The 71,698-nt window shown below is 42.4% G+C and overlaps 1 protein-coding gene across 3 annotated transcripts; it reads left to right on the forward strand.

Annotated features, from left to right (window-relative positions):
• Positions 1 to 9,438: 9,438 nt before the first annotated feature.
• Positions 9,439 to 38,239, forward strand: VGLL3 (vestigial like family member 3). Of its 3 annotated transcripts, none has more exons than XM_076351673.1 (4): positions 9,439 to 9,537; positions 18,847 to 19,102; positions 25,230 to 25,730; positions 32,257 to 38,239. In XM_076351673.1, the coding sequence occupies exons 1-4, from the start codon at positions 9,439 to 9,441 to the stop codon at positions 32,298 to 32,300; spliced, it is 900 nt and encodes a 299-aa protein (XP_076207788.1). In that variant the 3' UTR covers positions 32,301 to 38,239. The 3 variants fall into 3 exon arrangements, with proteins under 3 accessions (XP_076207788.1, XP_076207797.1, XP_076207807.1); XM_076351682.1 differs by having other exon boundaries at positions 18,850 to 19,102; XM_076351692.1 differs by lacking the exon at positions 9,439 to 9,537 and adding an exon at positions 9,704 to 9,753.
• Positions 38,240 to 71,698: the final 33,459 nt, after the last annotated feature.

Consider the following 71,698-nt stretch of genomic DNA (forward strand, 5'->3'; position numbering starts at 1 on the left):
GCCTCTTGAAGAGAGCTACAAATCAGCCTCATTTCCTCCTCCTGAGAATTGTTAGATCATTTGTTACAAGGGCGAAGGGAGCCTCTGTAGCATTTCATGGTAGAAGCGTGTAGGGCTGCTCTATGGAGTGCTCTGTTCAGTTGTTTACAAACCGTGTGCGCTAGATTGAGCATCCCAGTTGGATGTTTAGTTTGAAAAGCGATATGTCAGTTGCCATTTAATTAGGACTCTGCAGCCCACCTTTCTCAGATGCTGCTGCTTATTAAAGCGTTCCCTGATTGGGAATATGCAGATGCTGTTGGTGGAAGAAATAGTTGCCTTTAGTCAGTGAAAGGACTTTGCCACCTCTAACTTGGAATTATGGCAGCAGATTTGGACCCCAGGGGTTAGGTGTAAGGACAGAGGAGACAAACAGGCTTCTATTCTCCTTCCAAGGAAAATGCTGTCAGCGAGGGGTGTTGCTGTGCTCCCTGGCCCAGGAGAGGAAATGTTTCTCCATCGCTGCCTGTGTATGCCGCTCGCGTTGCTTCTTGGGGTTTCTCTGCAAGAATTTCAGGAACAGGTGAGCAACTTCTCTTTGCTGCTTGCTTGTTTGGGCTGGGATGTGAGGGCAACAGCAATCAAAAGTGTTGGTGTTTAATACCTCTGAGAGAGGCCTGCAAAGAATAAGCTGCTTACAGTAAAAGAGCATGGCTCATTCTCTGGTGGTGCAGCCTTCTCTTATTTGGAAGGCAATTAGTACCTCTTCACAAAATTAAAGGCTTCAGGACTACATTTCTCCAAAGAGACTCCCCGGTATGCTCTACTGAAATTGTAAAGATACCTCTGAAATAAACTGTAGTGTGCCATTCAAGTGCCCTGGCTTAGTATTAGTGTTGATAACTACTTCCTGTCTCTCTGATCCATTGCTGCAAGCTTAAAAAAAAAACCCCAAATCCTGAAACCCTCACCAAAAGTGATAGTGCTCATGGGAACAGTGGTACTGATACACTTGGAGAATTAAGTTGTTTATTCATGCTGAACTATAGTTGCTATGCCAGTGCTCTTAGCCCATCTGGTTTGTTTGCCTCAAATGTACCTCACCGAGGTGACAATTCTCTGTCTCACTTTGACATATGAAAGGTGAGTTTAGAAGAAAGCATTTAATTCTTTTTTCTCTCTCTTTTTTTTTTTTTTTTAAGAAAAGCTAACATTAATGAAATAAAACACCAAGTACTGGTGTGTTGGACCCACGCCCTCCAAAAAACTGAAATGCATTATATGTTGTATGTACTTTTAAGAGAGAAGCACAATATTTCTTCTAGATGCTAAGGTTAATGCATGTGTGAATAGGGGTAAGGACTGTTTAACAGGTGAGAAAATTCCATTATGGGGGGAAAGAAATGGAGCTTAATCTTAAGCTCTCTCATCCCTTGCTTTGGGAATATTATCTCTATTCAGTAGTTTGCTTTAGCTACGGTGCAAGCAAAAGCCGTTCTACCACCGTATTTCCCCCATCCTCTGGCTTTCTGGGAAGTGGAGACTCATCACTGTGAGCAATATACTTCCTCTTTAAGTTTCTTTTTTCCAGACAGTTTCGGGATGCTGGTTTTGCTCACTTAAAGACCTCCTTTTTCGTTAAGGCAATCACATCCTGTAGCATAGAGATGGCCATGGAGTAGGGAATAATTATGTCAATGAATCTTGCTCCCTACAGGAGACTAAACAAGCTGCATGACTTAAGCCCGTGCCTGAATGGTAAAACTTCTGGCCGTGATCTTGAGCTGATTAAGCCCACAGCCTCTGTATCTCCAACTCTAAAAGAAATAGTGGTGATAGCTCACATAGTCATTGTGGAAGTTAGTGCATTTATATATAAATATTTTACACATTTTACTGTACAACATATTAATTCAGTAAGAATTAACTACTTGTTTTTCCACTCATACAGAGTATTCTGGTTTTGTGATGGGAAAGGAATCATGCCACAGACAACTGAGAAGAGCTGGCTAAGTGTTATTGATAGCTGCATTTTATTTTCCAAGAGACTGGTAATACTCTAGAAGTATTTTTCTAGCCATTTCCTTCACCATATGCACACGTTCTTTTGATGAGCAAAGAAAAGCTAATGAAAAGCCTATGATAATGAGATCACAAGAGCAATATGAAAAGAAACTGGGAAATGCTGACAGTCTTGATTATTATAATAATCTAGTATAGGAGCAAATTACATTATTACTCTAATATACACTCTTGGCAAAAGGAGTAAAAAAAACCCCAAGCAATTGTTAAATTGTTAAAGGCATTTATGAAACTGTGTGTTGCAGGAGCAAAACAACTTTTCACTTGCATTTAACATATATATTTAGAGTTGGGAAATGGTGTGTGGTATTAAAAACATGGCAGTGTTTATCGTAATAAATGCTTTCTGTCATTTAAGCCAAAGAAAGGATTTGCATTGCCCCATTTCTGTAAACAAGAGTGTTCATCAAATGCTCCTATAGTCACTAATCATACCCAATAAAGCATAAGGAGTGTTACTAGCTGAATTATTACAGAAACCACTTATCTCAAGCAGAGGGAAAGGAGGAGGAAGTAAAATGAGTGCAGCTCAACTGGATGCAGTACTGCAATTACTTTGTTTCACGAGGAGTTATTTGGAATAGCCTACCTGGGAAATATGGATTTGCTACGTCTGGTGACAAAACTGTACGATGGCAACAGAGGTCTGAGGGTGAAGCAGAAGTGTAAAATCATTCCCGTTCTCCTGCAGATTGCAATATCTGAATGCAAGGTGGGGGTGTGTGTGGAGTGAATGTTAGCTATGCCAGAGGGGATGGTTGTAGAAAATCTAGGCATCATTTGGGTGTGGGGAAGTCAGATTGTAAGATTGTTTGGGTTTTGTGGGGTTTTTTTGTTTGGTTTTCTTTTTTTTTTTTTTTTCAAACTAAGAATTAATCCAAGATAAAACTGATCATTATTTTACTGAGTTAGTTCTAGCTTGGGCTGGTGTCTCTGTCCTATCAAACATATAGACACACGTCTGCGCTGACATGAGGGGAAGCAAAGGTAAACAAGGAGATGGGATTATTTTTTTTTAATAGCAAATATGGCTTAAGTGTCATCAAAAGCCTTAGCCCTACTTTAGGGCTTGTTGGACTAGATCAAAACCTTTGCAGTTAGCCGATGCAAACATGCTCTGCTACAAACTCACTTTGCTGGTTCAGATTTGTTATAAATGTGCTGCTGGGCTAATGTTTTGCTATGGGCTTCATGCCAGACCAGCCATTGTCAGCTTGCCCCCAGCTGCATAAAACAGGCAGACACTTTATATCATATTCTGGCTAATTCATCAAAAAAAGTGTTCGTATGCATGCCATTCAGCAGTTACAGGTGGTGTATCAAAGACTGGAGGACCACTGTAATATTGTGTGCGCGGCTATGCTGATGACAACAGGACTAATTTCAAAGCAAAGTGTCAGTCAGTGTTCGTGAACTGGTCACTGGTCCCCAGTCTGCAGAACAATAAAACCATATTCTCCCAGGCTTTTCAGTTGCCAGGAGCCGCTGGGCTTCATCCTCAATTGCTCCATATTCACCACTTTTGCTGCAGCCCCAGAGTTTGGCAAGGGGAGCAGGGAGTGAGTCTATGCCCAATCCGCGGCCAGTTAGGGACCAAAACAACCTTCAGCATAACTGGGAACAGTGTTGAAGCTACCCTGTGTTGGGCCAGCTACTGTACCAGCTGCAAGTTTGAAGGAGCACCCCAATATGCTTTTTTCCTGTGAGGAGGAGGATGGAAGAGAAAGGCATCATCCAGCATCTGAAGGTTTCAATCCGTTTTCTGCTTCTCCTTTACAGTTACTCCCCGGCTGCTTTGCACTCCCCTCACAGATACAACAGGGCCCCAAAATTCAACTGCTGAGATGGAAACATGTTTAATAATATATTATGAAAAAGACATGGTGAAAAATTCCAATATAGATGGAGGATTTTAGTGCCAGATTGTGCCCTGGGATTCCAACGCATATCTTCCATTAAAGCCATTAAAAATGTTCGCGTTTCAAGGAAGAATTTGGACTTTTGACACAATTCCCTCTTTTTCTTTGGGAGCCAAACATTGTCTGTGGTAACAGAAAATATTCTAACAAGAATAAATATAATGCATTTAGGCATTAAAATGAATAACAGTCCTTGATCTATTTGCTGAAGATTACAGGCATGAGATGTGAAAGCTGTTAGTGGCTTGAAGAAAGATATTTGCTGTAATCGGCACTGCAGCTTTGCTTATGTTACAAAATATGAAGGAGATGACTAGAGAGGTGTCCAGATCCTCACATCGTATGGAGAGGTTACTGTACGTCTCATGATCGTAAGTTTGGTTTGCTGTATTTCATTGCCTTTTGAATCAAGCGATCCTAAAATCTCAGGGTAACGTACTTGCCACACACGAGCTGCTGCCTCCCGTTCCAGAGGGGTCAAAGCGTTGGTGGTGAGTGTGTAATTGCTATATTTATAAGGGAAATGTTAAGGCTGTTTCCTGTACTCTCAAGGTGCTGTATGAATGAAAATGGCATTGAATGAATGGAACACTTCTTTTTTTTCCCAAACACCCAACCCTTCAATTTCCGTATTGTTTCAAATTGGAGCAATACAAGTATGTATAGAGAGAAACTTTGTCCTCAGGAAAGGAAATAACTCTCATCCTTCTCTCCCTCCCCAAATGTTTGGGGCAGTCTAAGTATGTTTCCATTCCTTTTCTTCAGGAATGAAAGGGAGTGCCTGCCTGCCTCCATCTTGTGCATCTTCCCTGGGGAACAGGGAGAGCCTGAGCTCAACCCGGTAGTTTTGGAGCTCTCCGTTGCCTCCTGCACTTCTGGGACTTGCACCGTATTAGCTGGAAGTGTAGATCATGGTGGTGATGGCGCTGCAGCTTTACAGGAATGTGCCTAGCAGCCCTCGAGTCCCTAGGTCAAGCTAAACTCCCTAGCTGGGCTATCCAGCATCACGTAAGTCGGTGTGAAACCTTTAGAAATCTGTGTGGCAAATTCCACCAGAAACCTAACTTGCTTTAGAGGGTGTTTTTCAAAATTGAGTCGTCGCCACAAAAATGCTGTTTCATCAAAATGGACTTTTTAAAATTTTTTTTGTCCATCTCATCAGAGACTTCCCAGCCAGTTGTGAACAAACATTATTTTTACTCTTCCTAGTCCTTTATATATAAGGCATAGATCACACCTGGTGTTTCTTTCCTTGGGATGCAGTGCATATCTTCAGATTTGGTCTCCTCTTTTAGGAAAAACTAGCATGTTACATTTTTGGCTGTTGAGCGGACTGTAACAGCAAAGCCAAGGGGCTTTGCCTGTAAATACTAGCCACAGCTAGCTAGGGTGTGGTTTCCAATAATTTAAATACTTATAGAACGCCAGCAGAGGGTGAAACAAGAGGGGGAGAGGGTGACTAAAGGAGAGGACTTGTTTGGGGTGGGGGGAATAAAGGAGAGGACTTGTTTGTTTTAATCTCTGTGGAACTGCTAACTCTACAGAGTTGTCTCCTGAAATAAATATTTGGAAATAGTTGCATAGTGGTGAGAAGGGAGCGGGAGGACCCTTACTTCTTGTTGTTATTGTGCAAAAGGTTTGAAAGGCTTGCAACTGCTTTCCAGCATTTATTCAGACCTCTACATAAATTTTCTGACCTGTGGAAGTGGCAAGCGCCCCCAACTCCAACGGGAAAAGCTCATCTCAAAACAGACAAATAAATGAATTCTTGAAGAGCCTGTGCAGAGACTGCTTCCACCACGTCGTTAGGCTCTTCCTCTCTCCGCCAGAGCTACGGCGTACCACAAGTCACGTTCCCTTGATGTTACAACCCATATAGCTGCTGTACCAAGTTGCGTTTGGCTGTGGTGCTTACCTAGTGCTCCGTGAGGATTTTCTGGTCTTTATTTCCATGGTTGCTCTTAGCATCGCTGAAGTTCAGCTAGTCCAAAAATCAGCGTAGTCTGATGGATTTGAGAAGCTAGAAGACACAGCAAAGATGAATGAACTTTACTTAAAATACAGCCAGTCGGTTCTTTTCCTCATTAAAGAAACAGACTGTGGCAGAAAGCCGGGGTGTTTCTCTTCTGTGAAGAAGATCTCGCATCAGTCATACCTTAGCCTGTTCCCCTCCTCTCCTTTTGTCAGGGTGATGCATCTGCATTAGCAAGCTGTGCTTTTCATTCCGGAGTGATGAAAGGGGACAACAATAAATTACAATGCCTTTTAAGAAATCTCCAAATCTTATCAGATCTCACATTTCATCCTGACGGCTCTTTCATGTCATTCATTTACTATTACTCTAATTGCCACTGAAAACTTACTGTTTGCTGTTTTTCTTGGGCACCTAGCACTTGAAGCTACTGTTGTGAAATGGTACGGAGGCAGAAAGCAGAGATCTTCTCTCTTCTTTTTTTGTAAACTCCTATTCCTTGTGAAATCCCCAAATTCACAACTTCCCATGCTTCTGAAAAGAGTGACCCTCTGTGTACTCCGAGGTATTGTTACGCTGCTAAAAATGGAAACTTGATGCTGCTTCTTGTGGGGCGGAGGGGCAACAGTTGAGAAAGGTGGCAGTTTTCCCCCAACTGTCTCATGATGCTTGAATGCTGGGAGTAGAAAGCTATATAACAAATATCTGAAAATGCAGCCGCTTACCACTCTTTTATATAAATTCCGGATTACGGGCCAAACTCACTGTTGACATAAGCAGATGCAAATCTAATGAAGTCACTGCAGTTACTTCTACTTATGCCAGAGGTGAATTTGTCCCTATTTTTGGAACACGCTAGTTTTGTGCTACAGCATTGGCACACTGTATCATGTCAAAATCCTTTTCAGCAATGGCTGCGTGCCACTGGCTGACTGACACGATGCATCATGTCAAACATCTGCCTGATAATGGTCCCGTTCTGCTTTTTGACGTGATGTATCATGCCACTGTATCGTGCCCGAAGGCATCCGATAGGAATTGCGGCAGGATCTGATAATAAGGAATGTGCGCTAATTGAACATCGGAGCATTTTGGCATCCTGTGGAAAACAGTGATATCTATGTTAGCACATCTGTAAATCTCTTGCAAGTGCCTCGTGTATTTGGGTGTAAAATGATCACTAATGTACTCCCACCTCAACGTGTTGCATTAGCATAGCAGACGATAAATCATTTTCTATTTTGGTCTGGTTCTGCTTTAAGGACCGATAGTGGATTTTCTGCTAAAAACGATCAATTGGTATTGAAAGAACTTGTTCCTGTTGGTGATTTTACAGACTTGTTTTGTTACTGTTTATTAAGCGTAGGAGGGTGTAGTGTTTGGGGTTTTGGGTTTTTTTTTTTGTTTGTTTTTTTTTTGTTTTTTTAATAAACTAGCATCGGGCCTTATTGCCATTGCATCTGAAAGCATTTTACCTCAGGCAGAATGGTGCTAAACAACATCTTCCCTAAAACAGGAAACATGTTTCACAATCCTCTGCGGCAAGCAGCACAGCTTCCCTGAGAGGATCTGCGAGGGTGGATAGCAGCCAGTCGTCCAAATGTGAGGAGGCCGGGTGCCAGGAGACGGAGCGGCCGGAGGAATGCCTGAAGGCAGCCCAGCCGTATGTTCGCGGTAAAAACCTCCAGGTCAGGATCAGGCACGTGTCCAGGAACAGCGAACTTCAGAAGGTGGTACTTGTTATTGCCGATCGACGGCCTCTGGCTCCTGCAAACTTTGCTGTCGGGATAATGTTCTGCCTTAGGCTTGTTGTTGCAGTAGGAAACGAGGGGAAAGAGATTTCTGAAATTAATAGGGCCCAGATCGTCCAGAGATTTGTAGATAGCAATCAGCACTTGGATTTTCTGTTTCCCTGAAGAACCCGTTCAGAAGCCCATATCTTTGGTATAGCAAAGTGTATGCTGTATGTGTATTGTACCCTTGCGGAAACTTCTGAGTGGCTGCAAAGGTTAGCACTTAAGATTGAATCCATTTAGGTAGATATACAAAATGCAACCGGAACAAATTACCAGAGTGCTATTAAAAAAGTGTATAGCTACCTCAAAATCTGTATGCCCAAAACTAAAAAAAAAAAAAAAAAAAAAAAAAAAAAAAAAATTAAAAAAAAAAAAAATTAAAAAAAAAATTAAAAAAAAAAAAATTAAAAAAAAAAAAATTATTAAACGTGCCTGCAGGAAATTGGATCTTTTTTCAAAGTATCGCAGTTGAATGTTTCAGAGAAATGCTTTCTATAAACAGGGAATCCTACTGGGGTCAGACAGAGCTATTTTAACCTTGTGTATTCATCTAACTGTTCTGGCCAAGGAGAGGTGTGCGTGTTTGTGTGTGTGTATATATACAGAGAGAGGAGAGAGTATAAATTTAGAATTTTTGATTGAAGGCTTCAATTTTTGGCCACTATTAAATGTAGGTAAACTTCAAAACAAATTTTTTTTAAAAAGAAACTTGAAATAATTCATCTTGGGCCACGAGAAGAAAACAAGAGCAAACAAGTGCAGCCGTTCCCAGGCTCGTAAGCTGGGATAATGCTAACAAGCCACATGCGTAGTCTTTTTCCATGTGAGGAATGGCATCGAGAGCCTTCAAGTGCGGGACTGCAGTAGGGCGGCTCGCAGGCAAAAATGTGCGTACAGAGGTAGGCCGTGAAAATATTTGGGTAGGACTAGAGCCATTACAACCAGATACTGGTTTTTTGGCATATTTTTCAAGTAGAGCAGTGCACTTAATTGATTTTTTTTTTATTATTATTTTTTAATTTTTTTTTTTTTAAACATCGTGGACCAAATGAGGGAAGGGAAGAGAGACTTCCCGGGCTAGCTGAAACGCATCCAGCCTGCCACCTCCTACGGGACAAGTGGGTTCTTCCTTCCTCCCAGATGAATTTCCAGGACGAATCCCTGGGGAGGCGAAGCGTTGGCTGGCGCAGGTGGCACTTGACGACGGAGAGTCCGTGCTGCTTAAGCTTGGCCGAGCTGCTCGTGGACCGAAGCCCGGCACCGAGGCGCTTCCCTCCCCCGGCCAGAAGCGACGGGGACTCGCAGCAAAAGCGGATAAATAAACCCCGATGGGGGCCCGAACCTGCCTGACGGCGAAGGGCGGCGGCGGGACCCCCGGCACGGCCCCTCCGCCGGACGGCGCGGGGGCAGGTGCTGCGCGCCCGCGGAGCCGCTGCGAGGGGGGGCGGGCGGGGCGCGGTCCCCGCCCCCGCGGCCCCGCCGCCGCCGCCGCTGCCGCGCCGCCGCCGGGGCGCCCCGCGCTGCCGCCGCCGCGCTATAAGTGCGGGCGCGGGGCGCGGCGGCCGCCGAAGATGCGCTGGCAGCCGGGGCTGCGCGGCGCTGCGCCGCGGCCGCCCTGCGCGGAAGAGAAGGAGGAGGAAGGAGGGGGAGGCGGCGGCGGCGGCGGCGGCGGCGCGGGGCGGCCGCGGCCATGAGCTGCTCGGACGTGGCCATGCAGCAGCCCGCCCCGGCGGCGTGCGGGGCGCCCCGCTATCTGGCCGGCGCCGCGCCCGCGGCGGGCTGCCCGCAGGTGAGCCGCGGGCAGGGAAGGGTTGCGCGGGGTAACGCGCAAGTCGTGGTGGGGGGGCTTTTTGGGGAGGCCCCCCCTTAGCGGGCTGCATGGCGCATCGCTGGCTGGCCGGGGCGGAGACCTCCGCCCCGGCCAGCCAGCGATACGCTATGCAGCCCCCGGCTTGATTTGGAGATGCGGGGAGCTGGTGAGGGTGCCCCGGAGCAGCGGAGCCTGGTAAGACGTTTTTTTAAAAAGAAAAATGATTTTTCCCCACATTGCTGTATTTTTGGGGTGGGTGTTGGCTTGCTCGGCCGGAGTGGGGAAGGGGAAGAAAGTTATTTCTTGCCGCCTTCTCTCCCGCCCCCCCCCCCCCCCCCCTTCTCCGCTTGTCGCTCCTTACTTGACGAGCCTCCCCGCTCGCCCGCTTTGCCGGCACAGAGCCGCGCCTTTGCCGTCCGCTGGTGCGGTGCGGTCCGCGGGCGCGCACACGGGCGGAACCTCCGCCCTCCGCCGGCGGGAGGGGACCCGCGCTGCTCCCCGCGGACGGGGCGCGCCGCGCCGCTCGCCCCGGCTCTCCTGGAAGGTCGGCTCCGGCGAGTTTCCAGCTGAATTTGGTGATCAGATGTATTTTTAAAAAAAAAAAAAAAAAAAAAAAAAAGAATCAGGAAATTCTTATCAGGCTGACAGCATTTTTAGACTATGCAGTGCGTGGGTGAAGTGGGACTAATATTGACTTGGCCCTAATGTAGTCATCTGAGAATACATTTTTTGGTTGTTGCTGCATTCCATAAGGTTTTATCATTATTATCCATGAAGATTGTTTTCTCCGTACATGGGAAGTGACCCCTAATATCAACTTGCCTGGGAGACACGAATATGGGCTCAAACATAAAAATTCCTATCGCGTGTTATTGTTTTTTTTCTTTATTGTTGGGAGAGAGAGCGCGTTTGCAGAAACGATACCCCAGCGAACTTTTCCAGGTTGCTCACGTTGTTCATTGTAAATGCGGGCTCTGGAAAACTTGTGAGTTTTGCCTGTTGCAGTGTGCCTTCGTTATTATTTCTTCTCTAATCTAGGTCACAGCTTGTAGAACCTTCCATCTATACAGTAATTTTACTTACGAACTTTGGATTTGAAAATCTGGAGCTCCAGTTGTTAGCCTGCATGTTTTGGAGGGAAAATAAATAAATAATCTCAAATAGCTTCACTCTGACTAAGAGACCTAGAAGTAGAAAACTGCAATTGAAGCTTCGGTGAACTTTTTGGCATTTAACTCTGTAGGTGATTGGCTGTATTTCTCTTCCAGATCTGGAGTGTAGAACACACAGTACGTGAAAATCTATTAAATGATCATTAGCAGCTGTGTCACGCTCAAGTGCAATTGCTTTTTGTTTTTAAACAGAATCATGAAGTTTCTCCATCAGCTGAAAGCAGCACCATGTATGAAATGTCCCAGAGGCACCCTAATGAACGCCAAAGTTTCTTGAAATTTCATTTTACGTAAACTGAGTTCTTGTGGGTTATGCTATTTAAGAAAAGTGGAGGGAGATATGCAAGGCAAGAAACATAGATAGCTCTGTTCAGCCAGTATAGCACACGAGTCGTGGCCAGCACAATATATCCCGTTACTACCAAAAAACATTCTAAACGTTGCTGTCCTACATGTTATTGACAATTTGTTTTAGTTAATCCTGCTTGCGCCAATTTTCCTGAAATATTTGGAGTTGGAGGGTCTTCACAAACTACTCAGATGTCAGACTGGAAAACCGAGCTGTCGTTGCTGAACTAAGAACGTTGCACCCCTTAATTCTAGCAGCTGCGAACTTTAGAGCAGTTTATGTATTTTCTCTAAATCCAATGCTTTTTAAATAAAAAAAAAAAGTAAATATAGGATGGACTCCTCATGCATCTGTAGTTGTAGTGGAAAGATTTATTGTTCGGGCGACGTATGATATTTTGCAAGTCTGTCTTTCTTCAGAATTGTCCTGTCAGGGACATTTAATCAGCTGGTAAAGGGCATAAGAAAGAAGGATGAAGAATCTGTTGCCAGGTTTCTGTTTCTTCTTACACATGTGTTCAACATGTAAAACGCTCCTGCGCTCTTCGTGACGATGATGACCATTTTAAAGAATGTTCTTCTTTGCCGGAATTAAAACTGTGGTTTAAAAATAACAGCGAGGGAAGATGAATTAGTGGGATATCTTAAAAATAAAGCTCCTCACTGGAGCTGATAAAGTGGAGCTCACCCTTAAAATATCCAAGGACTCCATTGAAGCATTTTTTAGTGTTGTTGTACTATTCTGGTGTCTTTCAGTACCCGGTAAAATGGCTTGTTTTCTGAGAGAGAAAGCTCCTCCGTGCTGTGCTCCTGTTGGCTTTCCTTTCCTTCTCAGTGCGAGGAGATGTAGGTGTGTTATTCTAACTAAAGCCTGTGCGTCTTCATAGGTATTTGCAACAAATCTGACACAAACATGTAATTGGTTATGCCAGGTTTCGGTATCAGTTTTGTATCCTTTAAAGAGCAAAGCAAGCTCCTTAGCTGTGGAGCTGCCGTTGCAGATGTATATGCTCAAGTTCTGGGCCGCGGCGTCTCTCTGGAGAGGTAACCTCATCGTGTTTCTATAGGTTGCGTGCTGCATACGTGGGTCAGGAGAAGCGTCTCCAGCAAGCGGCTGGCATTGTGTCACTGCTCTGCAGTGAAAGGGGTTTGAATGGTCGTTCTCTTTTCTTTTTTTCTTTTTTTTTTTTTTAAATAACAGATCTTGGATTGCTTTTAAATGATGGACTAGCATGCACCCGGGTTGTGCAGAAGTGACTTTTTTTTTTTTTTTAGGGGATGGTCCATCATGCCTTTTTAAAGTTACCCCACGCTAAAGTTATTCCCACATTTCTGCATCTGTAGTTTTCACTCCCTTAAAATCAGCGCAGAACTGATTTTTGCTTTGCACAGAAACGCAGAATTTCTGGAAGCTTAGCTTTCACCAATCCGTAGCCAAGAAGGGACTTGCTGGCAAATTAATTTAGATGGGATTTTTTTTTTAAAAGCGCTTAACGGACTGAAGCCTGAATTCCTATTGAATGTTAATGGCAGTGGAGGCTTAGCACCTTAGATCTTTGAGATTGCTGAAGTCCAGGGAGTTTGCTGGAGGGCAGTAAGCGGAGTGTAGATATATACATGCTCACATGGTGCCAGAAGGAACTGATGAAAATGGGGTGTGGTCCTAATTCTGCAGATAAATCGGGGTTTCCATTTTCCTTTGCCAAAAGACAGAGTGAGTGTGTGCCGGTGTTACAAGAAGAACACGTTCCTGTGCGCGGTAAGGGCCCGTGCCTGCGCGAGTGTGAAGCCCTGCAGAACGGCGAAATTGAAATGCTCCTCATGGTATGCTTTCCTGAGGGGCTGTGCAGCTGTAGTAGTAAGTTTTGGCTTTCCTATGGGTTGGGTGAGGAATGGGTGTAACAGAACTGCTCATTCGAAGAGACTCTGGAAACACATAATCAGTGAAGAATCCTGTCGTCGTCTTGGCGCACAAGAAATGCCATGATGGCTTGCCATGCCCTGTCAATCTAGGTATAGCAAGCTGCAGAGCTGAGGCTAAGGTAGGATTCACCTTGGCTCACTAACAGCTGAGCTCAAGACCTTTGAAATGGGAAGTTACAGTAAATGGTAGTTTTGGAATTTCTCCATGGTATGTAGATGTAGAGAGCTAAGCCAACACCATCCTTGCTAAATCAAGTCTTGCATAAAGAGTTGTGATATGCTCAAGTCAGACTTTCTGCTGGCAGTGCTGTAGACAGACTTTTTCCAGATAAGGGCTTGTCTCCATTAGCAAATTAAGTCACTAACTTAACTCTTCCTTCCAAACTAACAACATTGCAGACAAGGACAAGTCACGTTTAACGTTGTGTCAGCTGGCTGTAGCTAAACCCTAATTCATGTACTGTAACTTAGTTTTTCAGTAAAGTTCTTTGTATCACATGCTCACAACTTTGAGGACGGGCTTATTATATTGCTTATACTGTGTGGCAGTCCGCAGTATCTAACACAGCAGATAGCTTCACATTTAGTTTTTGTAGTTCAGGTGCTTTCTCAAGGCTTGTTCTGAAGCCTGGTGGTTGCCCTACTACTGACTTCACTGGAAATCAGTAGGAAATCTGAATCAGACCTATATAACTCACCTTTAAAGGCTACTTTCAGAATTACAGGATGTAAAACCTGGATTAAGTCTTGCCGTGTGTGGGGGCTTTTGTTGTTTTGTTTTGTTTAATCCCACGAGACACTGCTGATTTAAAAAATTTGGCTTGCTTTACTTTGTTGTTCGGATCGGGACCAAATTCTATTTGATCTTCCTCTATCTACATAAAAATGGAGCTTTAGACATTAATGGTACGCCTCTGTTTAGATGTACAGCAAAAGATGTATAAATTCATTCTTTTTCCTCCGCCGCTTCCCTCCATCAGCAGAGCACAGCAGGAGCTCCAGGCTCTACTGCTGCAAATCCAGTGGCTCACCTGAAAGCAAGCGTGTGGCTTTGCTCTCGGCTTGCTCATTTGCGAGGGTAGAAGTTAGCATTTCGTGTTTTCAGGGCATGCCGTAAATACCGCTTTCAGGCCCAGCATTCCATGCTCTGATTGCTTGAAATTGTCTTCTTCCTTGAATACTTTCTGTGTTGTCAATAGGAGCCTGCTTGGCAGACAGCTCCACAAATGGAGGACTGTCCATGATTTGCCCGGAGTTTGTTGCTGAAATTCCTTCTCAGAAGCTTATGTCAAATGACAGGCTTTTTCTCAGGATAGGGTCATATAGTGTTTCCTCAGTGTAGTTATTCTTTATTTTTGGTTCCTGTTCTTTCTCTCATAATGGAAAATCTGTAACAGGTGGCCACAGGCACACCAGTCTTTCATGCTTGGGAACATAAAGGACCATATGCTCTATGATGGCATGTATGGAGATAATAAGTTGTAGGAATAGGCAACCAGCTTATATGTAAAATAAGAGCTGGCCTGACTTTTCGCTTCAAACTTGGCTAAACTAAAACTTGCTCCGTTCTCAACTGTGCTCGGTTGTTTTTCTGTTTTGCTGCCTACTAGCTGGTTTCAGCTGGAACTGAATTTTTTTCAGTTTGCGAAGAGGAATGTTCTGACATTTTTACCAGACACGCTGGGTGAGATCCGGGACCCTGGAAGTCAGTTGGACTTTTGCCATTGGCTTTAATGTGGACAGAATTTCACTGCATGAGAACCGTTTTGCTTGGTTCTGGGTAGGGTATGTCAGAAAATACCAGGCATCTTCAAGATTTTTTTTTTTTTTTTTTGTGAGATTTTGAACCACACGCTTTCTTGGTCTAAAAGTGGTCATTCTTCCTCCAGAAGACAGGATGATGCTTATCCAGCATAAGCCTTCTCTTTAATGTCGCCGTATTAGTGGTGATTTGCTATTGACCTTAGTTTCCTTTTGTTAGACAACTTGCAGTAAGAGTTTAAATTCTCTTTGGAAGAGCCTGTTTGTGAATATATGAAATAACCAAAATAATGTTGGTTTAAGGTGAATGCAGCCCGTGCTGTACAGCATTATTTACCCAGAGGTTGTACCGTTCATCGTTCAGCCATGAACTTGGATCTATTAGCTAAGCTGGCATCAGGTGCTATAGACGTTGGATTTCCCTGTTTCCCAGTATGCTAAGCTGACTTTTAATTCTGTATTCGGAATCTTGGCTGAGATGAGATTTTGTGTGTTTGTTTTGTTCTGTTTTTCAGAGGCTGCTTAATCTCAGTCTCTAGTTTTTAAGGAAGAGAGGTGGAATTAATGAATATATGAAAGCATTAGAGATCTGAACATAGGGAAGAAATAACATTGTGTTTGGGCAGAAAATGCTCTTTGTAAAGATCTTATAGATACTGATGGCTGCTTAAATATATGCCAGAACTGTTCGTATGAAAAAAGTACGAGTGAAACTGGGCTAGCCCAGATTAGTTAGCAGAAACCTAACCGTTTTTTTTTTTATTTGTTTTGTTTTATTCCCCCCGACCCGCTCCCCACCCCGTGATGGTGGGACAAATTCATTTAGCCGTTGATGATCTTGCATACTTTTCCACTCACACAAGTGCAGTCAGAAATGCTATGAGAAGATTACTGTTACGGTCAGAACAAGTAAGACAGAATTTGTGTGCAGGCAAGGTATTTTAAAGGAGTTAGGGGGAGAAAAAGCATTATTAAAGGATGTATATAATGGAAAGGATGTATATCCGTTGCATGCAAGGAAAACTTCTTGAGTTGCTTTATCTCACTGTAGCCTCTTACTTAGAGTCCTGTAATTACAGGCTGATAATTTCTTCCTGAAATACAAATTAAGTAGATCTGTATCTGATCACAGGCTTGATGCAGTTTTGAAAAATATTTTGATTTAGAACTCTCATGCTTTGCAAAAAACTCACCACAAAACACAGCTTGTCACTGGAAATAACTTCAGTCTGTACACAAGGCCTTGTACTTGTCCATCAGTACTACAATCTCTTTTTTTACATAAAAAGTAAAAGAAGTCAGATTTGGTGTTTTCAAAACCAACGGGTGCTCAGAATATCTTGTAATGACTGCCCGTGGACTGGAGGGGAGGGAAGAGAGTTGAATGGAAAATGAATTAGATTCTTAGGCTGTGGAAGGGGGAACATTCCTGCACAGAGAAGCGACTCTGGAGATAAGTTTTAATTTCCTGAGTTCCAGTCTCTATATAGGAACATTGAAAGACTTCCTTCCTGATAACCAAGTCAAGCCAGGGGCTATATTAAACGATGTGTTTCTGTATATAATTGCGTGCTCGTATATGTATTTGCATACTCACAGTATAAATACAAATAGTGTATCTGTAATGATAGAAGTCAACCTTTAAACGTGTTGCATGTATTCAAGGTCTGGCATGTATACTACTCCTGAGGTGACGTAATATATCAATATCTATTTAGACTTTTATAAAGGATCTCTTTCATACTTTGTCTCTACGTGAAAAACAAAACCCAATTAAAAACAAAAATGAAAAAACCACCCTCCCCAACCACTTGTCTCGCATTTTTAAGAGGACCTGGGTTATGGAGCACCTTTAAGAACGATCAAGTCACTGAGGTAGATGTGTTACAGGTTTCTAATGCATATATCTCCTGTATATGCAATATTGTTATAACCATTTCTGTCTTACTAAGGTCTCATTGTTCCGTGATTGCTTAGACAAAACCATGAAGCTCGCTATGAGTGATATCTTAGTAAGCATTTCAGGAACAAATATTAGGAGACTTTTTCTTTGTTTGTTTACAGGAGGCACAAAGCATTTACAAAAAAGTACAGGTCACCCCAAATTCTGCATTTGCAAAACTTAGTTTCAGAGCCTCAGACTATGTTTTGTTTTAGCAATTAGTTTCTAGTAAAACTGTTTTAATTTGCTGTTTCCATCTTTGGTTCTTTCCAAATCCCACAGTTTTTCTTCATATTTTTGGGATTTTGGGATAAAACCATATGTCTAAATAAGTAATATTGTGCTAAGCGGAACCACAGTATAACTTGCTTTGTGAAGCACAGATTTACTTGAATTCCAGACCATTGTCTAGATATCCCAAACTAAAATACAATTACTTACATCCCTCATTGCAGTTTGTGTAACAGCATCAGAATTAAAGGTATTACTGAGCTGTTCTGTGTTTATCAGTTAACCTACTGTCATGTCAGATACGTTGCTTAATTTCTATGAGCTTTTAGTGTTATAGGTTTTAGTTCCACTTGTCAATAGCTCTTTCTTACAATTAATTTTTTTCGTAACCATTCATAATTAAAAATTAGCCCCAGAGTATCTATTTTGTATTACAATGAAAGAATTTGTATTGGCTTATATGATTTTAGAAAGCACCAAATGTAGATCTATTGACGGTATACAAGATTGGAAAATGACTTTCAATTATTTCTAAATTGGACAAGCCTATTTATTGTATAAATGGAACTTTATAGATGGTGTAATTGTTTGACTTTTTCTTTAGAACAACTTTGGAAAAAGGGAAAAAAGCCATAAACTTAAAGAGATTCTGATGGCGCTAAAGTGTTGCCAAGCAAACCATAAAAGATAAATCAAACTATAATTCTATAGAAAAGCTATGAAAGACTCCTACATATGTGCTGTAGTTGTTTTTGGGTTCCTGAAGCTGCTTGTGTGTAAAGTCAGCTGTGGAAATGGCTATCTAGCTAAAAGCTACGATTCCTGCAGCTTGACTGTTGTGGGGAGATTTTTTTTCTGTGAAAACAGTTGTAAAGTGGAACATCTGAAAAATATGTTCCATGCAAAATGGATCTTCACACACATTTATTTTGACATTTAGGTTTGATTTGAGAGAGAGAGAAGATTCTGAAATAGCCATTCACAGATGGCTTGTGCGGGTTTTATTTTTTTTATATGCTTCTCTGTGTTTTTGGTTTGGGGTGGATTTTTTTGCATGTGTTTGCAGACTTGTCAATCCCCTTCTTCCCCCAGATCACATGTTTAATTTTTTATGACTTGAATTTTTGTCCTTTTTTCCAGAAGCTGATGTTTAAAAAATAAAAAGAAAAAAGGAAAAGGGGCAAAAGTCTCCCACCCCAACCGCAAAACAACAAACCACCCCAAACCAAACAAACAAATAAAACCCCTCAAACTTCCCCCCCCCCCCATCCAAACTCTACTCACCACCCTAAGGTATAGCTTCCTATGATAAAAAATTTCTTGGCAGTGAGTGAGAATTTATGCATTTTGTGGACTTTGATAATACAGTGGAAAATTCTTCAGGAAGCACCAAATTCTCCCATCTTGATGCCTTCAGCAATGAGTAGATGTGGGGAGTCCAGAGGGCCCTATGCTCTCGACTGGGGGAGCGCGGTGGGCAAAACCTGGTGCATGTTCAGCTAGACGGGTGAAATGCAGACGTTGTGTATCTGGCCACCCTTCCACAGGGCTGGACTCGACCTCTGCAGCCTTTACTGATGGGAGTAAGCCTTTCCAGGTGGGAGTCAGGAGTGAATTGTTAGAGCCTGTCTGTTTTCTTTTGAAGGTATTGAGTGAAAGCTGTTGCCGTTAAATTGTGGTTGTGAAACGTTCCTGAGAAGCAGGTCCATCTGTGTGTGAGGAATAAAAACTCTGAGTGGCGCTGGTAATCTCTTCTTTGTGAAATGTCGGTGTGAAATATCCCTGTATTCCAACTGTAATTATGAAATGAATATTCAATGTATTCAGTTATTTTTCTTTAAGGAAACCAGATGTTGATCTTGCACTGAATGCCATCAGTGATACATCTCTTTGTTTTGTTTTTAATCCCAGAAGAAGTTAGCTGTATACAACAAGATGCAGGAGTCTCTGGAAGTGACCCTTCCCAGCAAGCAAGAGGAGGATGAGAAAGACCAGCCTGCCGAGATGGAGTACCTTAACTCTCGCTGCGTCCTTTTCACTTACTTCCAGGGAGACATTGGTTCAGTAGTGGATGAACACTTCTCAAGAGCTTTGAGCCAAGCCAGTAGCTTCAATCCAGAAACTGCCCTTACCAAGAGCAAGGCAGGGCTAAGTCCTCTGTGGAGAGGTAAGAGGAGCAGTAACTTGCTCTCTGTGGTGTGGCTTGCTCGGTCTGTGTCATGGTAATGCATATTGCATTGCAGCTGAAAATTTGCTTCTCTGTGGAGGTGGAAAAACTACCCTCAAATTTGAAAGAACCAAGATGCTTCTTGGGGTTGAGTGATCTGAAGTGTTAAAAGGGGGAAAGAGGCGCCAAAGGAATGGAAGAAGCAGGCACCTCCCTCTCTTGCCATAGCCCGCGGCTCCGCCGAGGCCTGGAAAGAACAGGCCAGAGCTTGTGTGGCTTCACAAATGTCTGCTGCAAGGTTGGAGGCTTATTTTTAAGCTCCAAGCGTGAAACTTGGTCTGTGAGGCAAGAGCAAAGCTGTTCGGGATGCTGGCCTTGGACGTGAGGAGACCCATGCAGCCTTCTTGGGTGACTTTGCCAGGCGATTATGATTTGTCTACGGCTGCTTTCCAGGTAGGGAGGAGCCAGCACAGGCTGGAACAGGTTTGGGTGCAAGCCCTGGCCCACGTGGCTGCAGCCGTATGGTGTGGTGCATTGCAGCCTGCCCACGGGCAGAGCTCACGGGGGAGATACATCCATCGCTCCTGCTTCTGAACAGGGAGTAGACACGTGGTAGGTGCTGCGAGGCATTTGCATACTGCCATAATACTTATGTCTTGTAATGCATATGAGCATGATCAACGATAGCGGATCTTGCCAGATAAACTGGGTAGACCTTATGGATAAGAGTTCAAAATTGGTGGCTGGAGAAAGTGTGCTGGTAAGACGCTATTTCCATTTTGTTGAATGTGGCAGTCTGGGTAGTTTTTCGGATCCACAGCTGCATCATTTCTGATCATGTCCTTATGTGGACTGGCAAAGGGCCATGAACTAAGTGTTGTGAGCAATGGCCTTGCATCGGGTTGGGTGAGAGAGACACCCTGAGGATCCTTGTAGGAGTAGTGGTGTTCATAATCAGCGATGTTGAGGTGAGAGTGTACTGATGAAAGTCACAGATAATAAAGAGAGACGGGATTTTTGGAAACCGCTATGAAGAGAAAAATAGCACAGAAGGACTTGCTTTCCAGAAGGATGATGACAATTCCGAGGAAGTTTAAGCAAAGGTCAGCACAAGTGGCTAGGGAGCTAGAGGAATTTATGGCTTGAGCCGGGACCATTAATGTTAACGGGAAATTTTCCGTCGAGTCGACTAAGAGCAGGATTGAACCTGTGCTTACTAAAAAGGAGACTGGAGCATTTATAAATGGCCCAGACAGGCTATAAATGTTTTAGAGATGGGATCAAGGCAGTCCCCAGAGACCCCATGCCTACAGCAAGCCCTCTTTACTGAGCTTGGAGACATACCATGGGTGGGGTTGTGTGTCTTCTCTTTGGCCTCAGACATACGCTGCTGTTTTTCCCTGGCTCCCCCCATGGTTGCACAGCCCTCCCCAGAGGGCTCTGCAGGGGACAGGGTGGCCTGGCGTAAGGGTTCTTCAGCCGTGCTGCCTCCTGACCCAGCGTGCCCCTTGCTGTCGGCAGGGAACGGAGGTCTGCGTGTCCTGAAAGTCTTCTGGGAGTAAAGTAAGGGGATATGCCCTCTGCCGTCACTGCACCTGCTGAAGTGGTATGAAAAGCCCCAGGGAGGCTGCTGGGCAGGGCTGCTTGGTTCTGCGCTGTGGACGCTGAGAAAGCTGGGGGTATTTGCTTCTCCAGAGAAGAGAAGGTGATAAGAGTTTCATCAGGCCAAAATGAGTTTCTGAAACGTGCCTGCTTGAAAAAAGTGGGGAAGGAGCGATGCTAACACCTTGGTCTTCTGGTTCATGTACAGTTGTCAAAGATGCTCAGTTACAGCAAATGGATGTGAATTTGTATGCCATTACCTACAGAAGTTAAAATATCATTAGCTTGAAGATCTTTTATAAATAACCTTCATGGGTAGTCAGAATTTTTGTCAATAAATTACTCAAAGATAAATTTAAAAAAAAAAAGCTTTTGTGTTTGCAATAGCTGTTTTGGAAGGCACAGATCTAAATGGAAAGTGTGTGGGCATAAACTGGCTACTCAGCTCACTGCGTTATTTCTCCTGTACCTGAAAGGAGGGATTAGTAATGTTTTCTGCTTTTTTTTTTTCATCTTGTTGTGGGATTTTTTTAGTGTCCTGATGGAAGAGCAAACTGTCATTTCATCATTAAGGTGATACGGTGGGGTTTTTTTGTTTCTAGGAGGGATTTTGCTTAAGTGTAGAAAATAGAACCTGTTGTCCTGAAAAGAGCAAGTTTTCGTCTTTTGTATGTTGAAAATACTGATCAGTTTAGGCTAAAATTAACTTCAAAACTGACTTTTTATAAAACATAGTTCCCTACAACAGGCTCCGGTAACATGGACTTTGAGGTGAGGAATTGAAGGTGTAGCTACGTGATTCTTTTGCAGGGGCTAATGGAACTAATGATACCTTGAAACTAATGTTACCTTAACGGTATTTTTATCAACATGTTTTTCCTAGCTGAAAGTGTTGGGTTTTTGTCTGTCTTGGTTTTTTGTTTTGTTTTGTTTTTTTCCCCTCTTGCCTTAACTGAGAAGTAATGTTGTACTACAGAAAATTCCATACATTGTCTTCTTTACAGCATGTGCACTTTGGCATATTTTCAGTGCGTGTTGGCCAGCCACCGTGAACATTTGCATTAGTCACCGCTTCGTGGTATCTGAGATGTTGCCATCTCCCTGCCTCCCTGTACTTAGAATAGGAAATTGTGGTAACTGCAGTATCTTTCCTGGCAGACGATTTTTGTTAAATGCCTCCTTCCCTGCTCCTGAAAGCCCGTGGAAGCTACTCAGATTATTTTTTTTTTTCTTTCTCAAGGACAGTGTTGAAATGGTTGTTTCTCCATTGCCATGTCCCATAGAGGCCAGGTATCTGACATGATGGTAACTGTAAAGATAATTGGTTGTGCTCGCTGTTTTAAAGGTGGGAAGGAAAGGAGACCCTTCAAACACCATGAAAATGTGTGGTGGCTGGGGTTTGCGGTTCAACACAGAGATGGTTCTTGTTGATGGGGTTGCTGCACGCTTGATATTTAGTAGCATCCTCTGTGAGCACTCAGGATGAAGTTTTCTTGCATGTTCATATAACCTGGATGGACCCTGTATCTGCAGTGACATGACTTGACCTTGACCAGTGAGGTTGGTCCCTGCAGTTACACTCAGTGGTGTCTCGGTGGGGGACGACCCATGACAGTTTCTGACAGTCGTAATGGCTTTGTGAAATGTGCACAGATTTGAAAAATGGAGATGACCAAACATGTTTTCTGTGGCCTAGACCTTCTGCATGATTGGTAAAGCCAAGCTGGTATGCAATCTGGGATGAATTCATATTGGCAAATCCAGTGGTTTAAAGTGCTCTCTCCTGGTATTAAAGTTGTCCTGCAGATACTTTGTGGTTTTCTGTGCTTTTTTGAAGTGAGATGGTTTGGATTTAGGGCTTTTCCATGCAGATAACAGCCAGATAGTTTCCAAAAACTCTCGATTACAGAGATTAATTTTCCAGAATACTGGCAGTGCATTGTCAAGCTGTGCTTCTCTGTTAAGCAGTGAGGAGAACAACAGACTGGACATGAAGAAGCTTGGTTTTGCTTTTTTTTGTCAGCCCTGCTGCCAGCACTGCAAGCCATGTGCACTCTCCATCTCAGCCTAATCCCTTGTAACAAGAAACAATTTACAAACAAGGAACAATACCAATTTCAGAGGGGTGCTGAGACTTCTGTTATATGTTTGAAGCTCTCTCCAGTCTTCTAGCATGAATTACTATAGAAATACGTTGCTAAAAAAGGAAGCAACCTTTTGAAGAAAGCCATGTTGGAGTACAGTCTGCTAGATAAGCTTGCAGCCTCTGAGGCGGTTTGGCACAGAGAGAAGTTCTCTATGTTTGTCTATAGTACATTTGCAAAGTTTATTTTCAATAGCAGAAGTTAATCAGGCTCAATAAACTGCCTAAATCAAAGCCAATTGATGTGTGGAAAAAATTTCTATGGTTTTAATGGATTTTAAAACAGATACGTAAGTGTCCTAGTGATGCAGTTAGAAAACACTTTTACAGTTTTTTGTTTCCAAAGTATTTTTGTGTAAACAGCGATCAGGGGCAGGAGCATTTGAAGAATCTGTTCGTTCTCAATGGTGTCTTCACCCAAGTCTCGTTCCAGTTGCTTGTTAAACAAAGCAAAACAAAAGGTCATTTAAAAAAAAAAAAAATTGTAAATGTTATATGGGGAACAGAGGATTCCTCGCCTCATCAAATATTAAACTTCCCTGGCTTTATTTCTCCGTAAGCTATTTTTATGACTGCTCTTTCATCAGGGGTAAAGTCCTGTATTTTTATGTTTCCATCTTTGACCAAAAAACCCCCTATTTGAGCTGAGACATACTGCATGAAGCAGTACTTTCAAACATGACCTGGCAAGAGGATTGTGAGAATGGAGATGCCAATACTTTCCTACACATCAAAAACACTAACCGCTTCTCCAAAAGAGGAATTTTTAGAATGTGATTTCATAATGTATTGAAATCCATTTAAATATAAGTTGAGCCCTAGCTGTAAGAAGCAGCGAGTCTTTTATTTCTGACAAAAACTTCTTTCAGTTACATAGGTGATTCTGCTTGTCTGATCCTATTGGGTACAGGGCAGCGTGATATATACTGTAAGGGACTAATGTCAGATGTGTTAGCTACGATCTTTATCCCGTCAAAGCATGCAATTAGTTTGAGAAGATCTGGTATTCTTCCTCTAGCCAAATGTCTCGTATTCTGCAGTGTGACTTGGTTCTCTGTCCTCAGAAGAATTTACAGCCACAACAGCTGCCTTTCTAAATGATGTGTTCTGGTCCGGTCAGGAGTTAGCCTCTCCTCATAATTCCTGTACCAAGATCCTGAGAGATCTGCTACTTTTCAGCCTGGAGAAGAGACGTCTTCTCGGGGGGTGGGGGTGGTGTGTGTGTGTGTGTGTGTGTGTGTCTTATCGATATGTATAAATACCTGATGGGAGGGAATGAAGGTGGGGGAGCCAGGGTCTCCTCAGCAATGCTTGTTGACAGGACAAGAGGCAATTGGCATGAATTAGAAAACAGGAAATTCCATCTGAACACAAGAAAACACTTTTTTCCTTTTTTCCTTCTTTTTCCTTTTTTCCTTCTTTTTCCTTTTTTCCTTCTTTTTCCTTTTTTCCTTCTTTTTCCTCTTTTCCTTCTTTTTCCTCTTTTCCTTCTTTTTCCTCTTTTCCTTCTTTTTCCTTTTTTCCTTCTTTTTCCTTTTTTCCTTCTTTTTCCTTTTTTCCTTCTTTTTCCTTTTTTCCTTCTTTTTCCTTTTTTCCTTCTTTTTCCTTTTTTCCTTCTTTTTCCTTTTTTCCTTCTTTTTCCTTTTTTCCTTCTTTTTCCTTTTTTCCTTCTTTTTCCTTTTTTCCTTCTTTTTCCTTTTTTCCTTCTTTTTCCTTTTTTCCTTCTTTTTCCTTTTTTCCTTCTTTTTCCTTTTTTCCTTCTTTTTCCTTTTTTCCTTCTTTTTCCTTTTTTCCTTCTTTTTTCTTTTTTCCTTCTTTTTTCTTTTTTCCTTCTTTTTTCTTTTTTCCTTCTTTTTTCTTTTTTCCTTCTTTTCCCTTTCTTCCTTCTTTTCCCTTTCTTCCTTCTTTTCCCTTTCTTCCTTCTTTTCCCTTTCTTCCTTCTTTTCCCTTTCTTCCTTCTTTTCCCTTTCTTCTCTTTTCCCTTTCTTCTTCTTCTTCTTTCTCTTTTCCCTTTCTTCTTCTTCTTCTTTTCTTTTCCCTTTCTTCTTCTTCTTCTTTCTCTTTTGTTTTCTTTTGTTGAGGGTGGCTAAACACTGGAACAGGTTGCCCAGAGAGAGGTTGTGGAGTTTGGATCTCAGTCAAAATCTGACTGGACACGGTCCTGGACAACCTGCTCCAGGTGACCCCACTTGAGCAGGGGGGCTTGGACTAGACGATCTCAAGAGATCCCCTCCTACCTCAACTGTCCTGTGATTCTGTGATTGCTGAGGAAGCTTGAGTTCAGCGTTACGAATTTCAGAGAGTAGAAAATCATTGTGGGGCTTTTGTCATTACATTTGTTTTTCAGCTTCAGTCATACTTCATTTCTCTCCTCTCTACCAGAAAGCTCAACAATTTCAAGCCAAAGGAGCAGTTTCCCAACATCATTTTGGACCAGCTCTTATCAGCCTCCCCCTCCACCGTGCTTAAGTGGAGTACACCCTGATTTCCCCGTTACTGCACCAGGCACCTTCCCAACAGCAGATCCCAGCAGCTGGCCAGGACACGGCCTTCATCAGACTGCCCCACCTCCTCCCCCTGCTGCATCTGAATCCTGGCATTATCCTTTAGCATCTCAGGTGAGCCCTTCGTATGCACACATGCATGACGTGTACATGCATCGCCATCACCCTCATCCACACATGCACCATCACCATCCCAGCTCGCACCGTGACCCCCGGTATGGGTCCCTGCTGATGCCTTCAGTCCGCGCAGCCAGGATTCCTGCTCCCCAGTGTGACGTGACAAAGACAGATCCCGCTGCTGTCACCAGCGCTACCTCAGCATGGGCTGGAGCCTTTCACGGAACAGTGGACATTGTACCAAGTTTTGGGTTTGACACAGGTAAGATGGTTCGATTGTGTCTGTGACTTGTTTTAGCAGGAAGAATTTGAGCAAAGAAGTGGAATCCCTGCAGCCGAAGCAGGGCTTGTTCTCAGAGCCTTCTCCAAATATATTTCCAGGAGGGAATCCCTCCTGAAATTGCTGTCAGGGCAGACGAGCTGTTAAACATCCAGCTCTTACTGCGTTTTGCTGAGGGACCTTTGTCTGCCTGGGTCCTATTCAAGCCAAATGAGTTGTGACATGATAGGTGTTTTTTGGTTTAAATCTTGTGGGAAATGGTTAATTAAACTTCCGTGTGGAAGCTTCCAGCTTGTTCAGCTAGTTCGTATGTGCATTCACCAAGATATAGCTCCAATGAGGACTGAACTAATAACTTGTCGGTACATGAGGATTGCATCTTGCTCATCTAAATTGGAACAGATCAGCATTTCCTTCCTGTGTAGTATCCAGGTGTCACATAGAGAGTAGAGATGCTGGCCGAGTTGTGTTCGCCATCAAACTAAGCTTCTTTCTGTAGGGTCTCGGCAGAGGTCTGTGAATTAGATTCATTTTACTGCAGGGTCTGTAGCCATAGGACAGCCTCCATAAACTACATCTGCATCTGCGAGCTTTGACTGGCAGGCTCTCATATCGGTGTTAGGAGCAGTCTAGCAGCCCTCACTGTTCATGGTTGCGATCAAGTGATGGGTGACTAACACTTTCCAGCACATCCATCCTGGAGCTCATATGCACTATTGAGGTCTCCTTTTTCTGCTTGGTATTTATCCGACCAGCAGCAATCCTTGCAGATTAGTACTTCTTAAACATGTTATGTTATTTATTAAGGAAATACTAGATTTACATCTCTCTTCCTTTTTCCTTAAGGTATCTGTTTGTCTGTCTTCTTGATAGCTCTAGCTAACTGATTCAATGTGTGAGAAGCACTTCCTTGCTTTGATCAGTGGGCAGGGGAACAAAGAATTGGTGGAGAAAAAAATGCTGATTCTTAAATATGAAATAATATGAACCCAAAACCCGATTATAACTGAGCTAACCTAACACAAATCTCTCTGTCATCCCTTAATAGCAACTGGGAACCAATAATCTCTTCTAAATACCATGCCACTTGCTGCCTCAAGAAATTAAGAAAAAGCGTAATAGGATTCTTAACACTGGACAATTTTATATCTATTAATAACATTTCCAGTCATGCCAATGATACAAGAGGGATTACATTTTGTGCTTTTGGGTATAAAATGATAATCTGACAAGGCTGGGATCTCAAGTTTTGCCTTTCTGACAAATTCCATAATGGGAGTGAGCCGCCTCCTCTGAAGTGTGAGCAAATTGTCACTGCCACCGGTAGAGGGGATGAGCCCCCTGCACTGACAGTAGCCCCAGCAGTCCAGCTCCAGAGCTCTGGTATTTGACTTACCTTTTGGGGACGGAGCCGAGAACTGCATAAGGGATTGTTAGTCAGGAGAAACCACTACCTGGCTTAGGTATGAGTCCAGCCTAGCCTGTGTTTTGTTTCAGTGCTGGGCAAGTTGGTTTGCTTACTGCTACTTTGTTGGTAGTAGTACATATAACAAAGCAGGTGCTTTTTCTCTTTTCTGTAGGAACAGAGTACCTCAAAAAGGACTACGGGCCCTAGCACTGCCTTACAGGACTAATATAGCATTTGCTTGCTGCTGCCTGCTCCTTGTGAAAATCCCTTTGGAGGGGTACATTTGGATGCTAATTTTATCAGGATCCTGATTTGGCAGTGCTTAACAGGGGCTTGCATGTCTTGTAGTTGTCTACTCAGGGTGGAAGGCAGTGGAGGAGGCCTGAACTGTTAATTTCTGGCCCATGCCTGATGTGTGGGTTTTAGTCCATGAGTTCCTGTGGGGGAAAAGAAAGAGGGGAAATGTGTGACTAGTTTGCAGGAGCAGAGGATCTCAGCAGAGCAATGTTTCACTTGTTTGTGACTATTCAAAATGCCCATGCACTGAAACATAACAGCAAGACCTTATCAGGCAGCCCCAGTTTGGCACGTAAGGCTTTGGAAACAAGGGAGCAAGCAATGAAACGCAGCAGGTAGTGGTAGCCTGTGACATTACAATTATTTGCTCGCTTACCCTGCACGCTCATCCCTTCTGTGTTCTCCAAGCGGAGGCTTGCTGGGAAGGGCAGGAAGGCTCTGAGCTCCCTTTTTGGCCTTGCCTGCAGCTTGCAGATTGAAGACAAATGCTTTGGTGACAGGCATTCGAGGCGCGCTCATGGTGAAAAGAGGGAGCTCAGTTGCCCCAGTGTTTTGCACAGATCTCAAATGGTGTAATCCCAGGGAAGGTGTGTTGTGCTGCCCGGGAGAGGAGTGGGCTGCTGAAGCACCACACTGAGTCTCATCCAGCACTCACCAGCACAGGTGAAGCTTTTCTTGCTCCATGTCCACTCCAGGGGAGGATTATACTGAATAAGTCTCCACATCACGCAGAATTTCATTACATTGAACTCTAATGTGAGACAGCAATCTCAACAGAGAGGCTAAAAACTGAAGGGCCTGGAAGAGTGTACTGGCTTTCTGCAGTGTAGAAGTGGTTTCTCCAGAGTAGGGTAAGGCCATAGTGGCAAGAAAACTTCAGTACTGGAAGCCTTTGCTCATACGTCCCTGGAGAATAAAAGACATCAACCTGTGAAGCTGTCAATATATCAGATTCCAGATGATTTATATAAAAAAAGCTCATTTGGTATATACCTAGACATTGCTTTTCAGAGCCCTTCAGATACGAAAATGATTCCGCCCTGCCCCTTACTGTGGGTCACATTTCTTGTGCTACTGTCACATGCGATTATAGAAACATTTGCAAAATTCCTCACGCTGAATTATATGGAATGGTAGCGTTGGGGTCAGGGCAGGCTGGCTGTAATCTTACCCTCTTCCAGCTACATTGTTGCATCTCTGCCCTACTAAGCCAAATATTCGATCTCATGAATGGATGATGCTGAATCACTTCAAAGGTTAAGAGGGGGTTCCCCTTGCATGCACGGTACAGTTTGGGAATTTATGTTTCAGAACAGATTGTGTGGGACATCAGTGTATCACTGTTCGTAGAGCTAACAAAGTATTGATCTGTCTGGCACATCTGTTTGAACTTACATGGTCCTGTTTTAGAGGATGAAGAGGGATTTAGCTACCCGATTCCCATTAAATGTGGCTTAATCCTCACATTGTGTGCTGCAAATTAACCCTTTTGGAAGCTCGTTTATTGGTACAAGTGGGATTAAAGAAAATGCTAGTCTACATCAAAAATCTATTAAAACCTGTTATGTTTGTGGCTGCCGGCATGCAGTATCTTTCCAAAACTGAAGTGCCCAAGCTATAATGCTCAATATAAAAGTATGTTTTATATCAAGCATTGATATAAACACATTGATATAAGCACAACATGTTTGTGCTTTAGACCACAATTCCCTGTCCCGCTGATGTCCAGCAAAGCGAGGTCAGCCTCTAGCAGCACTGACTGCAGTTCACAGCATATGTACAGAGAGCGTTGCTGCAGCCGTAATCCCACAGTGTCGGGGCTAAATCCTCATGTTTACGTTAAGGGTGCACAAGCTGAGTTGAGCACTTAAGACCAGGGAGGCGGGGAGGGGAATTGCTGTCTTGCGGTGGAGCTGATGGTTACGGCCATCGGTGTTCTCCTCAGGAGCAGGGTGGGAGGCTGCCCTGCACACTGGGCACTTCAGGTGGTCAGTCAGATCCAGCTGCGCTGGCAGCTGCCAGGTCTGCGGGCAGCCCCGTGGGGAGGAGAGCAGAGCAACTTGCCCTGCTACTGCAGAGCCTAGGACAGGAGGATATCCTGTCCTGCTGTTGGACAGATGTGCTGGAGGAGGCTTCCTGTAGCCCCAGCACACTAAAAGCAGAGCAGGATTTTGGCATAGCTGAGGGCTGTAACTCCATCTTAAAATTGAGGTGCACATCTTTATCATGCAAAGTTATGCACAATGAGGTGCATAACTTTAAACTGAGGTGAATTAATCAACATCCTCTAGTCCTGGCTAACATTTGGAAATGCCTGTACGTCAGTGTGTCACACTGAATACGGAATTTGATTGATCAGTCTGCTGCCTTCTGTAGAGTTGTCTCTGTTCCCCCCCCCCCCCGAGTTTGTCATTAAGTTTGTTTAAATGTTGCCACAGAACCTGCATTCTGCTTGTGTGGCAATTAGCGATAACGTTGGTATCCCAGAGACAGGGAGTTGTGCTGGTGTGGCAATACTGACTCGTGCAACGCAACCGAGGATATCTTTGCTAAGAGGAAAACGTTCCTGCAGCAGGCTGCAAGCGAAAGCTTTCGGTTAGTAGCAGGGTTGCACTCGGATGACATATTAGGATTGCAGATAGCCTTGCCATGAAGAAGATGGGAATATAATGAGGACAAGGCACGGAAAGTGTTCCACATTCAGTTCTGTAACTAAGGCAACTTTAGTTTTTTGGATTGCTTTCTGTGGCTGTTTAGACTTAATAGCTATACCTTAAACCTCCTTCTTACAGTTATTTCTGTTTGTCTCAAAGACACCTAACTAGGAAGGTGTCTGTTCAGCTGGTTATTCCCCTTCTACCAGTTGCTGCCATCAGGTGGACAACCTTTTAAACAGGTGTGTGTGTCATTTTTTTTAAGCTGCTAGGAGCCGTATAACCTGTTTCTCTTCTCATCAGCTTCCATTGCCTCTGGTGGCCTTTAGTGCTCCACTGGTGAACTTAAATGACTCCCTTACACTCTGATATGTTTCTGCTGTCTGACTCCCTCTTTTTTGGTTGTTGTTGTCTTTGTTTAAAAAAAATGTAAACAGCAGGGGAAAAATAACACAAAATTTTCATCACTAACTTTGAGGGAGCTTTGAAGGAAACTAACAGCAGTTTATGATGACTCTGCCTGTGAATGAAGCTGCCAGGAAAGCAAGTAACTCCTAAGCAACAAGGAGACATCCTCACTGAGTAAAGAGCCTCTGAACATGTTTTTATAGGAGTCGAGGGTTATCCCAGTTTTTCCAATCTGAAGAAATAGGTGCAAGTGCGTGTGAAATGGAGCAGAAAGCCACTGAGCAGGGCTTGGCATGCTATACCTGTGTGCTCTGCTTTCCTTGACTGTTCACTGCTGGACACAAGTGTTTGGACGCTGCTTGGGAATCCTCACATGGATAGAGCCATATGCTGTCATCTTTTATGTGACTGTTAATTGCTTTGTAGCTCAACTCTGAAATGATGTTGATCATCATTAAAGATTTAACTGTGCTCCTAAAACAAGGCGGTGGTGGTCAGATCTGAACCCATCATGCCTATTAGACTCTCTGAAAACATACGGGTTTTCCTTTGTGTTTCATTATGTGATCAGATATGAAAGTGAGAGATCCGTGCTTGGCACATGGATCTGTCAGTTTTCACAGGTTAGTGATCAAATGAACATTAAGCTTCAATGGCTGCAACATCATTGAAGTCTGGAGTCTCACCTACAGGTAGTTGATGCATTGGTCTTGGTACATTATGTAGCAGGGCAGTAGATAGTATGACACAGAGCGGAGCATTGCTGTCTATATAGCAATGATCATTTATAGTGAGAAGTGCACCTTCATTTCACAAAATGTGATTTGCTTGACTCAAAAGGTCAAGGGGCAGGTTTTAAATCAGCAAGTCCTAAGTGCCTTACTACCTCTTAAAATATGTGGCTGCACCTCTGTCCTTTTTACTTTCCCTATAAATGAGCAAGAGTGTTTCTTCTTTGGGAAGTTTCATCCTCACCTCCCCCTCTATTGTCTGGATTTTAGGTATACGCCCTGTTGGGTGTAAATCTAGCGAAGACTGAAATCCCTCTGGAGCAGAGAAATCCCAGACTATAACACAGGTTCCAAGTCTATAATGCTAAAGCCACAACATAGCACCACATTTATTAGATAGTCCTCACTTTTTATAAAGGAAAATGTTAGAGGAACTCATAACAAATGCAAGCTGAAAATCATTAATTTTTCCCATATGGAAGCACTAGCCATTCTTGGCTAAAAATCTGACACTCTGTAGGTGAAATTATTTGGGTTTTTTACTTGCTGCAGGAACACTTTCCCTCTCTCTTCTGTAAGGTGAAATACCATAGAAACTGCGAGATCCTGAAGTGTCACAGGCCTTTCTAAAAGAGGTAGGGTCTGTGGCTGGCCCCTATCAGGAAAAATTATTCTGTTGCATACTGGATTGTCTGTGCAGACCTTGCTGGAGGGTTTTATCATGCCATGACATGCTCCAAACAGGGCCAAAACAAGGAAGCGCACACAGGATTTTATCAGCATTCCTGAACTGCTTGAGCCACTTAGGTGTGGTTTAAGCTTATCCCACATAAACCATAAAATTGGGAGCAATAGCAACGTTAGTAACAAGTCCGCTAGGCTGGTAAGTTGTGGGGTTTTTTTTTGTTTTTTTTAAATAAAAAATGTTTATCCTTACTTCAGTTGCTTGGGGAGGGGGAGGAAAAAGCTGTATCAAATTTAAATTATTTTTTTTCTTTTCTGAAATGTAGGTCTACAGCATCAGGACAAGAGCAAGGAAACTTCTTGGTTCTGAAGTTCAGCTAAATTAAGACCAGTTAAAGCTGGAGTAAGCGCAGCTGGGCGGGCGATATAACAGTTGTCGACTCCTTCTGCATGGGGCAAAGGACACACATGAAGATGAAGAGCCAACCGTTCTGGTTTTGCTATTGAGCCTTTTGTTTGTAAGGCCGTTTATGGGTCCCACAGTGTTGGAAAAAAACAAAAACCTAACTTCTCTTTCTTTCCTCATCTGAGCCTGCTGCAGCTGGGCAACCTAACTCCTTTCTGCTCCTTTAACAGTGTTTTGTTTTGTTCAGCTTGATATTTTTATGAACAGTCTCAATTGTCAGGAAAAAGACTCTTCCTTGACTACAGTGCGCCTCCTTTCAGGAATACAGTATTTTGTAGCTCTTTGTGCATCTATTTTTGTAGAAATACAGAAAGTTTGGGTAAGGATTGATGGGCTATTTTAGGATGACATATTTTTTTAAAAAAAATTGTAAAATTGTTAAGTTCTGTTTAAAGAACTTGCTCTCAGAGAAGCACTGGCAAAAAAATGTATAAAATGCTATTTTTAGATGTCTGTGATGTGTTTGTGCATTTTGGGTTTTTTGTTTTGTTACCTCAAATGTCTATCCTTCCTTTCTTTTTAAAGAGCTAAATCTTCCTTGTTTCCACATTACTAGATTTTGATGTTTTTGTCCTTTTGTTCTAGCTTAAGCAAGTATAATTCGCACCTAAAGTTTCAGCCAAATATTTTTCCTGCTGGTGTTAGATTGTAGTAAGGGTGTTTTTATTTTCTTGCTTCTAAAGGTGGCTTTGTGCTGTGTTGATTGTCAGAAACTTGCAAACACCTTTCACATGGAGCAAAGCCTGGGGTTACAGGAACTGCATTTCCAACCCATCCATTCTTTCAAAATGGACCAAATACTCTTACGGATTTAAATCGGACATGAGTTTGGGCATCGTCCATGATCCAGTGAAGCTGTTGAACACAGTCCCCTATGGGTTATGTTTCAGGCCCTCGCAGTGCTCATAAATATCAGTATATTCTTATTTTAACTCACGAGGCAGGACTTTCAGCTAAGCCATTTCAGGGGTGGTAACTTGTAACATCAATGTTCAGGAAAGAAATGTCAGAAATGTGTGACTTGTGGAAACAAAATGTTTTCAACTAGCCTGATCTGTCTGCTGAGCACCTCAAGGAAAGTGCTGAAATTTTAAACTCCTGTTGACTTCAAAATCTGTTTGTCTAACCTAATATTTGCTGTGGGCTTTACGAGACCCCAGCTGCAGCTCTTGATTTTCGTAAGAAGTTGCATGTGCTCAGCGTGCGCAAATTCAGACTTGGCTGCTGTCTGGGTAAGAATCTGAACTTGGAAATGACGTGGCCACGTCTAGCCACAGCACTTTGCAAGGTGTTTGGGAAACCCTGTTTCTGGGCTGGGCCTTGGGCCTGACTTGCATAATAAAGACTTTAGTTGAAGCCAAAGTGAGCACGATGCAATCCTGAATAAGGGCTGCAAGATTACCCTCGACAGCCCCCGTCCTGCGAAGGGCTGGAGCTGGGTCAGCCCCCATGCCCAACCCTAGTGACTCCAGCGTGAGTGTCAGCATGTGCTTAGGTGGGGCTGAGCGCAGGATCGGGGCACGGGTTGCCAGGTCCTAGCTGTTGCTTGGAGATGTTGCCTTTCTGCTCTGTGCACCCAGGGTCCCTCTGTAGTATTTCCCAAGGCTCTTATTACCTAGTATATTTCTGTTACCACTGTTTTCAGACATCCCTGTCTGAAAGACAAACCAGCTAAATGGAAACCAAGGCTTAAACACATGGCTGAGGTAATAAACAGTTTAGTTTTAAGGCAATGAGCATTGTAGATGTAGGTTTGTCAGGTGGAGACCACATGGGTCTGCGTTTGAAAGGGGAGGGGGAGTGCTGGGGATGTGCATGCCACTCCGAGGTTCAGGCCTCCCTCCCTGCGCTGCCGCTTCTCTCCGGGCTTTATGAACTGGCTCCTATGAAGTGTTGAGCGTTCTCACTTGCCACGTGAGAGGGCTTGACATGCTGGCACTGGAGGCATTAGGATTATGTCACAGTTTGGCAAGACCCTTAAGTGTGTACCTTGCTGATTCGAAGCGTGAGACAGCGTAAAAGTGCTGAATGGACTATGCTTAAATATTACTTTAAAATAGTAGGGTTGTAGTTTCTGTGTTGGGATGCTGAATTAAATGTGGTGGGGGTTTTTTTCCTAATCTTTATAGTCCATCAGCATTTCTTTCTCTTAATAAATTTCACTCTCATGACAGTTCTATATATTATTGCTGCTCTGGTGGAGCTAGCTCCTCAATTTGTCAATGAATTTGTAATGCAATGGGAAAACTGTATGGGAGGGAACATAGTAATAGCTGCCACGGTTCACTTTCTTATCAGGACAGTATAGTTCAGGACATATCTCAAGAATAAGAGTTCTGACTTAGGAATTCTGATAGTATTAGAAATACTGGGAGGAAAAAAAAAATCCAAGCTTTTTTAAATTTTTTTTTTTTTTTTTTTTTCCTGGACATGGCAAAGCTGGAAGGCAAAGAGGCAATGTATCGTCTTTGAACTACAGGGCTGGAGAGTTTGGGTGGCGGGGGAAGCAAAAGAAAAGGCAACGTTTCTTCTTGAGGTGTAGTGTGTTTGACTTCCTGAAATAGTTTAAAGTCTAGCAAGAGCAGTCAGTTCATTGCCTTCCTTTTTGCAAGTTCAGATGATGAGGGACCTCCTCCTGTTCCCTATAGATGTCAAAGCAGGATGGGACAGGAAAAAACAGGCCCACGGTTTGCACTGGAATCCCTTTCTGGATTGTTTTATTGAGTTGATGGGTAGTGGGGATGAATATGTGGTGAAGCTATCGCCTCTTCCACCTCAAGGACTACTGTTGTGTGCCCGGTTTCCACTGCTGAACCTGTGAGCGTGCTGAAGGAACTTCTGTTGCTCTGCAGGCTCTGGGAGACAAGTGCCAATAAAAACCTGCTTTCGTCTATAGCCGTTCATGCACCCGTCAATCAACTTCGAAAGTCAAATAAAGTCTTTTTTTTTCCTTAGTCACTAACCATCCCCTGTACTAACAAGCGAGTTGAAAGTAAAAGCACAAGTGCATAGCAGTAGCCCTGCTTCTATGTTCTACAATTGGAAGGATGGGAAAGAAAAAACCCTTCCCTGTGACAAACTTTTAAGTAAATTCAGCAGATTTGCCTCTCTCTCTCTCTCTCATACACGCACACATACACACGCACAAATGTGCTTATGAGAAGCAGATGCTGTGATGGTTTTGTTCTTGAAAGAGGAGGGGAGCGCTTGCTCGTAACGTTGCAGTTACAGAGAATTGATGGCAGTGAGAAAGAAACAGAAATGTTAAGACTGCTCATGTTTCCACAGATAGGAAAAAAAGGCCCTTAAAATCAGGTCACAGACAAGTTATGTGTCTTAAAGCATTACTAAAGGAGTTGTTTCATTCTTTTTGTGTGTGGTGAGTTCTGATGCTGACCCAAGAAAGTGGATGATTCATTTTGCGAGGACTTATAAAACATGATGTACTCTGTCACTATTTCTGGGAGAACATAGGGAAATTATTGTTTTATTTCAAGAAAATCTACGTACTAAACTCCTTAAAATTGTCCAGGATTTGATTTTATTCCTATGAATGTTGAGAAATCTGCTGTCAATTTTTGTGTCTTCATTTGAAGACTGGGAGGGTTCAAGGTTTTCACCAGTTTTTGAAAAGCAGATACCAGCTTGTTTCAACTGGGCATTTCTGTCCCAACAAGATGATGGAATAGTGCAGCAACTGACTGCCCGGCAGATTTGATTTCTGGAGAGCTGAATAAGGTACACTTGGCAATAGTAAAATGCACTTTGTTCTGTGTTCCTCTCCTCCCCAGACACACAAATTCAGTTATCAGTTTATCTGATACCTCTTTCATAGTGTGAAGATCTTCAGTGAATGGCAGTTTTCTCTGTCGTCTACTTCTGCCTCAAAACATGCTTTCGAGGATGAATCTCATCACAGCTTTCAGGGAGAGCAGAGGTTGCGGGAGGGGGGTGTCACGTTTCCCCCCACCTGCACCTAGGATCAACTTGCCCGTACCCAGCCTTTCTGCTTCCAGGCTATTGTGCATGTCTTGCTCTCCTTCCACAATTCTTTATGTGTATGTATATATTTATATACATATATATACACACACGTGTAGCTATACCTGGTTCCCTCCATTCCACCCTCATGCTTCAAATGCACGTCCTTTGGAAATGAAGTGAATGACATCACTAAATCTCATCTGAGACTGAGAAAATGTAGGCATTTTATTGCATTCTCTGTAACCTCAGGAGTGAATGGAATTTTTTCATACTTGTAAAAAAACAAACAACAACAACAAAAACCCAACAAAAAAAACCCCTTTCAAAACCCCTGATTTGTTGTATCTGTAAAGATGACCATGGAGTCAGCAGAGTTATGTAGAGAGGTGCAATATATTGCCTGTCAGCAGACAAACATATCTTTTTGAATATGATTCTTTTAATTAATTTCAGGTACAAGCTTTTTCTCCATATCAATGGACCAGCAACATGTATTTCTTATAAACGATTTAGAAATATATATATTTTTAAATTTGACTTCTTGGCTTTAATATGTCAGCCTTTGAGCTTTTAAAGGGTATTTGGATGATAAATACTGTTTGTGTGTGGATTTTTTTAAAAAAGTTGATGCATGCTGTTTGGAACTGAAATCTCATGTAAAGCAGGAAGGTATTTAAAAATAAATACTGCTTTTACATGTTAGCCCTATGGGCACAATCTGACAGTTGTAATGCAGGAAGATAGCCCTTTAAAGACTAAGGGACTCTTGCCTGAGCAAGGTCAGAATCCTGGTCCCTATGACAGGAGAGGCAGGAGCAGTCATCTTGCAAAGGTTGAGCTGGTAGAGCTGTGAGCAGAGATGATCCTTTCCAGCTTTGCATGTAGATGGTTGGGCAGCCGCTGCTCAACTTATTAAAATTAGGCTGTGTTGGCAGGTTTATACTGGCCCCGTCTTATGGGGGGAACTGGTTGCCAAGGGGAATTAGAGGTGTCCCTGGAAACCTGTGTTTTAGCTGCCCTTGGTCTGCACAGTGCCCATGACCCTCTCCCTGTTCTTGCTCTGTGGTCTCCATGACACCACAGTGGGACCTGTGAAAGCTGGGCTGGAGTTCCCTGTGAAATGCAGGATGTTTTTAGCTCCCAATAAAGATGGTTTAGGGATGGGGGTAATTAAAGCATCACAGTTATCTCATGCACCTGCTCAAAGGCTCAAGCCTTCAAGATGGATCAGCTGTGAATCATTGATGATGGCCGTTTGCGTACAGGAGCCCAAATACTGCTTCCTCCCCTCGGTGTCTTTGGAAATCTTCGATGGCATTGAGATCATTGGGACCAGCCTCGAATGCCTAAATTGCAGTTCAGTGTTGGCTGGCACAGTGTGGTGGCCTGGGGTCTGGTCCAACATTGGCGGACATCAGTTGGAATCAGCATTGATTCTGGTGAGCTTGGGCTCAGGTAATTAGTACCTATAGACAACTGGTATTTATAGCAGTTGAGGTTTACAGTAATCTAGTAAAGTATCTGCAGAACTATGCTGCACTTTCCCTGCTAGCTGTTTGTAGCTGTTGTTTAAAACCATCAGTCAAATCAGGGTCCCTCTCCTCCCCCGACCTGTTTTCCAACCCTGCTTCCTTCAAAACTCCATTGAACTTTTTTGCCCCTCTCGTCAAAACTGATGGGGGGCTTTGTATAAAGAAAAGTGTTACTGTTTTAATTACTGAATAAATAATTTAATGTGAATTTTATTGTTATATTTTTTATGTAGCATTTTTGGTTTGGTCTGTATTTCTCAACAATTAGCTAATGCTTTCTTTTCATTCTTATGCAACTGAAGAACTCATAAATCTCTTTGTAAATTACAGCATCCTGAGTTTCTATTTTTTTTATAAGATTAATTTTTAGAGCCAAGGGTTTGTCTTCTGTTTGAAAACGTTGTAAAACAAGTGTTCTAAACTGGTTGTCTACTAAAATTGGACGGAGTGAAAGCCTAGCATCAAAGGGATTTCAAACAGGGCTCTCATGAAGGCGCTAACTTTCCATTTCAGATACTGTCAATTGCTTCTGCGACAATGTCGTCTTTTTTTTTTTTTTTTAATCTTTTTAAGTTGCATTAACACTAGACACTATTTTTACAATCAGACCTAGTAGAGTCACTACCTGACACTTGTTACTGTAAGACCCTTTTTAATTTTATCATTTTCTGGCAGTTTTGACAGTCACCAAGTAGAGACTTTCCATGCAAGTTATTTATCTCAAATTGACTTTTTTTGGCAAAATTCAGTGATTCCCACTAAGAAGGTGACTTTGCCCTTGCTAAAATTATTTTACAGCTGTTTAATTAAGAAATGTTTGCATGTCTATGTTACGGCTCGAGGGCTGAAGGTTTGGTGTTTTGGTCACAGATACATCATTTACTATTCCAACAGAAGGGAAAAAAAAACCCTCCAAACTTTGGCCAAGCACTGAGCTTTTGAAAAATTGCCACTTGCACGCGATCAGCAGGGAGCTGTTAAAAGATTAGTTGCAAAATCCTGTGAAGATCCTGACCATATGGGATGTACTCTGTTTCAGAGCATCAGGAGATGAGCAGGATTTTCCCTGTACATCCTGCTCCAGGCCCTGTTTCCAGAACCAGAGAGCAAGCAGGATGCTTTTTCTCTGCGCAAAATCAGTGTTCTTCTTTCTTAGGCTGTGAGGAAGAGATGGAGAGAGCTGCCAGCCAGAAACTCAAGGAGAGGAAGGCCAGGAAAGGAGGAGACTGGGTTCAAAAGCTTCCTGTAGGAAAGAATGGGGTTGGGAGCTACCAGGAGAGAAGCAGTCTCCATGGACAGTGGGGATGAAGATGGGATGCGGACCACTGAAAAATAAGCAAATAATGCGTAATGATTGCTTGGCTAATACATGAAAAACGTAGACGGGGATGTGACAGCCATCAAAATATACCAAAATAATGTGAGGACTTAGAAATTTGGTATAAACTAAGTGTCAAGGAAAACTTAGGATAAACATTGCAGGAAATGTCTGTCTTTGAAGTGAGCTGTGTACACTGCGGTTTAGTCTGTGAGAAAAGATGTGGGAGCCCTGTTGCTTTAAGACAATCACAATTATCCTCAGTGAAGCAATTGTAATCTAGGAAGCAAGAGTGCGTTAAGCTAGAGGATGAACTAGCCGAAGTGCTTTTTCTTCTCCCTGTAATGTCTACTGCTCTCACCAGAGTAGGGCTCCAGCTGCGTTGCCCCACACCTGGGTTTCCAGGTGCTCATGGGGGTTATTTCTACGTGCTCTCCTTGCATCAAGAAATGAGAGCAGGGGAAGTGATGGTCAAGAGTAAACATTATTTTGTGACTGATTTTATTTGTGACGATCCACGTCCTCCGTTAATGTAAATCAATGTCACTATGTTAGTGACCTTAACGCCCATCGAGAATCTCATAGGTTACATCTGGATAAATCTTGTTTCGGGTGTTATCAGCTGGAAACTGGGTCCCAGCCTGGTGCCTGGGAGAGGTGCTTCCCTTGGAGCCAGGATCCAGCTGGGTGACCTCAGCGGTGCTCAGCCTGCCTGGCGCAGGGGAGATGCTGCGGAAAATGTGAGGAGCAGGGCTGGCATCCTCCCTGCTGGCGAGGGAGGCGAGCATGGCTGAGGGCCAGCTGCTGGGGCTGGGGCTGGCTGGCCCCGGTGGGACAGGGGTGCCATCAGCCCTTCATGGAGACCCCAGGCGCGGTGTGGCCCGTCATCCCGGCAGGACCTTGGACTCCGAGGGCTTATGCTGCCTGCATGATGTGGGAGGCCGGGTGGGGACCAAGACATCTGGTGAGAATTCCTCGTGGCTGAGCTGTGCGTTGGGCTGGGATGCCGATTAATTTAGCTGATTTCTTTTTTGGGGTTGTTGGGAGGAGGAGGGGGGCTGGATGCAGCAGCCTTCCAGTAATTGTCTCTCCTTCAGAATATCACTTTTGCTTTCTTTGAAGACAAGTGAGAAATGATATTTAAAAGAAACAAAACAACAAACCAACACCAGGAACTACACCAATGTCTTTGCCTCGACAATAAATGTACATCTGCAATGGTTTATAACTATGGGAAAATGAGCGGGTAATAAAGTTTTGATGTTGGCCGTTGCATGTACAGAGGTATCACAGGCTTTGGAAATGATTTGTTATGTGAATGCCCATAGTAGCACCAAGGTTCAAGGGGAGGTGGTTTGTTTTTCAGGCCCATTTAGTTATGAATAACACCAGCTCTAATTTCCTCCTCCCACCAGCAAGCAGAGTCCTACACTGGAAGCCAAATATAGCAACAAAGATTTCTATATCTGGCCAAAACAAAAAATCTGTTCCCTTTTAAGAATAACACTCTATTCTTTTCTGATGGAGATGGATAAAGAGAAAATTCAACTTTAAGGAAGCCAGTTTCTCAGAGGAAAACTCCCTAGTCTCTCTTGAATGCCCAGTGTAAAAGGTATAAACTTAATTTTTGGCATCTGTGTGGAAGCCAATGGGGAGACTTCTGTAGAGCCCCATCAGTAAAGCACTTTTGGGGTAGCAGACTGGATAAATCTTCCCCACTCGCTGGTGTGCTTTTTCTGCCCTGCTTTGTCTCTTCTGAGCAACAGAGCCAATGCTAAATGGGAACTCCATGAGTTGCACAACTACCCCTGCTTTTTCTTCACCCTTTTCTTTCTGGTTTGCTTTTGTGGAGAAGTTAGTTCCTTGGCTCTGAGGGACAGACCCCTGCTCCACCTGGCAAGTAAGCTCAACGAGGCAGCATGGAGCAGCAGCATCGCCCCACACTCCCTTCCTCCTTGGCTTTCTCATCAGGGGAGTATGCGGGAAGCCAGCCCTATGCTCCCATGGCCAGACTTTCAAGTTGTGCATTGCCCGCAGAGGGTGACCAGGGACAGTGGTGCTGCCCAATTCCCTGCCTGGCTGGTTGGGCTGGAAGAGAAGGGACGTCTTACAAATAAAAACCAGAAATGTTCATGGCCAAATGCTTCCTCAGATAATCGTTTGACCTTTTCTGAATTGGAGGTAATGCCACTTGAAGATGAGCATGTACATGGGTGTCACTCTACCTGTTTTTAAGCTGGAATATGCTCTTAGGAGGAGGCAACACCCTCCACCTCTTTGTGATCTTGAGCAGTTTCTTTGGCTTCTCTACACCATCTGAGGAAAGCTATTCAGCCTTTCCTTCGAAGGATTTATTCCCATTCCAACCCACCCCCACCACCCACCCGTAAGCAACTGGTATCTGTGACGTGAGCAAAAAAACCCCTTTCTCTAATGTACCGGCTGTCCTTGTTTCAGAAATGTTGCCTCATTCATTTTCAGACTGTTTGGCTAAAGGCCTTTGCTGTAAGGTGAATACTTCAGGATTATAGTTAGTTCTTCCTCCTTTGGAAACCTGGGATTTTTTTTTATTGACTTCAGTAAAAGCCGCCTTGGACCCCTGATGCATTTTAAAACCAATGTAGGGAAGTGTCATCCAGTGAATATATTTGCACTGGATCTGTTCTGCCAGACATGTTACTGATGGAGTTTTAAGTAAACACAGGGATGTTTGGAAATATTTTGTGTATGTAAATATGTAAAATATGCAAAACAAAGCTAACAGCTGTGGGGTGTACTCGTTGCTCACGTGAGGAGGCTTTGTGTAATGTTTTCTTTCCATCATCCCCTCTTTTTTAAGCATCTGTGTCCATTCCAAGATAATCACTTCTCTGTGATTCCCACTGGACAAAGAGGGAGGAGGCTGGATGGGCCTTCGTGATGCCCTAAAGTCTGCCTGAACTTCTGTGCAGAACCTCCTACCGTATAGTGAAACCTGCTTTCCACGGAGCACAGGAGCACATGCCGTGAGGGCAGCACACAGCAATCACTTTTCATTAGAGGTGGGATGGTGCCTGGGTCCGATTGAACTTGACCTTTCAAGAACAGTAATGCAAGACAACACGTAGCACACAGCGTTCGCGGCCATCCTCGAGTGCTTCATAACTAGCCTGACAAAAGCATTAGTCACTGGTGTATGAGTCTTAATTTCCTGAATTTAATCTGTTGCTTAGGAAAGGGTGACAGTTTTGCAGCCTCAAGTCCTTTATTTAGCCAGGGAGAGCCGAAGCCTACATACGCATGTGATCCTACTGAAGACTTTGGGAGAACTGCAGTAAAAAGAAAAGAAAGTCACCCAGAACAAGCTCAGTCCATAGCACTACTAGGCTCTTCACATTATTTTTTTTTTAATTAAACAGCGTGCTGCTTTTCTGACATCCTTTCAGAGAGGGTGGTTCATCCTCTGTGCACAACAAGTCTCTGCACCGCTTCTGAATTCTACAGGATATTTTGTGTGACTTAGCCACCTGTTGTTTTTAATTTTTTCCACCCTTATCCTTGCTCTTGTTTTCCAGTTCCACTGCTTTAAGGGCAGTCTTCCAAACTCCTGGCTGTCTGGCAATGCGGATGTCCAGGGACATGGCACAGCGACTCTGTGTCACACAGTCAGCATCTGTGTGCATGGTGAGTTTGACCTGTCCATACGCCATGACGCTTGGACTCGTGGATGTCAGAAGGTGCGATACAAATACAAGCTCCGTTTGTTTGTTTGGCGGTTTCAGTCACAGCAAATGGAAGTGCTTGGCAGGAACAACAGGCCTGGGTAAAGGGCAAAGGGGAAGTGGAGCATCATTCAGCAGGATCCCAGGAGACATTCTGGCTCCCTAAGAAAAAGCCACGTTTACTCTGGCAAGGGAAATAGCTTAAGTGCATCCTACAGAGACCTGCTGCTGCTTATTCTCCTTGCTCCCAGTTAGCCTAGCTGGCCTTTTTGCCATGCTGTCAATGACATTTCTGTGTGAATAGGCTTGAGGGGATCTTTATGAGGTCTAGTACTGTTAGGAAGGTCATCCCCACCTTACCTGTGTCCTAATGCAAAAAGCCAACACCATGGGGACCGGACATTCTGGCAATCTATAGCATTTTACAATGCCTTAATGCTAGATTCTCCTAGTTTAAAAAGTGACAGGTTCCTTAACTCTTGTTTCCTCAGCTCTTGCCCACGTGACATCTTCCAGTGATGGCGTATATTCTACCACCAATTTCCCCTTGCAGTGACTGGAAATTACTACCAGCCTGGACGATGCAGTAAAGTCTTTGAGGCTGCTGTTAAAGCCCATGACTTGAAAAAAATTTACTGTTTTGTGGCTCATATGTGACCTGGTTAATTTTCTGTTGTTTTCTGTGATGGAGAAATAGTTGCTTTTTGTATGAAAGTAGCTACCAAAAGACCAGAACACCCTGCTTGTGCAGAAAGCCCCAGACATGGGTGAGCCAAGCGGAGACTCAGAGGCAGAAACAACTCAAGAACAGGGCACTGAACTTCTCACTTTCCCCCTCACTGCAATGTCTGTGTGTTGTCCTGAAGAGACAGCACAAGAAGAGATGCCATTTCGTTCTTCACTCCCATATCCCTAGGCAGAAAGTAATTTTTTTCTGTTGCTTTGTATTTATGATACTTTGCAGCGTGTGCTGGTCTCATCAAACATGTGGACAGCAAGCACTGAAACCAGTTGGCTAGTGAATTACCTGCAATAGCTGATGTTCTCTATGAACAAACTCATCATTCACAACGTGCACTTGCAAAGCAGCATTTGCAATGCAGGGGCTTGTTAACAAACAGGGAATGACATCAATTTTTTTATTTGGATTTGAAACACAGAGAAGCTTAGAGGAACACTGAAACTAAGTAGGATCCTCAAGCTTCAAATCTGTCCCTTCAGAAATTATTCCCTTCTAATATTTTGGACTCTATTTCAGTGATTCTTAACAAAGGTTCTCCTTAGTAAAGGAGAAAAGTATCTGTCATCCACGACAGACATTGCTGATTATTTTTCATGTGGCTGTTTGCTGATTTGAAGAGGTCTGAGAGGAAGTATAGAGAACCCAGATCAACTGGTAAAACCTCCGGTTCGCCCATACACAGTTTAATTCATCATTGCAAGGACTCTTCCGCAAATCTCAAACCTGTTATTTTCTTTATATGAAATCAGCAATCATTATAATTTCATCTCAGCTGGAATATTGTTTTTCCTTTTTTTTTTTTTCCTTCTCCTTTTGATGGGTCAGATTTAAACCATCTGCAGGCAGATGGAAAGGAAAAGTGGAATTATTGTTTTCACCAAAAAATTTTGCAGCTGTCAGGGTGTGTTTGACACAAGCCTGATGGCTGAAAACAAAGACAGGACACATTGTCCCAGCTGGATATCAGAGAGCATAAGAACTCTTCATGGCCAGCTCTTACTTGGAGAACTGGGGGCTAAATGAGGTAAGCAAGATCATTACTTAGCTATACTCAAGGGCTTTTCAGAGAGAATTCTTCACTGAATTATGTACTACTTTTCCTGGGCCTCGGTGAGACCCTGTTAGTTTCGGCACGAGGGGGGTGACTCTCTAAGTGATAGTCACAATATATCATATAGACCACTGCTTTGTGACTGACCTACCACACGGCAGAGGCTGCAGCCATCACTTCCAGTACCTGTCATGACGTATTGCTTTTATAATTCAGTTTAATTTATGTCCCCGTCATTAACAACTGCAGCCAATGAAAAAGGGCTTAAAGCGGAGCTTTCGAGGAGGGACACCAGGAGCTATGACTCAAACCCTCCCAGCATGGACTAGAAGATTGCCTCACCGCTTCGTGTTCAAACACTAGTGGCTCCTTGGTGATACCAACACTACTTCTTTTCAAAGCAGGCCTTTCTGCAGCAGCTTAGTCTGTGTGAAAGCCAGATCCACCACTGGGAGCTCATGCATCTTGCTGCTGGTGTTCTTGTTGTTAGGGTTTGTAAGAGTAACGGTTCCTTCTGCTTGCACCAAGCTAGGCATCTTCAAGAAACATAAATGAGTTTCCAAAATGGACTAAAACTCAAATATTCTTACGCACTTGTAGGTGGCTTTGCCTGTAGAAGCGTGATTTTTCGTTGGCAATGTGAAGTTTATAACTGCAAGGTCTTCCTGGTATCTTTTTTTTTTTCTATTTAATGGCAGGCTTTTGCTGTGGTTTTGTGTGGGGTTTTTTAAAACTACTTCAGTATTAACATCAGCAATGAGGGCTAAGACAGTTAACAATGAAATTTTTGTCCTTGTCATCACGAGTTTTGAGAGTTATAATCCTATGAAGTCATTGGGAGGTGTATTTTTCTGCTCTGAAGTGACAACCATGTATCATTTCCATCTCCCAGGGCTTACACTGTTGTGTTGGTATTTTTTCATGTTGTGTTTTTTCCCCCAAATAATTTGTCCATATACATCTGTAGGCAGAATGTGCTTGAGCTAAGCTAAAACTAAGAGAATAAGACATTCATGAACTGTGAGCTATTATCTGTCATTAAGTCATCTGAACTCTTGCAGTGCACCAGTTTTGAGTCACACTCTTGTTATTCTGTGGTTACCGACTGTGTTGTACAACAGCTCAAACTGAAAGCAATTTTGGAAATAGTTCATCAGATAGCTGGTCTTCTGAAATAGCTCAGAAGACCCAGCTTCACACGGATCTTGGATCAAGGTAGGATGGGACCACACTGCTGCAGTTGTTATCATTTGGCTAGTCTGTGAGGAAGGGAAAGCCCTGAAGATGTTTCAGTTCTTGTATTTCACCCACTCAGGGAGCCAGAATCCTAACTTCAACAAGAAAACCAAGAAATCAGAGATCTATTGGCCATATCATCACAGGGAGCCCAGAAAAGGTAGATGGCATAGACTAGAGGCCACATCCTAGTCACGTCACTCTCATTAATCCAGTGAGTATAAACCTGTTGGAAAGAGTAACGAGATTTAGCATTACATGTATCAAAACTGACTTTCACAAAGGGAGTATTTTCTCCTACCTCTTTGCTTGATATACAGTGCTTGGACGTGTACTATTTACAGCCTTAGCAGGAGGATGGAAGGGGCCATGTTCCCGACCATGTACTTCGCATAGTTATTTACACCTGCACAAAGTGGGTGTGAAATGTTCCCCTTCAGCACTGGTTACGCTCATTTGCACCCACTTAACACTGATGTCAAGGAGCACAGAAGTGGCCCAACAGCGGAAAATCCTCCCCAGCATCCTGCTGTCCCTGGCTCAACCAGACTCCTCAGGACAAGCCGTGCCATTGCTGTGGGTCGGATCTCCGCCACCTCCCACAGCGAGCAGTGTCCAGCCAACCCACCTCTGCTCCCCTGGCAGCCGTGCTGCTGAGGGAGATCTGGTTTCTACATTGTTTTCTTTGAAGGTCTGGAAGAAGAAGCCAATATTCACTTGTACCTTTATTCCTTTGCTATCTTTGTAAATGGAAAAGAAGATACAAAATGCTCTCAAGGAGCTGAGGCTGTCCTGGTCTCTCAGAGCCATTCATTTTCATGTGGTTTTCTGCTGTCTGTAGGTTTAAGAGATTAATTCCCATATGGCAGATCCAGTTGCAAGTGCCTCACTGTGATCTCTGAGCAGGTGCATCTGTAGCAATCCCCGTCCCTCCTTGAGAGAAGGAGGAGAACAGGCTCAAATAACAAGAGAACCTGAAATAAACTAAGAAAGTGGCGTAAGAGATGCTAACTTACTGAGCTCTGGACTCATCTGTGGGACATTTTAAGGAGAGAAAAACCTGAGGCCATCCAAAAGCGGTTAGTAGAGAAAGCATGTAGGGTACAAATGCAACTTGTAGCTGCTACAAACAGTGCTCAGCCTCTACCTCTCAGGAAAGAGACACAGATTTACACAACCCCTGCAAACAGCCAGATGTAGAGGTGTGCAGTTCTCAGTGGTGCAGCTCTGCTCCTTCGCGATACATGTTTACCTCCATACTGCTACCCTAGCCATGGTCTCTAAAAGTTCAGATGGGAACAAGAAAACAGTTTTCAGATTATGCTTTTTCCCCTCTGCCTACAAGCTGACTTGCTAGGGGGAGCAGTCTATGACAATTTCCCAGAAGTTCAGGAAAACAATTCCTCCACTTTGTTCTTTCTGTCCTACTATGAAAGTGTTTTAATACCAAGAAGTTATCCAAAAGCAGTCCCACCATTGATTCTGGCTGTTTTGTGCACATCAGAGTCCTATAACAGGTGTTGCCTTTCTCAGTACACAGCTGAATGTGGTCTGACTTCTTAGCAGCAGTGATACAACCTCTGGAGGGAGGGGAAACATGGGTTAGAAAACACAGTGTGATGGATGCTGCTCTGTTTTTATAGGTGTTGCTTCACTGAATGGGCATCATTAAAGGAGACTTCACTTCCAGGATGGTGATGAGCATTATACTTTGTGATCAGTATATTCCAATATAAAGCAAAGTAGCTTGATTAACTAATTAAAGGTCAGGGTAATAGCATAGAAAGTCACAGCTGAGCTGAGCACACTCCTGACCAAGCTGAAGGAAGAGATAAGAGGTTTTGTTGTATTGCATCAGACCATTGCTGACAAAGATGAAAATTCAGGTAGGCTATCATCTGTTTTTTCACCAGTAAAATTCCCTTCTCTGTTTTTTGTAGGGTCTGATCGGGAGCACTGAAATCAGCTAAGCAAATGATACTGGTCTGAGCGGATCTTATATTTTCTGTGATTCTGTTCCTGAAGTCAAGGAAGTTACTTGGTTTCTCAATAACTATCCTAGAACTGCTCACTTAGTAAAACTTACAAAAGCTGGCTGAGATTCTTAAGGAGGGGGCAGCTTAGAGGCATAGCATGATACTATGTCGGTGTGTTTCCTGTGTTTTGAGGTAGGGTTATTACTTATGTATTTAGTTTCTTTACTAAGGGAATCATGCAGTCTTCTAGATTTGAGGTTCTCTCTCCCCGCTTCTTTTTTTTTTTTATTTTTTTCTCTGGGGAATTTTTAGAGAAGCTTGCATTTAAATTGAACTCTTTGAGAGGTGCAGTCTTTTATGGTGCTGGATGCACAATAATAGGTGTGCTTCTGGGAATGGGTGTGACAGCACAAAATCTCCTGGCGTCAGAGTCCTTGAGTAAAATTGTAGCTCAGTTGAAGGTAGACGGTGTTTTGATATTGACTTTGATAAGGTCCCTTTTTTTTTCTTTATCTGCTTTCCCAAACTGCTCATACCTAATTGTGAGAAGCATGGGCATTCTGTCCACCCCTTCAGAAAAAAACACACATGACTTAAGACTTTAAGCTTGTTATGAGGATAAATATCTATTTTCTGAGGACAACATGTATCGGTTGCTTGCTTATGTATTTAGACTATTAATATAGAGATTGTGCAGGCAAAAGGAGGTATAAATATGTCAGTGGACAATATTATTAATATTAGTTCTCAGATTGTAGTTTTATATTAAGGCTTCTAGTATGACCAGAGTCTCATTCTGTGTTAACCGCTGCATGTAGATACAGTTCTTTATGTTGGAAAAATTGCCTTCTGCCTATAAGTGTAGCTGAGAGGAGCTTGGAGAACAGGGAGGTCCCCCTGCTGTCAGGAGGCAGGTGAATGCAGACAGGGATGGTATTGTGGAATAACACATTACAGTACCTTGTAAAACAAATGCCTTTTTGACAGACAACGACGGATAACGTTAATTACGAAGGCAGGAGATGTAAACAAAACAAGCAGATTGAAATCCTGAGAAAGGATTATTCAGAATTTACTTCTGTCAGTTTTTGTGCGGATGGTTATAATTGTAACCACTAGGCACGGCCTGTGCAACAGCTTGGCTGTTACCATTTATAAGCAATTATTAATAACACTGTTTAATTGCAAGCTAATTTCCTCTAAGGTGGCTTATGCTTGAAGCTTCTGTGATTTAAATGTGAAATGACCCCATTATTCCTTTATTTAATTGATATTAACTGAGACTAATTAACATACAAAAGTTTAAACAGCTGTAATTAGAAAACCATTACTGGCACCTCTCTAATTAGTATTGGAGGCAGTAGCATTTTCTGTGGCACCGAACTGTGAACATGAGAAGTAGCTGTATGAAGCACATTGAAAGCAAATGGCTTTGGACAGAATATACCTATAGAGGTTTTGTCTTCATTTTTTTAAGAGATAGAGATTTAAACTGTAAATCTACCCTTAAAGACAGTGTACAGGCTCTCATAATTATGAACTACTTTGAAGACACCTGTATATGTATTTAGCTTTCATGGTGCACTATTACAGCAGGCTGCTTTTCTGTCCTTAACAGAGAAGCTAAGATTGAGCTAATTTTCCCCAGTTATACAAACAAAGTCCCATTCACAGCAGGGTAAATTTCTCCAGCTGTTTATGGACTGGATATGAACAGCTGATCTCATCTAAAGAAGTCAAGCTGGGAAACAAGGGGGGGAAAAAGCTGTTGAGCAGGAGGTGAAATGGGTAATGGTGTAACTTACTAGGAAACTGGTCATTCAAGAAAGCTGTGCGCTTCACCTGTACCTACTTTTACAGTACTGTTTGGTTTGCTTTTCACTTTTATTTTTTTAACATGATCTTGTTACCACTGTAGAATAAATCTGTGCTATTATAACCACCTTGATATGCCAGTAGAGGCACGCAGCATGGTCTCAGATGTGGCCTTAAAAAGGAAAGTTTTTACATTGGTTAAAAATTGAGGGCATGTGCAGGAAGGGGAATGCAACAGGAAAAAGAATGGCAGTAGTATAGCTTTTGAAGCTAGAGAAGAGCTTACTATATGGAAGAGCTTCTCTAAGCTAGACCCGTAGCACCAGGAAGGGTTATGTCTGTAAGCAGCCTGTCCACAGCTGTCCACCGAAAACCTCCCAGCTCTGCTGTTGGGGGAAGGCTCCCAGCAGAGGCAGGGCTGAGGACAAAGGCTAAAGCACAGCCTGATGTTGCCATTGGTACCATCATTTTGGGGCTGTGGATCACAGGCACCATCTCCTCCTGCTAGCGTTTACCGAGATATCAACCTTTTCTGGTGATGGTTTCACTGAATACATTCAAATCCTCCCTAAACTGTCATTTCTGTGAGCAGCACTGTTCATCGCTGTTGGGTTTTTCTGTATAAAAAATTTTTTGTGCTGGAAAGATCCTATTTGAACCTCTTTTGAATGGCTGCAGTGCTATTACAGAAAGTCAGCAGACCAAATTCGCTCTCTGAGACTGATTTTTTTTTTTTTTTTAATTATTATTGTTACTTTTTTTTTCCTCTGTGTGTGTAGCTCCATCTGTATGAAACACAGAAGACATGATTTAACTAGTTGCATGGAAATCTCTAATGCATCAGTCCATCTCCAGGAGGTGTAATAGAAAGATACGGTCCTACATATGTGTGTGAAAAGAGGAAAAAATACCTTTTGCATATTTGTCCCTTTTTGTCCCTTGTATTTTGTTTGTATTAGAGAGTAACCTCTTACACAAGGGTTGGATCTGAAGCTTAAAAAGGTTGTATGTCATTAGAAAGGTGTATTGCTCTAGATTGATATTTGTTAGTAAATAAGTACAGTTAAACTGACATGCATGGCTCGGTGGGTACGCCAGGCTGAGGCGCACAGCACATCTCTGGTGGCAGGCAGGCAGGCAGTGGCAAGTGGCAACTGGTTAAGCTGCAGGATCTGGGTGGCCATGGGGCTCCACCCTGGGGCTCCCAGTGGCTTCATATAAGTTTGTCTCGTAGCTGTGGTGGGTTTATCTTTTTCTGTTCACACTCTGTCACTTTTAAATTTAAATATATGTATTGTGAATATCAACTTCAGAAGACAGCCCAGTGCAGCTTCCTTTGCAGTCTAGGCCTTAATAAGACAAAGACAGCTTTTGGTAAAGAACAGGAATTTGCACTTGTGCCCTGCAAACCGTATCATGTCAATCACTGTCGCAGTGCTACCTACACAAGAGCAGAAAAGAAGCCGAAGGGTACGGAAGAACACCATGTTAGTTTCTGAGAGCAATTTCAGTCTGTTCCAGTGAAATCATTAATGGAAAACCCACAATAACTAATTAACTACATTCACAAACTAGGCCTGCAAAACAAGATAGACTTAGACTTCATATCAGAAACTGGAAAGAATGTTATAGTATAGGAACGCATCTTGATAAGCTTTAAGATTCTTGAAAAGACTTCTGAATTCCTGTTACAAAATTGGAAATAATAGGAAATACCTATTAGAGCAATTTTGAGGATACATCTTCCAAATGCCTTTTACTAGGGTGTTAAGAAAATATTCTGAATCATTAAAAATGAATATCATATACCTGTTTTAAACTTCTGTGACTCCTTTCAGTAAATGTCTTCCATCACTATAATTGCACAAATAAATACAAGAATTTTGGTGACCAAAAGGAGTGCCATGAAGAGAAATGGAGCAACTGAATATCTGTTTCATGTAACTGATGGGCCACTGAGACAATCTAACTGATAATACAGCTGATGTAACTTTTATAGCCTATTATAAATCGTAGCAGGTATTTAAGATGACATTCTCATCTCTTGTATACATTTTCTCTTTTCATACATGTATTGAAAGTACTGACAACAACTTTGTATACCTTTAAAAGGACATTACTTTCAATTTTCATTACAAGGCACTCAAAGATGTGTGGTTGTTATCATATCTAGACAAAATGGAGAAGGCAATTCCATGGAAAGTGAGAGCACTAAAGAATCAGTGGGCAGAAAATGTTAATAGAAAAATCTTATTGAAAGATCAGTTCAGTTACTCCTATAAGCTGTATTTTTCCAAAAAGTATTTGAGTAAAAACTATAAGTGTATTCTTATTTTTCAAGTTCACATCTTTTCAGCCCATCATCTAAACTCGGGGGAAGTGTAGGGCTAATATAAGTGGTTGTATTTAGGCACAGTCCTTGGCTGAATCGGGATCTTTTCTCTTAACTAAGGTAGGGTTAAGCTACTGAACAACCAACTACCCAACCAGAAAAAGGAACCTCCCCTATCAACACTCATGTTTGTAAATGCTGAATTAAAAGGAGTCCTTTGGATATGGAGCCAAAATGACTTGTATGCCATGTGTGAACATAGATAAATGGTTCTTGCTTGAACCATCTCACTTTGAAATAGACTTGTAATACCTCCTCCAGCTGAGGCTCTGATTGTGCAGCTGTCATTGAGCAGAGCTTCTGGGTACAAATAACCTCAATGCAGGGATTTAAAAATAAAAAATGCCTGTGCAAGCTTGGTTTGCTTTGACTTTGAACTGAACTACCTAGGCAAGTCTTGTCTGTAGAAAAACATTCTGTGCAATTTCAAACCAGAAAATTGAGTTGCCAAGTATTGTGGAATAGACGAGTACCAAAACTGAGATCCGAAAACATGTGAAGAGCTTTATTTACCCTCACCTAAATGAGATTTGAGTTCACATACTATTATGCTTATACAGAGGAAATGTAGTTCAATTTTAAAATGTGAACGGGAGAGTGGTGGAAAAGACAAGATATGGATGCTACAGTGCAGTGGTGAAAGAAATGTAGCACAGGCAAAAAGGTCATTTCTTTTCATTACAGAGAAAATAGTTTAGGCCAAATCCAATTGCACTGGAGTGAGGGAAAAGATCCCCATTAACCTCTGTGCAGCTGGATTAAGCCTTCAACTGGTATAACAGACTTCCTTAGTGGATCATAGTCTACATCTCATCCTGTATGTTGTTAAGCTTTTTCAGCTGTGTGCTGCTTTAAATAACATTGGTAGTGCTCAGCACTTTGTCTAATTTTTTTTCTTAAGTATGGGAGATGTCACTGAGTCTGAGAAAGAAGAAATCCGTCACCAGTGGATAGAGCTTGGATCAGTGCATTGAAAACCTGCTCTCTGAATGCTGTGGGAATTAGATCCTGTTGTGTAAATGTACATAGAGCCACCGATTTAAACCCTTGAGATTGATCACGAACTTCTGGAAATCAGAATATCTTCATTCATTGTCAGGAATTCACGTTAAGATTCATGACGGGTTTTGCATGTTTATAGAAACCAAGGGATATAATTGAAAAAACAGAAAAGAAGTGCTGACTGACAAAAAGATCTTTCATTTTGTTTATATATCGTGAATGTGACCTAAAGAAAGTTGCTCTAGCTAAAGGAGGCTAGATTTCTTGTAGAAAAAAAGTACTTTTAGAACAAAAATAGGTCTATATCCCATTGCTGAGCAGTCATTAGTTTTTACAAGTTCCTTCCTTTTTCCAGGTTCTAATTGGTGGCCTGTTGGGAGCCCTGAGTGCAGAGCTGTCAAAGCAACCCCCTTTTTTACTTTTTTGTCACATTCCAATATAATTAGACAGATGATTATAGTAACAAACACAGTACCAGCTGTTTGAAGCTTAATACTATTTAAGTATTACCATGCCTTTATTTTAAAGGTACCAAAACATATGGGAATCATAAGCCATTTCTCTCTCTCCTTTCTCTGCTAAGCTAGACTTTTGTATTCAGATGCTAAGCCTGTGTTTCAAGAAAGGGGGAAAAGAAACAATATTTCTGAAATACCCAGTCCAACTCATCTGTCTCATTCATGCAACTCCAATTCCCCTTTCTACTCTGTCTCTTTACTGACATTATTTCTCTGGGCACAGAAGGGTGACAATAATACAGAAACAGGTTGGTGCAGCTTTAGCAGCCTAAGACTCAATTAATGGCAATAAAAAGAGTAATAGTAATAAAGATTTTTGGAATGCTCTTTTCCTTGAAAAAATCCTCGAGGCAGCAGATGTATCCTTTCTAGATGGGGCTACATCACTGCTTGGGTGGCTACTGGAACTAATTTCTCTCCCAGGATTCAAATTTTCTACAGTGGAAGTTGCCGTCTGTTTTCAGATAGATACTTATTTTTCTCACTTCTCCTGTGTGTTTTAAAAGGAAAGCTTTATATAAAGACAAGAAAGGAAAATACAGCAGTAAGTAATTTAAAGATATCAAAAAATTACAGCCAAACTCACCCTGTGCAATATTACTCAGAAATCTGCAGAGCTATTCCAGGGATTAAACTAACCACAGAGCTTGCATTCTTGGTTATACAGAGCTAGCTTTCTGCCAAAGTACTTTAAGACTTTGGCATCTTTTGCTTTCATGTAACCGGGGATCAGGTCCTATAGCTTTATCCCCTCCACTCAGAGCTCTGTTCAGTGAAATCCCTGAGCTTTGCTTTCCGTGTTTATGATGGGTGGGAGGAATGTGCAGCGGGAGGCTTGAAGGAAGAGTGGAGCCAAGGATAATAGCGGACTTGGTATTGCAGTATGTAATTAGGTTCCTATGCTGTGCCCGTCACTGGGGCATCTTGGTGTTGCATGGCAGTGTAACAAAGGGGTGTACTTGGTGCCTGGCGGGTATGAGCCCTACTATTCCCATCGTTCACAGCAATACATTTTCTGCTGCATAAGAAGATTGTGGGTCTTGGTGATTTATTCTCTTTAAACACTGTGTATGTTCACATACGCACATTCACAAGCCAGCAAAATATCTCTGCGCTTAGAACCAAATGTCTGGGGTTGTCAGCAGAGGTTTTGTGGTGCAGGTTTGGCTGGGACCCCAGGAAACCTGCCCCCCTTCCCTGGCTTGGGAGGCAGCACGGGGCTGCCAGTGGCTCATCTCGTCGGGGCTGCCCGTGCTGAGAACGCGCAGCAGGTGCAGTTGCTCCGTGTCAGCTGGGCATCCTGCGGGGTCTCTGAAAGAGTTTATGGTTTTGCTTGAACTGGAGATTAAAATCTCATTGAATGAGCTCTGTGTTTTGGTTTCTTTTCAAGGATCGTGAGGCTATGACCGGTCTCCTTTTAAATATGGAATGAAAATAAGCATAAAAACAACTGCTACCCTACCCAACTGCAGAAAGTAGCGCCCGTTTGTTCTCAGAGGTACCTGACTTCAGGTTGTATGATGGGGATTACTTCCTGTAAATTCTAATTAAGGATGATTGTATCAACAAATGTTTTATAAATATTAGTAACAAAGCTGAAAGGAAAGAGAAATTTAAGATAGCAGAAAAATAATTTTTTGGCAAAAAAAAGTTTTTCAACAGAGCATTATGAATGGATACTCATCTGCATAGAAGATGAAGTGCTTTTTTTTTTTTGCTTTTTTTTTCCTTCCTTTTTTTCTTCTCCCCATCTCCTTACTACTTTAAGTTTTGAAAATGAATCCTTTCCAACAGGCTGATCTTTTTTTTGATGTTGAGTCAGTGGACAACTGAGCTATTTCACACTTGGGGAGCCAAATTTTGTCTCCTGTTGCACATGTTCAAGCCTAAATTTGGGCCTCAGATGTTTCAACAGACAAAATTACTGCAGGCACAGGGTGTAGAAATTTACACTGAAGCTCGTGTAGGTATGCTAGGGAGATAATACTTTCCAGGATGGGAAATCATTTCACCTTCAGTGAACAGTGTTGGAGAAATAAATCAGCTTAAAAAAACCCAACAGAATTAGAGAACAGAAGATGTGGTTTAATTGCTCAAGGGAAGGCCGAAGGGAACTTTAAAGTCATCCTCTTCCTTTTGCAAGGCTAACCAAGCCTCTGGCATAAATCAGAGGAGCTTAGAGTGCTCGAGATAGTGTTGCGGGTCACCACTGTCCCGACGGCACTCCTTTGCTCTGGTCTGACCTTCCCTCACCCCCAGAAGAGGGTGATGCAGTGATCTTAGTACCATTTCAGGATGAAAAGTCTGGCTTGTGCTCCACTGAGACAGAAGTGAGGGAAGATGGGGGGTTGACTTGTCTTGCTCCACTGAGACAGAAGTGAGGGAAGATGGGGGGTTGGCTGTGGCCAGAGCCAGGGCAGTACAGACTCTCCCAATACATTGGACACGTGAGCCCTGTGAAATTAACATAACTCTCTGAAAATATGTTTATTTTATATATATACATGCTATTGGATTTTAGCTGTGAACTGAATGTCTTTAACCTGTAGTTTGGCCCAAAGCAGTCTCTTTAATGGTGGTACTGCAGTGAGAACATATAGACAAGCACAGCTGTCACTTCATGCTTAGCAGTTGCTCATGCACAGCCCTAAGCAAGCAAAAACATTCTCCCAAGATGCTGGGAAGGATGCTGAGGTGACCCTTGTTCTCTCTCTGCATAAACTCCAACTCCCAGAAGACAGCGTTCAGCAATGGATGAATAGATGGACCTCAGTGTAAAACTTTATCTGAATAATGGTGCCTTTGCCAGCTCAGCATTTCTCTCTTTCTCTTTTTATCTCCCCCCCGCCCCCCCCCCTCCCCCCCCCCCCCCCCCCCCCAAGCTTCTCTGCTAGGAATAAGATGGTCTCGTACTGGGATGATTAAAACCAGTTGGCTGACTCTGAAGTGAGCACACTATATAGTATAGCACTAGACATGAGATGATCTGAGAAAGACTTTTCTCATCTATCTGCTCTACTATTGCACCAATTAAAAAGCAAGCAAACAAAAAAAGAAATGTAGCTCCCCCTCCCCAACCGTGTTTATCTTAGGAAAGCATATTGAATATTGAAGCACTTGAATTATTCTGACATCAATCTTAAAGCTGAGCTGTGGTCATTTTGTTTTGTCTTCTTTTAATTGCGCTAAAAGATACACTGTGCATGGAGTTTTGTTATTAAGGATTAAAAATCTAAAGCAAAACATGTAGATTGCTGAGAGAGAATGGGTTTTGCTCCAAGTAGACTAGAAGGATGATGGTACCAGAGAAGTACAAGATTTGATATTCAATATTTTATTTACTTCCTTAAAGAAAAAAAAAAATCCTTATTCTGAGAATATGCAAATACAGCAGCACACAAGTTCATAAAAACAGTACTTGGTGTGTGTAATCTCTGCCTATTAAAAATAAGCAGACTGTATGTTCTCCCTAGTGCTTCCTTCTAGAGTTGTATTTTGGCACCTTTCAGTGTGGAGTGAAAATCATAACCAGCTATTCAACACTATGACTGCAAGGAGGTGAGATGCCAAGACAGAAGCATAAGGCCATATGATTTGTGCAACTACTTTAATTAAGCTGCCTGATGACTCCTTGTGAGGAAGCTTACAAAATAGGACCTGTACGTACGAGAGTGATAAAGCAAGTGGCTTGTGGCATACCTGACCCTCAGGGGAAACAAATTGTTTCCAGCTAGTGCATGATACAAAAGTTATTCATACTTGCTGAGCACTTAGCTGCATTTAGATGGCACAGATGATCTTATGGAAGATACCTGGAAACTTAATAGTATCTAGGCCGTTTTCATAACAGAAGTTGCTATTTACCAATATGAATTGCTTAGCATTTCTCTTGCTGGAAGATAATCGCTTTTATGTCTGCATGATAAACCAGAAAGATTGAGTTTAGATCACGAAGATGCACCTGCATCTAAGGGCATTAAAATGTCCCTGTCTGGAGGCTGATCACAACGTAGCCAGGGCACTGGAGGACCCAACACACAGGCTAGCGTTACTGGGGCCAGGTGGAAAATACAAGTGGGTTTTGGCCTGCATTGAGCTCTGTGCTGTTTAAATACTTGTACCTGAAATAATCCGGTTAGGTTCAGTACCAACACAACCTGCAGCTGCACCTGTTTACTGGTGGGTAACAGTTGGTTTGAGCGTAAAACTTGAACTTTTAATTTTGCTTGGAATGTGCTCTGGTCAGAATTCAGAGATGTTGTTTTCTCATCTCCCTGTCTCTGAATGCTGTCAAAATGTTGTGATCTTGATGATAAAATCTAGCATGAGGCCATTGTCAGACTTCTGAAGAGAGGCAGCAACATAACTCTTCCATTTCAAAGGTATTTGGAATTTTCTGTGGATTAGCTTTGGTCCCACAACTATCTATTTAAAAGACCAGTATGGTTTCTTCTCTGTGCTTCTTAGCATGAGACTGGCTCATAACAAAATATATTTTAACCATGAGAGGAAGGAAAAAGACCACTTCTGCTAAGCCACAAGCATTTTGTACAGAGATATGTTTTGATTCAGCTTCCTTCATCCACCCCAGACACTAATTTGCTTTGCTGCAAGCTCTGTAGGACTATGCACAAATGTGTATATTTTTGGCTAGTTATTTCAAAACAATCTTTAAAGCTTATAGAAGGCAACTTTGAATTTTAGTGGGGGAGAGAGAAAGAGACAATGACTTTACTCGGATATAATCACGGTATATGCCCAGTTAATGTTTCTGTTCAAAATATTAGGGATGGCTAAGTTCAGCTCTAAAGACCCATATAGGCTTGGTGTGTGTGTATGGAGCATTGCTACTTCACTTTTTCACAGAATGGTTGAGGTTGGAAGGGACCTCTGGAGGTCATCTGGTCCAACCCTCCTGCTCAAACAGCATCACCTAGACCTGGTTGCCCAGGACTATGGCCAGACAGCTTTTGAATATCTCCAAGGTGGGAGACTCCACAACATCTCTGGGTAATCTGTGCCAGTTCTCAACCACCTTTGTAGTAAAAAAGTGTTTCCTGATTCACATCCTTTTTGGCTTGTGATTATTCCATGAGACATCAGTAAAAATTTTGACTGACTTTGGTGGCACCTATTGGGTGGACAGTAGGAGGGAGACAGTCAAGCCCTTGTAGCCCAAAGCTGCTGAGGGCGAGCACTCAACACCTTGAATTGCTTACCCTTTTCCTTAGGCTGCTGCATGGACTGAGAGCCAGCAGGGACCTCCTCGAAGAGTAAGGCTGTCTTGGCAATCCTGGCTCCCTGCTCTTTCCCCACCTGTCTTCCTCTCCTGTTACCAGGAAACAATGCTGACACTTCTGCATGTGGACATGATTATCCACCTCGCCTAATCATTGTGTATATCCAGTGGTTATTACCCATTTCCAAAACTTCCCTTAGTTTGAAAACAAATTTGACATAAATCATATGATGTGAGAGGAATGGTGTGTGTGTTTGACCGCCTTGGCAGGTAGAGAGCAGAGGTAATGAGCGTCTCTCCTTGTACTCAGTGCATTTGTTTCTCTCTGTGCAGAAGGCTCGGGGCAGGGGAAGTGATTTATACTCTAGTTTCACAGGCATAAGTAGTTAGATGGAGGGCTTAAACCTTATTAAAATATGTCCACTCTTGCAAAGCAAGGGGAACACCTGTAAGAGTGGGTAACTTTATGTTTATACCTGCCTTTAGTCTCTGTGCAACTAAAAAGAGTGAAATGATCTTAGTGTCAGAATGGGGCTGGAGGTGGCAAGCAGCTGGGAATCAAACTTTGATCAGAAGTCAGCTGGCCAAAGTTTTTTTTTCATTGGTTGTTTTTGGGTTTTAAAATGTGCCCTTCTGTTATGCACTCAAACACTTTCTTACTTTTAGGGAATCTGAGATGCCCATTGCAAAGCATGCAGTGCATATCCAGAAGCAGCATCAGCAGTTCAAGTCTACATGAAATATTTTGGCTCCTTGCCATTTTTTTGCTCATGTATTTAATAGCTTTCTTAATGTCCTGGCTTTCTGGATTAGCAGAGAGACCTAGCAAATGGAAGCCAAAGAGCTCTGTGTGCATGCTCATGGGTGATAGGCACAAATTAGAAGGGCTGTGGGAAAGAAGCCCCCTAACGAACAGCTGTTGTGCCATGTGCATGACTGTGTTGGGGAGGGGGAAGGCAGGTGGTTTTCTGATCAATAATGTTACACTGGTCAGAGCCATCTTGTGGATGCAGTTATGGGTTATGTCCCTTCCACATAATATGAATTTATGCCTCTATCCCCATAGGAGGCTTGGACTGCAGTGAATTATACTTGCATAGCTACAGTATGGTTCAAATTATGTGAGTAGACGAGACTTATTTCCAGTTTTTAATGAAACAATAGGGACAGATCCAAAGACTGTCAAAATTAACGGCAGGATTCCTGTGGGCTCCTTTCCATTTATTCAAGAGCCACCTAAGAGGGCACTTTACCCTCTAGAAAGAATTTTAAATATAGTTTTTTATGACTCGTGGGCTTATTTTCCCTCCCAGGCTAGTGGAGAGGACCCCTGTTATTGCTTTTGGGAAGCGGCTCAGGCTCTGGTGTTGGATGTGAATTCTTTGAGAATGTAATTAAGAAATACATCACTTCAGCATTTTTTATTGTAAACATTCATCACTGTAATACACCATTGTTATGAAATAAATATCTGATATTCTGAAAATATGGAACAATCCCATTTGATTTAAGAACAGAAAGAAGACAACTTTTCTTCAAGATTACAAAAATATGCCTCTTGCTGCTGAAAGCATGCTTTGCGTTAAATTCTAGAGTCAGTGGGACTAGGCCCACGTATGTGTCGGCAAGAGTGTGCCTGACTGTTGGATGTATAGCCTATGGAGATGGCAGCAATTCTGTGAGACTAGTTAATGAAGATGGGCACAACTTCTGGCTCTCCTTGAGAAGCAAAACCATCCTGTTCCCTGCCAGTCTTGTAGATTTTCGAAAGGCGTCTGTGGAGCTTGCCTATATGCAGTGTTTTGTGTTGCTTGTGTGCGCCTTTAGAAATATCCTTCCTTGTTGTGTCCCAGTGGAAACAAGTATCTGATACTCTTGCTGGTGCACTGTTTTCCTTCCGTAATCTGGTTTTCTGTTTCAAACCCTTCCAGTGCAAAAGAAATCATTGCCCCAGCTGGAAATCAATGGCACTTTGCATAGACAGAAAGGCTTTCTTATGTGAATCTCTCTGTACTTTTGTGAGTTAAAGTTTAAACTACTGTTTGCCTGATCCAAGACACAGACTACTTGAACCCGTGTGCGTAACAGTTTTATTTGACCTAGTGTTTCCTCTTTAGTCATTTGCCACCTTTGATTTCCTGCTTTTTGCTCCTTTCAGTGCTAGCTTGTGATGTAGCTATTATTTTTGAGTAGTGGGTCCCATGAACGTGGTTCTGCCTTATGCTGGCACAGCTGGTGGCTGACCTTCCCCTAGAAAATGGTCATTTGTCAAAATAAAAGTATTTAGCAGAGATGAGTTTGAGGCATTGTTGTTTTTTATAGCATTTTTTAACTCAAATACTCTATTTCTTTGCCCATTTTCATGGTTTCTTCTTTCCTTTTACCTTTTATAAATCTGTCTCTACTTGAAAAAAACCTCACAATTCAGGCAAAAGTGCACCTTTGTTTTGTCCAACCAGATATTTGAGACCAGAGGAAATATTTTCAGAATTTCCTTTTATGAGAAATCAGATTTCTTTCAGTCTAAATCCACACAAATGGCCAATGTCAAAACAGTTGAATTAACACGCATGCCAACTTCTAGAAGCTTTTCTCTGAAAGTCATTTGTCTGGTGCCATGGTGATCTAAGTTTAACTGAGACAACAGTCTAGCTGAGATTATGCAGAGCCCAACTTTTGAGGTAAATGGTGCCCTCCACATGCAGGTGTTGCCATGACTATAGTTGGCTCCCACAGCTTTGACAAGGAGCACTCAAAAGATGCACTCCTGTCCAGCCTGGAGCACAGGTGAACTTAAGGATGGCGATGGTCCTGGAAAGGTGATGTTTCAGGCCATCCTACAACTGCTATACCACTTTCCGATCTCCTGCATCTTGCTTGTTGGGAAGGTTGTGCTGCAAAACTGCATTGTCAACGGAGTGCAAGGCCCAGCTACAAAAACCATGTGGTGTCCTGTGGTAAACCTAGGACCAGGACACAGTTTCCTGTTGAGCCAATAGCAGATTACAGCAAAACATGGAGCTGTCCTATCTTGGGCTGTACCCCAACTGACTGTGGCCCTGGCTCCTGTGTGATGTCTGAGTACCAGCATTTCTGGTTGACCTCAGTCCGCCTCCATTACTCCTTCTGTGTTTTACCTTGCACGGTAAGGTAAAACACATTTGAGGAGTAGGATGAGGCTCAAAAATGAGAAAAGAAGGAAAATTTCTTCCTGCTTTAAACTGGCTCCAGTCATAGGTCCCTGGGGAAGGGCATACACGGTGGTAGTGGCCTTTGGCCAAGAAAAGGGTTTGGATGTAACCACGCCCTTTCCCATGCACTTTGAAATCATATTTGAAGTGAGGGTTATCACTAACGGTGTAAACAACTCACAGGCCCTCATGCTGCCCTGTGAGTTAGAAACAAGCTCTGCAGCCCATCTCCTCCTCCTGTCCTCCTTGCTGTGCAAATACGGGAGGATCACAGGTAACAGAAGCAAGAACTAAATTTCCAAAATGCTTCTTCCTCTGAGGGGTCACGTATTGAGGAAAGGTACCACACTGAGATTTTTTTTTTTTTGAGCAGGAGGAGTTCATCTGTACCCTGCCAGGAAGCCACTGTACTATTTGCTCTGTGGCAGACTTCACATTCGCCCAGAAACTTCACAAATAGAAAGGCCCTTCTGCTGTCCCGCTGCTTCCAGAGAGCAATATAAAAAAAAAAAAAGTCCCCTCTGAAGTGACAGCTCAGAAATGAGCTGTGCTATAATACAACTACACAGACACCTCAAAATGGTATTTTGTTATAGCAGGAGTCATTTATTTTTAGATCAGTCAGTCCCACACTTGGGCTATCTATATACCTTCTCTTTAGCTCAGCTTTTACAGGAAAAAGTAGTGCATAATTCATTGTTTCCAATTAATTCTGGATATAATTTTCGTACTGAATTTACCAGTTCACAGTTAAGTTTCTTGAAGTGTAGGCTTGGAGCTTGTTGCGTTTTGCTGTTGTTTCCTTAGCAATCATATTTATTAAAGCAGTCCATTGGGAACGGGTTATTCATTTTTCAAATTTACAAACAGAAACTCTTGGGATCACAAGGAAAAGCTTTCCTGGAAGCATCCAGAGTATGCGGTTAATGTGTATTCTTATATTCCTGAGACCTGTGCTTTAGGGTGGGAGAAAAACCTGTGTTAAGACTATATATTATTTCAGACATATTATAAAAGTATACATGCACCTTTACTGCATACAATGTTCATCGCTTTGTCTGGCAAGTCTGGCTTTCCTTAGGGCTTCCTTTGTGCTCTTAAATCTCAGAAAGTGAGTATGCACCAAGTTAAGTATGGGAGTCCTAGGTTCCTTCCTCCACTTGTTACGGGCTTTAACTTCCTCAGAACAACTACTTGGTGTTTAACAAAAAAAGTAATTCAACCTGACAGCCAAGCACCTGAAGTTCTTAAAAATCCTATTCTGTGCAGTGTCTTGTCTTTATCATGGTAGCATTTGAGTGCTCTCCACAGCAAGAACTGAACCAGAAGACTTCTGTTAGTCAATATAAAGTCAATATAGTCAATAAAGTTTTGTTACCATCTCTTTCCAGAGAAAAATTACTGAGATATTTATTTACCCGATTGCTTGTTTTTTAAGATCTGAGCGTGTGTCTGTACAGAACACCAAAAGTTTGAGTGCCTTAGGGTTGTTGTCAGTCTGGGTTCAGCTGATGCTGAATTGTGTGGGTTTTGGCCTGAACCTGAGAAAGATGAAGCACCTATATTCAAGAGGTATCAGTGCCAAATAGAGCTAACGATAGCAAATGAGAACACAGTGCAAGACTTAAATGCATAGGTAAATCCAAGCCTAACCTTGAAGGCTGTTACCGAGGGGCAGACTTAAACCTCAGGATTCCTGGAGGAGCAACTTGAGAGAATCTCAGATTTTGCATTTTCTGTTGAGATTGCCTATTTCTAATTCAGATTAATTCCAGATCCGTAATCTTGTATGGAAAGGACAAGAACTAGTGTAATTGGAGTCAGACCATCAGTAGTGAGGAGCTGATGGAGTCTCTGACCTGCCATGGTCTGTTACAGGCAGCGTTGCCTGTGAGTCAGTGAGGAATGCAGGTCTCGAACTTGTGGTCTCTCCTTGAGGATCTCTTGGTGCACGCCCTTAACCATTGGAGGCAGCTCTGTGGCAACTGCCTCCCAGAAATGATATTTTCTTTTGCTTGCAAACATACCTCTTCTTGCGTGGGTTTAATTCTGGCCAACAGTTTCTGTGCCATGTGATGAGCTCATCCTGGCACCCATGGGTAATGGTGATTAAACTCTGACCCAAGTTACTGAAGAATTCCAGTAATATCTTTGAATCACCATTCAACCTCTTCTCCCATTTCCCCCGAGAGAGCAGTAAAGTAGTTGAGGAAACCAAGAAGGGCTTGAGGTTTCATTCCATCGCTCTTTTGTGAAGCTGAACCAGGGTAAGGTGAGCATACAACTATCTCCTCCTCCTGCCGAGGGAGCAATATTGTCTATGCAATACTCAGCCATCCTCAGTGGTGCAGGTGTGGTGTAGTGTAGGGATACCAGAATAGCCCAAAACTGCCACTTGGTTTAAACGTTTTGGTGGCAGTCACTATCATCACCCTTGGCAGTGTGTTCCAGCGATTAATTACTCTGGCTGCCCAAATTCTAGTCTAAATTTAGATGGCAACCCTGCTGCTGCAGAGATTAAGCCAGCCCTAGGAGCCAGTCTCTGCCACCTTCGCTCATGTTGACTCATACTTTGTAATACATAGGAACTACTCAGGATGAGGAAATTCATCAAAAAGAGGCCTGGCTGTATATTCACCGTAATCTACGTAAAAGATTTGGCTTCTGGCATTCTCTGTATCCCGGAAAAGTGAAGAAAATAGTTGCTTTCATTAAAACAAAAAGCACGTTTATCAATTACTGCAGTTTAAAAAGTGTCGTTAACTTTCCCTGGGATCACAGAGGACTAGCAGCTTTCACTGGACTGGTTTGATGGAAGTATGAAAATCATATACACAGAGCAGGAAGCAAAAGGCAGGAGGTGGTTCTGCCTTTACTGGGTTAGATCCTGGATGCTGATTTTTATACTGATATTCTTGGATGACATTGCTTCTTATTCAGGGACGTGTAAAATATTCATAAAATATAGTAAAATATTCATATTTCAATGACAATGAATCCCCTGTAAATGTTGAGATTTCTAGGCTGAAGCACCTGGTACAACTCACAAAATCCTGCTTAATAGAAACAACTTGTTTTACTAGCAGCCAGTCCTTGGTAGGTTCATCAAAGAATAATTTCTTTTTTCTTCTCTGATTCACTGTAACCACACAGGCAGAAACATGGTTTGAGGTTCTGATAGTGCCATCTTGAACAAGTTACTGACCTTTCCCTACTCCATAAGAAAAGACCACAGTGGTACTAGTGACACAATACATGGACCAAAAACTGCTTTGACTAGATCTAAAGTTTGATACGTTTTAGCAAACCAGACATCTGTCAGAGTGAACTGCAGAATTTATCTGTGTATCAACTCCACTACATAAGTGAAAAAGACTTTTGAAATGACTTCTCCTTTTTTGAGTGATTTAAGATAAATACTCTCTCAGGAATATTTATTAATATTGGAAGGAGTGTCTGAAAGTCTTCAGGGTATATTATACACCTGCACTTCTTCCTCAGCTGCATAGAAATAGTATTGATTAAAAAAAGTCTTTCTGAGTTTTGAGGCTAGTAAAGCTCATTACACCAGTTCAACAAAACACAGGGTCTACCTGGAAACCATTCATATTATTCCAGACCACAAATCTACAAAATGAATATAGGATTTCTAAGATCATGTGAAATTCTGGGTTTTTCCGAAAAAAAGGCTTACTTTATGGAATTATAAAGAATTTACTATCACTTTAATATTCTGTGAAAGTAACATCAAGATTTACAGCAGACTAGAAGTTAAATATTGCTTTTGTCTATAAAATGCCTGCAGATATCTGTAAAGAAAATGGAGAAATTTATGTTTGGAGTTTTTTAGTCAATGAATGCATGTTTAGGATTAATGTGGAATGGATGTATATGTGTGTATATATATTTTGATATAGATTTTTAAAAAAATATTATCCCAAAAGGCATTTTTGAATCACATTGATATATTAACAACTGATTGTCTGACTTCAGGATTAGTTTTGATTACATCATTGCCGTGAGTTACAGAAGCCAGAAGTTGTGGAAACTTCTTTGAAAGACAGCTAAAGACATATGAGGAATTCATAGCTTTGTAATGCCACCACATTAGATATACAGGAAGCTTAGAGTTAGAACAATAGTATAGTATATAGTATTACTGTACACAAGGACCTTCTTGCAAGAAGCTAATTCACCATATTTTGATATATTGTTTCTTGACAAATGGGAACTCCGTAGTTTTTATTGACCCAAACTTTATATACACTATTCTTTAATTACCTTACTTTCAACAAATTTAACCTTTAGAATGTTTTAAGATAAACTTAAACATTCATGTATCTGAGTTACTCTCAGATCAGAAGAACTATTAAAATACCATATGTATTCAGTCAATTGAAGCATTTTAAAAAATTTGTATTAGGTACCCTCACAGTGTACAAGAGCTTTTTTCTTTTTTGCCTCAACCAGTAGGCCCACATCATGCAGTGATATTGCTCTTGGACAACTTCTTCAGTACTTGCAAGAGTTTCCCTGAGTACAAGAGTTCCTTGATAACAGCTCTTATCTGCTTGCCAGACCTGCACACCAATAGTGAAACTTCCCGGTGGTCCAGTGCGCCAAATGGGTGCTGTGGATTGGAATGGCTCTTGAAATAAAAATTATTGATTTATTGTTGGTTTTGCCCATACAATGGAAGTATCTTGCAGATTCCAGCAATTATTCTCTCCTCCATTATCTACAGGGATTTATTTTTCATTTGTCCTTTATACTTACCGCCTCTTCGACCACCTACTTAAAAAGTACAGTAGGTTCAGTGACACTTTTGGTTCAAATGATTCAAACCAGAAGACAAATAGGAAAATAAGAATTTGGAGTGGCTGCTTTTGTGCTTATGAGGATTTGGGACTCGTATACAGGGATGATTGCACGACTCAGAATAGGTCATTTCATGTTACCAGATGTGTTAAAATAACAATCTCAAAGATGTTTATTTAAGAATCAAAGTTAGTTCATTATTTTGGGTTTACTTTAGTAAGTAAGTAGGCCTTTAAGCAAGCCAGTCTGCTTATTTTGACTGAAGTATCCAACTTCCCCCCTCCTTGTGAGAGAACGGAGGGTAATCATGCTGCAGCAATGCCAAGCAAGGTCACCAATACACTTTCAGAAGGACTTTGCTATTTAGAATATTTTGGAATACGGGTTGAGCCAATGTTTACTTTCTACTTTAAAAGTGCCTGTCCTCAAACACCAGATACTTACACAGATGATTATAAATACAGGAAGAATATAAATAATGACAAAGCCTTTCAGATTAAGCCAGATTCCAAAACATAAGTAACCAGCAAGAAGACAAATGTCTTCCAGCAGTTGTATGATTTGCCTTGTTTCCATACAGTTTTCTCCTTACCGAGAATTTCAGCAGGTAAAGTTGTTTTACAGGGTTCCTTGAAAGTTAACAGATTTTGGTGTGGGCCTGAGATGGCTGAGGAGGGGATGAGTAGTGGGTGACCCTGAATGGAAACACCACCCCACCAGTCCTCCCTCTGCAACAGGGAACCTGATAACATTAGTAGTCCTGCCGGTTTGAACTGTAGCAGTAACTCAAAGATAATTTCACAGGCTACTAAGTTTCAGGCCGTGCAGGTCACGGAAAGCAGAACTGGCAAATAACATGCTCAGAGTATGCTTTTGTCCCTTAGAATTTCTGCCTGCGTCATCCCTGCCTTCCTGTGTGTTTAGGAGAGAAGAGAGTCCTCCACATGTGACTTGAAGTGTCTCTACCGGGAGGTTACCTCTCGCTATTGTCATAGGAGAGAGCCAATGCTCAGGTAACAAAGTCAGAAGGTGCAACAACAGCCTTCAGTATGAAGCACTGACCCCAGTGTGAACTACTTGATGCAAGCCATATGAAACATATCCTTCAGCACTGACTTTTTCTCCCAGTTTCCATGGAGATGGATGATATCTGGCTTCTCATTTTTAACTACAGCTCTTCTGGAGAGGGAAGAACACAAATGAAAATGCACAATAACTTTAATCAATATATTTTTTGCTTAATAAAAGAGAAATGCCCTGATCTTGAGACAAAGTCAAGAGATCACATTGATGATAAGCCAATTCTGGCAATGTTTGTTTTCCATAATTCTGAAGTTGTAGCAAAGGGCTAACTTTGTGTGTCTTTCTTTTCATGAAATAAAGTTACAAATTACGTTTGGCTCTGCTGAAGTCAATGGCATTGCCCACAATGGAGTGGGCAAACTCCACTGGCATCAGAGCAGCCAGGTTTTGCCCAAACTGTGACCAAAATTTCTTGCAATGAACCGGAGGATGAAAATAAACATTGCCCTAGTGTGTCTTAGACCTCAAACAAACAATAATAAAACCTATTTGAGTTAAGCTGGATAAGCTGTGACTGGACTGTGAAAGCCCCCTCAGTTGTAGAAGCACTGAAATCATAGAAAGTCTCTCTCACTTCCTCAGCAGTTGGCTTACTATGTATTAGTGCGCATATTGTTGCTATTCAGTAATAATGCATAGCAAAAATATCCTTTAAGATTGTCAGCTCAACGAAATGAAGTTGTGCATTATAGTTAGTCTTTTGATTCTGGGTTTCTTGTTCCTTCTCAGTAAGTGTCCTCTACCTTTCTGAACCAGGTAAGTCATGAAGAGTTTTTATCCCTGCATTTGGAGTGGGCATCAGTTTGGACAGCAATGAGTGCATAATATAAGTCATCTCATACCATTGCCAGTAAGACAGTCTTAGTCTTTTGTGTCAATTGTGACAACCAAAACGGGTTTATTAAGCTCAGAGTTTTAGGATATAATTTTTTTTGATTGTTTTTCTGTTTCTTTAAAATCTGGTACTCGGTTACCACAAGCCTACTGGAGTTTGCAGAAGTGGAAGCGTACATGCTCCTGTCTTTTCTCAGTACCCTGGCAAAGTTGAGAAACTTTGTAAAAATGGTGGTTTGCTGATGTATGTCCCTGGTCTTGCAATATAATAATTAGACGTGCAGAAAATGGATTAACAGGCTGAATTCAGGTAAAAAGCTAATGTAAAATGAAATTTCCTTTTTTATAAACTAAAGTACAACTAAAGCAAGCTTGGGACAAAATGTGCACTTAGTTTTTGCCAAAATTTCTCCAAATGACAAACCAGCCAGTTTGACTTGTGAAGTCTGGAGGAAAGCCAAGGCTCTGCAACCTTATTACATACTACTACAACTTTTTCACCCTACCATCACCTATAGAAATGTGGCACGTTCATGCCTGCAAAGCTGGCAGGGGAGGTTGTCTATTTTTATAGTTATGTAATATTAACCTAGACATAAGCATCTTCACCTAACTTTTTTTTTTTTTCTTGGTTCATTCTGTGCATGAATGTGGGGCTGTTTCTTGAGGTGGAGGAAGGAGATCAAAACAGGGGGAAAGGCAAGGGTGTTTTTAACTGCATCAGGAAGATGAGTTGGAGGAGAGGGGAAAAAAACCTCACTCTCCTGGGACAGGGATAGGAAGATTTTCTTTGCCAGCCAGTCAGATGATTTGTCTATTGTGAGCCTGTATCTACTTGGAGAACATGCACCTTGCTCTGTTTCCATAAGGTCCAGGAAAAAAGAAAAACTAATTGCATACTTAATTTTCACTATTGCTGACACACTACTCCTGTGTTCTGTGAAATCAAAATTTTTCAACTGGGGCAAGGCGTGAGTTCAGCGTTCAGCAGTGGGTACCTGCCAAATCTGAAGCCTTAAAAAAGAGAGAGGAGGAGAGAAGGGGAGCTGATTTATTCCAGCTCAATAAAGAATTTGACTGTATATAACAGCTGGACAACCTATTATTTTTTTACACGTGGACAGCCTCAGAAGTGTCCAGAAATAATAATGCAGCTCGGGCATTCAATGAGTATGAGAATTTTTTACCCAAAACAGTAAAGAGGGAGGGGAAGCTACAGGTCTTTTTAAATGAGGTTTCGCATGAAAATACTGTCACAAATAGCTATGGCGTGGCAGCAGTGATAAACTAATGCTAGGGGACAGCAATTATGAACATCACAGTAACCTCTGACAGGTGCCAAATGAAATCTCTAAATCAACATCTGCCTTCAGAGGCTGCATATTCCCGAAAGGAATATTCCCTCTTCTGCTCTTATCTCCTGCTCCATCCTCTTCTACCTGCCAACAGCTGTGAAGGCTGGCGAGCTGCCTAGAAGGCTCTGTGCAGTCTAAATTAAAGACGCATGTTAATTTGGGAAGACTTCTTCAAACCTCTACTAGGTGGTGGATATGCCATAATTCTGCCTTATTCATGCTCTTCTTGTGAAGAGATCCTCTTTCAAAACATACATATACTGAGACACATCTGATGGGCCGAGGTTGATTTTTCTGTTCCCCAGGTTAACTCTCTATTCTCTGATCAGATGCTAGCAATATGGCACTCAGGATTGTACCCATGCACTGATTTTATTTTATTTATTTTTCTGGCACATGATTATGTTGACAGTATTGGTATGAAGTAGTTTTACAAAGGCAGGGATAGTTGCACTCATTTTGGAGAATATGTCTGGAGCTAAAGAAGGTGCAGTCAGGATGGGAATGACAGTCCTTAGTGAGTAAGAAGTCCTCCGGGCACAATTCAGAGCAGCCTTGACGCTATTCTAACCTGTAGTATGGGAAGGTAAAATGTCTTCCATCTGCCTGCTGGATCTGGAAGCAAGAAACATCAGCAGCCTTCCCCTGTGAGGCCCTGCAGAATCTGTGTGCAGTAGCAGAGAGAGCTGCTTAATTTTAAAGGAACAAAATCTGGGAATTTTTAGAAAAGTTTCAGTAAGGAACTGCTTTGGGTTTTGAGGTTCAGAAGAAGGCAAGAGATGGAAACTCTTTGAAAAAAAGGAAAAGGGATCGTGTGAGCCTCAGTTTAGCTTTCCAAAATTTCAGAGTCTGCCAGGGAGGTCTATGCAAGATTGCAGACCCAAGGGAATAACAAACCCAGTTGGCTAAAACTATCTTTCCTGCCAGCTCACTAAGACAAGTGGGAAGTCCGAGGTTTGTAATCTCCTTTTAAGTTTTTTCTGGACTTATGTTGCTTAGAGTTTGTTTGCTTGTTCCCTTCCCCCCACCTCCCCGCCATTTAATAGGAAAACCAAGGATAAAATGTTAAGTCTCTCCTCTCTTATTAAAATACCCCATAACAAGTACAGAACAGAGCGGAGAGAAATAACCCCAGTGACCACTAGCCAAAACTCACAAGTAGTATGTGCATATCTGAAATAGTTGGTGCACTCACATAGGAAATCGCTGGATATTTTACACCTCTTGCAGCGGTTTAGTAACTGGCTGTGGAAGCTCATTCCCCACTTGAGAAAGTCATGAATTATACAGTTTTTACATCTGTTGAGCATGTTGTGCTTCTCAATCATCCAACTATACTGAGCCCTAAGTTTTCAGCCTTCACAATGAGATCACTGTTTTCAAGCACGTTCTAGTGGCATTTTGTCAAGCCATGTGTGTTTTCAGGATGGGGGCAGGGAGGGAGGAACAAAAGTATGCTGCCGTTTCACAGGATTACAATCTACTTTTCAGCCTACATAAAACTGTGACTGACCC

The sequence above is a fragment of the Aptenodytes patagonicus genome, chromosome 1, assembly GCF_965638725.1.
Source record: "Aptenodytes patagonicus chromosome 1, bAptPat1.pri.cur, whole genome shotgun sequence".
NCBI lineage: Eukaryota > Metazoa > Chordata > Aves > Sphenisciformes > Spheniscidae > Aptenodytes > Aptenodytes patagonicus.

Excerpts from the sequence above, each read along its gene's own strand:
- VGLL3 (XM_076351673.1), top strand. The coding sequence starts at position 9,439 with ATGAGCTGCTCGGACGTGGCCATGCAGCAGCCCGCCCCGGCGGCGTGC. Across the intron at positions 9,538-18,846 it reads CCGCGGCGGGCTGCCCGCAG|AAGAAGTTAGCTGTATACAA; the intron begins GTGAGCCGCGGG and ends TTTTAATCCCAG. Across the intron at positions 19,103-25,229 it reads GCTAAGTCCTCTGTGGAGAG|AAAGCTCAACAATTTCAAGC; the intron begins GTAAGAGGAGCA and ends CCTCTCTACCAG.